The sequence below is a fragment of the Scyliorhinus canicula genome, chromosome 13 (genome assembly GCF_902713615.1).
Source record: "Scyliorhinus canicula chromosome 13, sScyCan1.1, whole genome shotgun sequence".
Lineage (NCBI taxonomy): Eukaryota > Metazoa > Chordata > Chondrichthyes > Carcharhiniformes > Scyliorhinidae > Scyliorhinus > Scyliorhinus canicula.
Genome location: NC_052158.1, coordinates 3476610 through 3548180, shown reverse-complemented (window position 1 = coordinate 3548180; position 71571 = coordinate 3476610). Strand labels below are relative to the sequence as shown.

The window sequence follows — 71571 nt, the reverse complement described above, 5'->3', positions numbered from 1 at the left end:
GAATACAGATGGATTTTGCCGGACCAATTGAAGGCTAGATGTTTCCTGTCCGAATGGACGCGCAAAGTGGCCCGATGTCAGGATGATGAAGTCGACAACAACGGACAAACCATAGAGGAGGTGGACGAATTGTTTGCAAGATTTGGATGCCCCAAACAACTAGTTAATGATAACAGGACCCAACTCACTTCTCAGAAATTTGTGGACTACTTGAAGAAAAACAGCGTACAGCACATAACTGTAATGATATGTAGAACATGATTTGTGTACATAACATAACCAAACTGTATACAGTATAACTGCACACATAGATTACAATTCTAGCATCCGACCACAGGTGGCGTGATGTCAGAAGGTTACTGGAAGACAACAACATGGGGGACGGGACATATTCTAGCATCCGACCACAGGTGGCGTGACAACAGGAGAAGGTCACTGGAAGACACCCACATGTCAGACACAGAACCTGGACAGTACAGAGACACAAGCTGGACAGCAGGCGCAGAGTCCAGTCACAGATCGAGCAGTTCCTGCGTCAACAGTAATTAATAATAGTTAATTATAATTGTTTGTATTTAGCCGTCGTATCGAATTGTAATCTCTGTAGACATCATAGAAACCCTTTAGTGTTTTAGTTAATTAATAAACCATTTTGTTCATTTACAAAGCTGTATGTTCTCTGATCACTTCAACGACAAAGACCTGGCCATCCGTGCATACAGAGAATATCACAATGAGGACTGCCCTATATCACCCATCCACAAACAGATTGGTGGAGAGACTAGTACAGTCACTGAAACATGCCATTAAAGCGTCAAAAGGAGGTCTGTTATCCAGGTGGGAAACAACTTTCTCATATCCTATTGGAAAGCTGCTCTTGTGACAACAACAGAATTTGCCTGCAACGTTGTCCTTAAGAAAGAAATTGAGAACCAAACGCGATCTACTTACACAATCTGATACTACGACAGTTGGAGAGTGACAACAACAAACACAAGTTACTCGCCGCGAACGAACTTCGAAACCGAGGAGTTTTGGACAAGGTGAACGAGTTTTAGTTTGAAACTACTCTGCAAGCGAGAAGTGGATACCTGCAACCTTTCTAGCTAAGACAGGGCTGATATTTGTACACATTGCACCTTGATGACGAGAGAATATGGCAGAGACACACTAATCACATCCGCATTTCAAAAAGTGAATCAGCGGAGACAGTACCAGGGGGGCCTACGTCAGACAGCCAAGGTTGTGAAATCCCAGACAAAATTATTACTCCAGAACAAAGGTCAGATTTTACTTCAGTGGAGCAACCAACGTCTCTGGAAGCTGACAATGAATCAACTGCACAAGACAAAGTACCTGATAATCATGAGGAACAGGTCATCGAGGATATCGAAGAACGTCATATCTTACCAAATGAAACCAATATCCACTAAATAGACTTGTATTAGTTGTTCATATGTAGATAATTATTCTTGTTCATGTTCAGCGGGGTTAACTGTTACTATTTAAAGTTTGTTATAGAACATAGAACATAGAACAGTACAGCACAGAACAGGCCCTTCGGCCCTCGATGTTGTGCCGAGCAATGATCACCCTACTTAAACCCACGTAACCCGTAACCCAACAATCCCCCCATTAACCTTACACTACGGGCAATTTAGCATGGCCAATCCACCTAACCCGCACATCTTTGGACTGTGGGAGGAAACCGGAGCACCCGGAGGAAACCCACGCGCACACGGGGAGGACGTGCAGACTCCACACAGACAGTGACCCAGCCGGGAATCGAACCTGGGACCCTGGAGCTGTATTGTACTACCGAAGCAAAGGAAGGCGGATGTTATGCATTGCAATTCAATGTATCTGTGTCGTGGGCTACATGATGTCGCAGAGGTACTCGAGAGTCTCTCCCTCTCTTCCATCTTAAACTGCCATAAAGCAACAGCTAGCTGAATAAACTCTGACTTGAATACACAACAAATCCATAATCACTGTTCTAAACCTCTTCCAATTAAGCTTGCGTATCTACGGCGCCTCATAATGACCTCTCAAACAAGGGAAACAGCTTGTTTCTATCAATCCAGAATGGGCAGCACAGGCCCCAGATGGAACCACTTTCCATTCTGGTCAGGAATTGTCCCTCAGCATTGTCAACTTTGCTGCTTCGAGTCCTGTCTAGTGCCAGAAAAAGCAACATTCTGGCATTTTCTCTACAATTGGAATGGAGAGATGATCTCTTATTACCGTGGGCAGCACGGTAGCTCACGTGGTTAGCACTGTGGCTTCACAGCGCCAGGGTCCCAGGTTCGATTCCCCGCTGGGTCACTGTCTGTACGGAGTCTGCACATTCTCCCCGTGTCTGCGTGGGTTTCCCCCGCGTGCTCCAGTTTCCTCCCACAGTCCAAAGACATGCAGGTCAGGTGGATTGGCCATGCTAAATTGCCCCTTAGTGTTCAAAATATTAAGGAGGGGTTATTGGGTTATGGGGATAGGGTGGAATTGAGGGCTTAAGTGGGTCGGTGCAGACTTGATGGGCCGAATGGCCTCCATCTGAACTGTATGTTCTACGTATCTATATGTATTAACTCCAAATTCGAATCAATGTTTTGGCTCCTGATGACAACATGTAACATCATTAAGTTATTTAAATTTCTAGTAATCTAATTCGCCATTCACCTGGCCACATATTTTGCTATTTGCAGATTTATTAGAATTAGTTCAACAAGAGATTGCAAATGATACAGTGGATGATAAGTGAACTGGAAAATGAATTAATCTGTGCTGTATGGCCCAGGGCCACAGGACTCCTTAGGGTTCTCCCAATCCATTCGATGGAATCCAATGGATAATGTATAAATCCACATAAATGCAGGCGTTCCTCAAGGTGGTGGCCAAGGCGTAACCATTTCAGCTACTTCATGGATTAGCTTTTGCCATCATAAGGTTAGAAATGGAGATTATTCACGGATGATTGGGCAAGGTTCAGTGCCATTCATGATTCCTCAGATACTAAAGAGATCCGTATCCATATGAAGCAAGACTCAGAATCATAGAATCCTTACAGTGCAGAAGAAGGCCATTCGGCCCATCAAGTCTGCACCAGCCCTTGGAAAGGGCTACTTTAAAAATCCTACTTAAGCCCATGCCGTCACCTTATCCCCGTAACCCTATCTAACCTTACGGACAGTAAGGGGCAATTTAGCATGGCCAAGCAAATCGGCTCAAACTCCACACAGACTCACTCGAGGGCTGGAATTGAACCCGGGTCCCTGGAGCGGTGAGGCAGCAGTGCTAACCCCTGTGCCACCCAACCTCAGCAAGATTCAGGTTCGGGCTAAGTGTCAAGTAACATGCACACCTCATATATGCCAGACAATGGCCATCTCCAACAAGGGAACCAAAGATGTGCAGGTTAGGTGGATTGGGTACGATCAATGCGCAGGGTTACAGCAATGGGGCAGGGAGTGGGCCTTGGTAGAGTGCTCTTTTTGGAGGAGGGGAGGCAGATTCAATAATAACTATCAAAAAAAAACTGGATAAATACTTGATTTTCCAGCATTTTCTCACAATGAGGATTTGGATCATCTAGTTCAGTAATTGAGTTTTTGCCGCGTTAATCCAGGACCTCATGGCCGCACTCCTGCTGCTCACTCCTACTTCACCAAGTTCACTCAGTTCTCCTGTGTAATGACAGAAAGTTTAGTTTTCGCTGGGGGCGGGGAGAAGCAGCCTCCTCTTCGTTCTTCTCGCGCCCAGCAGAAACAGGACAGAAGTGGGGATGTTTGCTGACACTGGACTTCTCTCGGATCCTGAAGCAGACCATGTCCATATGCAGCAAGTTCTGAAGAATGTTCGGGCTTGGGTTGATAAGGGATAAATGAGGAATTTCTTCAGCCAGAGGGTGGTGAATCTGTGGAATTCTTTGCCGCAGAAGGCTGTGGAGGCAAATTCACTGAGTGTCTTTAAGACAGAGAGATAGGTTCTTGATTAATAAGAGGATCATGGGTTATGGGGAGAAGGCAGGAGAATGGGGATGAGAAAAATATCGGCCATGATTGAATGGCGGAGCAGACTCAATGGGTTGAGAAGCCTAATTCTGCTCCTATATCTTATGGTCTTATACTTGCACTTGGAAATGCCAGGCAATGACCATCTCCAAGAATCCAACCATCTCCCTTGACACTCAATGGTGTGACTATCGCTCAACTTCCTGTAAGTTATCAGTGACCAGAATCTGGACTGAGCCATCCATGTAAATACTGTGACAATCACTGTGTACCTCTTTCTATCTGCATACCTCTCTCTCTGACCCTCTCTCTGTGTATCCCTCACTCTCTCTCTGTCCCTCACTCTCTGTCCCTCACTCTCTCTGTCCCTCTGTGTATCCCTCACTCTCTCTGTCCCTCTCTCTCTCTGTCCCCCTCTCTCTGTCCCTCACTCTCTGTGTCCCTCACTCTCTGTCCCTCACTCTCTGTCCTTCACTCTCTGTCCTTCACTCTCTCTATCCCTCACTCTCTGTTCCTCACTCTCTCTGTCCCTCACTCTCTCTGTCCCTCACTCTCTCTGTCCATCACTCTCTCTGTGTCCCTCTCTCTCGCTGTGTCCCTCTCTCTCTCACTGTGTCCCTCTCTCTCTCTCGCTGTGTCCCTCTGGTTTAGCACACTGGGCTAAAAAGCTGGCTTGTAATGCAGACCAAGGCCAGCAGCCTGGGTTCAATTCCCGTACCGGCCACCCCGAACAGGCGCCGGAATGTGGCGACTGGGGGCTTTTCGCAGTAACGATAAGCAACAACTTGTGACAATAAGCAATTATTATTATTAGATCAGTTGCTTGGTGTAGTGCGCCGATTAACTCACCTCCTGACTCTCCAAAGCTTGTCCGCGGTCTACAATTCAGGAGTCTGATGGAATACTCTCCACTTGACTGGATGAGTGCGGTTCCAAAAACACTCAAGAAGCTCAACAACATCTGAAAGAAAGGAGACCACTTGTTCAGCATCCAAAACATAGAAAATAGGAAAAGAAGTAGGCCATTCTGCCCTTCAAGCCTGCCCCACCATTCAATTTGATCATGGCTGATCTTCTACCTCCTGCAGTCTCCCCATATTGCTGACACATTTAGAGTCCAGAAATCTATTTTCTTCTTATATTCAGGTGACTTGGTCTCCCACAGCCATCTGTGGTAGAGAATTCCACAGGTTCACCACCCTGTGTGAAGACGTTTCACCTCATCTCAGGCCTAAATGGCCAATTACATATCCTGAGACTGTGACCCCGTGTACTAGACACACCAGTTCGGGGAAAACAACATCCCTGCACCTAGTCTGTCCAGTCCTATCAAAACTTTATTTCTTTCAATTATATCTCCTCTTTCTTCTAAACCCAGTGAGTAAAGGCCTAGCCAACCCAATCTCTCCTCGTACGTCAGTCCTGCCGCCCCAGGAATCAGTCTGGTGAATCGTCACTGCACTTGTGTCATGTGACAGTACCTTTAAGAAATGGGTGTTTATGAATGGGTGTGTATATAAATATCTGTAGTGAAGCGTACCTTTAAGAAATAGGTGTTTATTACTGCAGTGATGTCAGAGAGTGGGTGGAGCTGGGCTGTCTGTCAGCTTTTTACTTTTGTTTTAGGCTGTTTGCTGCCAGGTGTGTTTTAGTTTCGTTTTCAGAGCTGGATAGCTGCAGTCACAGCCAGAAGGTGTATGAATCTCTCTCTGTAATCTAAAGACTTTAAATCGATCCTGGTGATTTAAAACTAATGACAGTAGTGACTTTAACCTGATGTGCTTCTGGTAAAAGGTGGTTTAAGTTTTATGGATGTTAACAGGAAAGCTTAAAGGATTACTTAAGTGTTGTATTCTTTGGGGGTTGTATTTGAATTAATGGTTGCTAAGTTGTTCACTGTATGTTTTAAAAAAGGTGAACTTGAGTTCAGAGAATAAACATTGTTTTGCTTTTAAAATACTTCTCCATTTCTGCTGTACCCCACCTGTAGAGTGGGCCGTGTGCTCCCCATACCACAATCTATTAAAAGTTGTGGGTCAGGTGAACTCCATGATACACTTTGGGGTTCTCTAAACCCTGGCTCATAACACTTGCTTATGGCAAATATATATTTTCTTAGATAAGGAGATTAAAACTGCACACAATACTCCAGAAGCTATCCCACCAAGGCCTTGTACAACTGCAATGTCTTCTTTGTTCTTATATTCAAGTCCCCTTGCAATGAAGGCCAACATACCATTTGCCTTCTTAGCTGCTTGCTGTACTTGCGTGCTTGCTTTCAGTGGATGAGTGCAGCTCTAACAACACTCAAGAAGCTCAATATAATCCAGGGCAAAACAACCTACTTGATTGCTTTTAAAAATAAATTTAGAGAACCCAATTATTTGTTCCCAATTAAGGGGCAATTTAGTGTGGCCAATCCGCCTGCCCTGCACATCTTTGGGTTGTGGGAGTGAGACCCACACAGACACGGGGAAAATGCGCAAACTCCACACGGACAGGAGATTCAGATCTCACTGCTCTTTCTCGGTGCATCGGAAAGGCTGGACGTAGGAGGAACCAAACAGAAGATCGAAGCTACCAGGAGAAAACCAACAGGTAAAGAAGAGAGATTGTCACGGAGGCACGGAAATCTGATCAAATCTGGAAATCTGAAAAATTCAGCAGTCTTCAGACTTGCGGAACGAGGAAACACAGATGCAATTACGAACCATTCAGTCTTTGTCCTCTGGATTCTTTGACGTTGTGTTGCACAGACACTGGGGGGCTCCTCACTGACAGCGAAGACATCAGTTGTTCAATCATTCCACTCTGTATTAAATCCTTCTCCTAAATATGAATTTTGGGTCATTGTTCATATGGTGCAATGTCAAAAACATGTTAACAAGGGCTGAGGCAGTCACCAAAATCAGTTTTATGGTCTGTAGTGTTTTAAATAACTAGAAGGTATCTGGCTGTCAAATTAACAATATTGCACGATGTTGGGCGGCAAGGTAGCACAGTGGTTAGCACTGTTGTTTCACAGCTCCGGGGACCAGGTTCGATTCCCGGCTTGCGTCACTGTCTGTGCGGAGTTTGCACGTTCTCCCTGTGTCTGCGCGGGTTTCCTCCGGGTGCTCCGGTTTCCTCCCATAAGTCCCGAAAGACGTGCTTGTTAGGTGAATTGGACATTCTGAATTCTCCCTCCGTGCACCCAAACAGGCGCCGGAATGTGGCGACTAGGGGCTTTTCACAGTAACTTCATTACAGTGTTAATGTCAGCCTACTTGTGATAATAACGATTATTATTATTTATTGTTAAAGTAGAATTTGGCCTCTCTGTTTAATAGTCTGGTGGGATCACCTATAAGATACACTCAAGCCAACACTGCATCACATTGTTACTGGTTTTAATGGCACATGCTGCATATATATATATTGGACAAAATTTGTCACCAAATGCCAACAATGAGCATTATAGTTTTACTGAAAGTTTTCTAGGATTGGGTGAATATTCTAATGGGAAAAAGTATCATGCATGATTGAGAGCAAGAGTTAGAGTATAGATGGGGGGGTGGGGGGAATAAGGGACCTGGAAGCAGGAGGACACTGTGATCCCCGATCTTTCTCCCTGGCCCTGCCTTTGTAACCTCTAAACGTGACAATTGTACGGGATTCCTGGCTAGTCTTTCATTTTCCACATTCCGTAAACTTGGATGCCATCCAAAACTCTATTGCCTATGCCGATACTCCTAACAAGTCCCATCCACCCATCCCTCTCTGCTCACAGATTTACATCGGTTGACAATAAGCAATGCCTCGGTTTTTACATTTTCACCCTTGTGCTCCGTTCTTGGCTCTGCATTACGATGAAAGCTGTTAAGTTAAGGCCCCATCTGCTCTCTTGGGATTGTACAAAAGATCTGACCAAACCATTTTGAAGAGGAACAGGTCAGTTCACCTGGTGTTTGAGCTTCTGTGATCCGCAGACACTCAAAGGTGCTTCGTTTGGAACAAATAACAGGGCTACGTCCGGTCCTGCATAAAAAAATACAATGACCACCTGTCAGTGAAGAAATTTGTCATATTATAATAATCTTTACTGTCACAAGTAGGCTTACATGAAATGAAAATCGCTTATTGTCACGAATAGGCTTCAAATGAAGTTACTGAGAAAAGCCCCTAGTCGCTACATTCCGGCGCCTATTCTGGGAGGCTGTTACCGGAATCGAACCATGCTGCTGGCTTGCTTGGTCTGCTTTCAAAGCCAGCGATTTAGCCCTGTGCTAAACATTAACGCTGAAATGGTTACTGTAAAAAGCCCCCCCCCCCCCCCCCCCCGTCGCCACATTCCGGCGCCTGTTCGGTTACACGGAGGGAGAATTCAGAATGTCCAATTCACCTAACATCACGTCTTTCGGGACTTGTGGGAGGAAACAGGAGTACCCAGAGGAAATCCACGCACACACAGGGAGGATGTGCAAACTCCGCATGGACAGTGACCCAAGCCAGGAATCGAACCTGGGACCCTGGCATTGTGGAACAACAGTGCTACACACTGTACTTTAAACAATGACTTGGAAGCAAATTCAGCAATCACACAACTCTCTTTCTACCGAGGGGAATAGTTCTTCTATCTACTCTGACCAGAACCCTCATGATTCTGAGTATCTCAATCAAATCTCTCGACCTTTTCATCTCAAAGGAAAATAGTTCTATCTTCTCCAATTGATCCACGGGATGGAAGTTTCTCATCCCTGGATCCTTCCGGTGAATCTTTTCTGCACTCACATCTTTCCTGAAGTGTGACACCCAGAACTGGACGCAATGCTCCAATTGAGATCGAACGAGTGTTATATTCAATTTTATCATAAATTCTATGCTCCTATGAATAAAGTCTAGGACGCTGTATGCTTTATTAACCCCGCTCTCAGTCTGACCTGCCACCTTCAATGATTTATCCACATATACACCCCCGGGTCCCTCAGCTCTGCTCTAACCCCAATTAGAGTTGGACCCTTTATTCAAATTGTCTCACCACAATCATCTACCAAAATGAATCACTTCACACTTCTCCCCATAGTGCAGGAGGCAATTCGGCCCATCGGGTCTGCACCGACTCTCCGAAACACCACCCTACCTCGGCCCACTCCCCCACCCTTTCCCCATGAACACACACAGTGACCATGGCCAATCCACCTAACCTGCACATCTTTGGACTGTGGGACGAAAGCGGAACACGCGGAAGAAACCCACGCAGACATGGCGAGAAAGTGCAAACTGCACAGTCACCCAAGGTTGGAATTGAACCCAGGTCCCTGGCGCTGTTAGTCAGCAGTGCTAACCACTGTGCCGCACTTCAATTTCATCTGTCACATATCTACCCATTTCACCAACCTAATTATGTCATTTCGAAGTTCCATCCCCCTCGCCGTTCGCGATGCTGCCTAGTTTCGTTCATTCTCAAATTTTGTGTGCATTGTGCGAAAACCTATTTTTTACAGAAAATCAAAATGTTAAATCAAATATTCAGAGATGCCATGCACTTGATCTCTCGCTGACCCACAGCTGAATGTCAAAGGGCCCGATTCTCCCAAAAGGGAAAAAAGTCCACTACCGAGGGCATTTAGCCAGTGCAGAGAAACACATCGCTATGAAATGCGACTCGTGTACGCATAACCCCATTTTATAGATTGTAGCGAAAGATCAGGGGCTGGATTCTCCGCACCCCAACGCCGAAATCCCATTCGGCACCTGGGTGGAGAATCCAGCTTCCTACATGAAATCGGGACTGGCGCCGGTTCAGCATTTCTCCGCCTCCACAAAAAGCGGCGTACTCAGGGAGTACGCCACGCACAGTATCCTCCACCGGAGGCCATTGCCAGAGGCCCGCCTGTTAATCTCCGCCCCCGACCGGCCGAATTCCCGACGGCATGGAACACTCAGGGTCCTGCCGTTTGGGATATTCTTGAGGCGGCTGCGGACTCAGTCCGTGGCCACCGCAGTCGGGGGAGGGCCGATCAGAGGGCAGGGGTGTGTCAATTCGGGACTCCGGTAGTTTTGAGCGGGCGGTCGGGATCGGGCGCGCAGTTTCCATGGTCCAGGTCCACCATGGTGTTCCACCTCTTCATTCACCTGAGGAAGGAGCAGTGCTCCAAAAGCTAGTGTTTGAAACAAACCTGTTGGACTTTAACCTGGTGTTGTAAGACGTCTTACTGTGCAGGTCCACCATGGAGCAAGGCTTTTGCCGGCAGTTTTTAGGGCGTAAAAGGCCACAGTTTTCACAATGGCCGTTTTTCAAACAGGGAATCCAGCCACAGGGCACATGGATTCTTCCCGCCCGCCGCAGGATCACCATGGGCGGTAAACTGACCTCGGGCAGGAATTTCCAGTCACCAGGGTGGAAGCGGCCAGAGAATCCGGCCTGGCGTCCAGATCCCTAACCCCCCCCCGACGCAATGTGGGCCGGGTAACCATGGCCGGATGATACCGCTGCAGAAAATGCCAGCTTGGCACCACCAACCTGGCCATGTCCATGCCAGCTGGCAGTGTTACCGGGGCACCTTGGCAGTGCCAGGCCGGTCAGCAGGGCCAGGGCACCACAGACTGACACACCCAGCAGCCACGTGCTGACCTCCCTGAGAGCCTCCATGGCAGCAGCATCATCAGAGAGGGGGCGGGGTCAGGACGTGGGCGCTGATTGGTGGGTCGGCGAAGGAGCGGAGCCCTGGCTTTGGCGTTCAAACGAAAAATGGAAGAAAACGCGCGAACGACTGAAGGAAAAGGGGGAGGGGGCAGAAAGACAGTGATTGGCGGGGAGGGGGATGTGAGCGTCACGGCGGGGGCGGGGTAGGGGGAAGGTCAAATTTGTGATTGGAGGGGAAGGGGGAGGGCGTCACCCAGGGGGCGGAGCAGCGGGAATGTCAAACTGTGATTGGAGAGAAAGGGAGTTAGCGTAAACGAGGGGGCGGAGCAGGGGAAAGGCAGGCTGTAATTGGAGGGAATGGGGGAAGCAACATCTAGGGGGCGGGGCAAGGGAAAGGAAGACTGTGACTTGAGGGGAACGTCACGGAGGGGGCGGGGCAGGAAGAAAGTCAGACTGTGATTGGAGGGGAAGGGGTGAGCGTCACGGAGATTGCGTGACAGGAGGAAATTCAGACTGTGATTGGAGGAGAAGGAGGTAAGCATCACGGAGGGGGCGGGGCGGAATGAAAATCGGACTGTGATTGGAGGGGAAGGGGCAGCATCACGGAGGGGGCGGGGAAAGGGAAGTCAGACTGTGATTGGAGGGGAGGAGAAGGTGAATGACACGAAGTCGGCAGGTCAGGGGGAACTCAGACTGTGATTGGACGGGAAGGGGAGGTTGGCGTCAGGGAGAGTGCGGGTCATTGGGAAAGCCGTACTGTGATTGGAGGAGGGGGAAGAGTGCGTCACGGAGGGGGCGGGGCAATGGTGAAAATCAGACTGTCATTGGAGGGAAAGGGGAGAAGAAAGAAGGGGGCGGGGCTGAAAGTTTGACTGTGATTGGTAGAGGAGGGGGGCGGGAAGGGAGAACGTCAGACTGTGATTGGAGGAGGTGGGACAAGGGAGCGTCACGGAGGAAGCGGGGCACGGTTGCATCACGCGAGGCACGGCGATGGTTTGACTGATTGGGGAGGATGGGGACGGGGACGACATGGTGCTGGGAGAAGTGAGGCTGTGATTGGAGGAGGGGAATGATTGCATCATGGAGAGGGCGGGGCAGAGGGAAAGTCAGGCTGTGATTGGAGGAGAAGGTGCCGGCAGGGGGAAAAGTCAGACTGTGATTGGAGGAGGGGGAGGTGAGCATCACGGAGGAGGCGGGGCAGGGGGAAAGTCAGACTGTGATTGGAGTAAAAGGTGGGTGGGCGGGGTCCGGCGTAGGGGGAAGGGAGGGAGAGCACGAGGATGTTGCAATCCCCAGTGAAAAAACGGGAATGACTGAGGGAGAGGCGGGAAAATGGCAGAAGGAGGCCATTCGGCCCGTCCTGTCTGTACTAGCCCTCCAAACAAGCACCATGTCTTAGTGCTGTTCCCCTGCCTTTTTCCAAACCCCTGCACATTGTTTCCATTCAAATAATCACCTAACGCCCTCCTTAATGTCTGGGTTGAACCTGCCCCCAACACATTTCCAGGCCGCACATTATGGGGAGAATATGTTTGAGGCAACGATCAGCCATGACCTAAATGGATGGTGAAGTACGTCGAGCGGCTCAGTGTCCAACTCCTGTCGCTGGAACAACTTAACACCAATGGCAGGTTGTGAACAATCTCATCACTGCCCATCGCCCACGCTCCCTGTCATAGAATTTACAGTACAGAAGGAGGCCATTCAGCCCCATCAAGTCTGAACCGGCCCTTGGAAAGAGCACCGTACCCGAGCCCACACCTCCACCCTATTCCCGTAATCCAGTAACCCCACCCCATCTTTCTAGACACTAAGGGAAGCACGGTAGCATTGTGGATAGCACAATCGCTTCACAGCTCCAGGGTCCCAGGTTCAATTCCGGCTTGGGTCACTGTCTGTGCGGAGTCTGCACATCCTCCCCGTGTGTGCGTGTATTTCCTCCGGGTGCTCCGGTTTCCTCCCACAGTCCAAAGATGTACAGGTTAGGTGGATTGGCCATGCTAAATTGCCCTTAGTGTCCAAAATTGCCCTTAGTGTTGGGTGGGGTTACTGGGTTATGGGGATAGGGTGGAGGTGTTAACCTTGGGTAGGGTGCTCTTTCAAGGAGCCGGTGCAGACTCGATGGGCCGAATGGCCTCCTTCTGCACTGTAAATTCTATGATCTAAGTGCAATTTAGCATTGTCAAACCACCTAACCTGCACATCTTTGGACTGAGGGAGGAAACCGAAGCACCTGGAGGAAACCCACCCAGACACGGGGAGAACGTGCAGACTCCACACAGACAGTGACCCAAGCCGGGAATCGAACCTGGGACCCTGGAACTGTAAAGCAACTGTGTGAACCACTGTGCTACCGTGCTGCCCGAGGTGTGGTGGGCAAATCAGAAGCCATTCGCCAGCAAGTAGAGACTTGCCTAAAAATAATGTGGTGCTGAAGATTGTGAGTGCTTCCTGCAGCTAGGTAGCAAACTAACCCCGAAATGCCGTTCACCAGATACATATCATTCATATTCAGTTGTAAAACACGTCAGCACTTTGAAATGCAAACGCATTAGAATTATGTTCCCAACATTGGACGTACCAAACGCAGACTACTATGGATTTTGGCCTTCCTGCCATATTGTCTACTTATGTTGCCAAGCACATCCCCTGCCAACAGGAGAGGATGATTCCACCCATTGTTTCGAAGGACATTGAAGCATTGCAATCATCCTTCACCGGGAGAAGAAGAGACAGTTAAGGAAACAACCCCATGTCCGTGTCCATATTTTGGGGAAATATTCTGTTCCTTTGTAAAGAAAGCTGTTTTATACATTGGCTTTGAGACTTTCCTGCTCAAGTAGTTTATAAGTTAACAGACTAGCTTTAGAAATTTGCCAATGTGTGGAGATGCCGGCGTTGAATTCACCTGAGCAAGGAGCAGTGCTTCAAAAGTTAGTGATTCGAAACAAACCTGTTGGACTTTAACCTGGTGATGCTAGAAATTTGCATAAGGAGATATCGAGGGACCTGGATTTTCAGCTGGTTAATTTATGCAGCTGGTCAGTGTCAGGGTAAGTTTGGGGAAACTTGATTATTGATCTATTTCCATATCTATTGGGGTTCCCAGTCTCATAGCAGATGGCCGACTTTCTATTATTGTTTATTTCTCTCGAGATAGAGAGAGAGATGATGATTGGGGTCTCTCTCTGTCCTGAATTATTACTATATTCTGATTTAGATTTCAGAGTTCTTCATGTGGCCCTGATTGCCCAGTGGGTAAATGCACTGACTGGTGTGTCATGTGAGAGTACCTTTAAGAAATGGGTGTGTATATAAATATCTGGAGTGAGAGTACCTTTAAGAAATGGGTGTTTATTACTGCAATGATGTCAGAGAGTGGGTGGAGCTGGGCTGTCTGTCAGCTTTTTACTTTTGTTTTAGACTGTTTGCTGCAGGGTGTGTTTTAGTTTCGTTTTCGAAGCTGGATAGTTGCAGTCACAGCCAGAAGGGGTATTAGTCTCTCTCTCTGTAACCTAAAGACTGTAAATCGATCCTTTGGTGATTTAAAACTAATAACTGCTCTCAGTAGTGTCTTTAACCTGATGTGCTTTTGTTTAAACGTTTTTTTAAAGTCTTATGGATGTTGAAAGGACAGCTTAAGGATTACTTAGTGTTGTATTCTTTGGGGTTGTATTTGAATTAATGGTTGCTAAGATGTTCACTGTATGTTTTAAAAAGGTTAATTTGAGTTCATAGAATAAACATTGTTTTGCTTTAAAAAATACTTTTCCATTTCTGCTGTACCCACCCCTGTAGAGTGGGCCGTGTGCTCCCCATACCACAATCTATTCAAAGTTGTGGGTCAGGTGAACTCCATGATACACTTTGGGGTTCTCTATACCCTGGCCCATAACAGGTGTGATACTGAGACTGAGAGAGCAGGGAGGTCTCCAGCCTGCGTTGAGTGAATTGGTCTCAGACAGAATAGTGGTGTGGCTACAACAGTTGTCACAGATAGTTGTCGGTGATAGATTTCTATTATAAATGGTTAAATATTACAGCACATAAATAGTCCATTCAGTCCCGTGTACATCTCTGCTGAAGTGTGTGAATCCTTGGGATGAGCATGGACTTTCCCAGTCAGTCTGAGTCTGGAGTCGTGGGAGCACATTTTTTGCACTCTGTACTTAGTTTATTTGTTACGATAAACAGTTTGTTTAGTTACTAAATTTGTGGTCATCAATCTCTGATCTCACACCGTCAAATCAGTAGCTTATGCCCGGTTCAATGTAGAGCAGTGTTTTTCAAAGTTCTTTCCGGGGACTCATTTTTACTAACCGGCCGACCTTCGCGACCCACGCCGGCTGACCTTCGCGACCCACGCCGGCCGACCTTCGCGACCTACGCCGGCCGACCTTCGTGACCTACGCCGGCCTATCTTCACGACCCACGCCGGCCGACCTTCGCGACCTACGCCGGCCTATCTTCGCGATCCACGCCGGCCGACCTTCATGACCCACCATTTTCTCTTACCTTGTTTGCTGCTGGCAAAATATCGCAATCGCACCCAAAGCCCGTGATGTCGACGTTCAGGGGGCGTGACCTGCTCTCTGCCTCCCTTCAGGCAGGAACATTAAATTACAACTTAAAGAAAAATCTTCTCCTGCGCGTAACAGGCGGCTTTTAACAATGCCGGCTGCGAGCCACCTTCAAAATGACGGCAGTGCACCCACAATTTTTTATATGGTCGTGTGGTGAATGTAATATATATATATATATATATGATAATTCACACTGTCTTTGTAAGCGCAGTAGTGCTATCCTACCAGTAGGGGGAGTAGCTCTGGGAGTACTCAGGAACTTGTACTGGGCTCCACCCTTGGCTCCGCCCATGACTCCTCCCCCTAGTGCAGCTGTATAAATACCCTTGTTCAGAGTCAGCCTGAATTCACTAAGAGTTCATCAACGGGTAACAGGCTGGCTCTGAAGTAAGTCGATTAAAGCCTAGATTCATATTGGAAACACGTGTCTGGTGAATTGATGGTTCCATCCGGTCGCAGCCGTCATTTTGAAGGCCGCTCGCAGCCGGCATTGTTAAAAGCCGACTATTGTGCGCAAATTTGCGCAATCGAGAACGCCGCGACGGACGGCTACGCAACCCTCCCGTCACCGCCCCGTGGGTCACGACCCCGACTTTGAAAACGCCTGATGTGGAATACAGGAGGGCATCCAGACGCAGCACTGGGCAGAGCTAAAAATGAGGTGTCAGCCTGGTGCACGATAACACAGGACTACTTGCGTGGTGAAGATAATCCACCTCGGCCACTTCCGGAGGGCCCCAGCATCACAGAAGCCAGTCTTCAGCCAATTCGATCCACTCATCGTGATATCAAGAAACCCTTTGTTGACAAACGAAGGCTCGGGGGACGATTCTGGCCCTGAAATAAATCCCCATCAGTCAGCTTTCCACCAAGCGTGAGGACATGCGGGTGGTATAGAATGTGGAATTTCTGCTTCATCCCTCAGATTGTTCACGTTGCTTTCATGGCCCACACCTGGTAAACCCTTCACCATATCGCTATCAGCCTGCTGGAACTCTCTCACTCAATGCACTTGTTTCACAAACATTCACAGCAATGGGCATTCTAGCATCGCTGAACTGAAAAGTAAGATTGTTTTACATTGGCCAATATAACACGGCAAATGGGAGTAGGGTTAAAGGGAGTTGGTTCAGCTCAGTTGGCTGGATGGCTGGTTTGTAATGTAGAGCGATGCCAGCAGTGTGGGTTCAACTCCCATATCAGCTATGGTTATTCAGGAAGGTTCAACCTTGCTCCTCGCCTGAAATGTGATGACCCTCAGGTTAAACCCACCACCAGTCAGCTCTCTCTCAAAAAGGGGAAAGCAGCCTCTGGGACTGCAGCAACTTGTGTTTCTATTCAGTGTCTGAGAACCCTGAGGGGTGGGGAAGCTGACAACTTAACTTCAGTTTCAAATAAAAAAGTTAACCTTCTTCAAAGCTGCCTTTTACTCTGCTTAAAACAGAGATTTAGTGCCTTTTAACAGTGATATAAAATAAACTAAATTCACACCACACACAGCATTTAAAGGAAAATCCTCCATTTGTTTCATGACTTCAAAGGTCAATTAGCATCTAAAACATTTCACAGCCACATTGATTGAGAGATAAATATTGACCAGGACACGGGGAGGAACTCCCCCCAACTCAAAATGAGTCAGTGGGATCCTATATATCCACCTGAGTAAGCAGGCAGAGTCTTAATCGCCCAACATTCAACATCGTAGCTAATGGGGCGGTTTAGCTTAGTGGGCTATACAGCTGGTTTGTTAATGCAGAACAAGGCCAGCAGCACGGGTTCAATTCCTGTACCAGCCTCCCCGAACAGGTGCCGGAATGTGGCAACTAGGGGCTTTTCACTGTAACTTCATACTTGTGACAATAAAAGATTATTATTCAGATATTGAAGCAGTTCATGTCCAAATGCAGCAATCTCCAGGCTTTGTAACAGTTTTTATTCTTCCATTATGGGTTCTGGACATCGCTGGCTAGGTCAGAATTTATTGTCCATCCCTAGTTTCCCTTTGACAAGGTGGTGGCTGAGCTGCCGTCTTGAAGCCGCTGCAGTCCCTGGGGTGCAGGTACACCCACCGTGCTGTTAGGGAGTGAATTCCAGGATTTTGACCCACGTTAGTGAAGGAAATTCCGATATGTTTCCACGTCAGGATGGTGAATGACTTGGAGGGGAACCTTGGGGGTGATCCCAGGTATCTGCTGCTCTTGTCCTTCTAGATGGTGGTGGCCGTGGGTTTGGAAGGTGCTGCCTGAGGAACCGCGGTGAGTTCCTGCAGTAAATCTTGTCGATGGTGCACACGGCTGACATTGTCCATCGGAGGTGGATGGAGTGAATGTTTGTGTCCAAAAAGGTTACTGGGTTACGGGGATAAAGGGGATAGGGTGGTGGTGTGGGGCTCTTTCCCAGAGCCGGTGCAGACTCAATGGGCTGAATGGCCTCCTTCTGCACTGTAAATTCTATGATTCTATGGGTTTTGCTTGATTGGAGATAAAAAGATACCAGTTAGGAGTTAAAGTGTTTCACTTTCTTGTTAAGCATTGTAAGCTATTTTTTATATGACGTTAAAGTTAGTTTAAGACTGTGTTAGTAATAATGTTTGTTTCAATATAACATATCCATAATTGTGTGGAGTCACACTTCGAGCAAAGTATCCTTTCCTCGCATCTTACAAATTAAATTAAACATTGGGGTTTCTGTCCGGATCCCAGCAACTATTGGGGTCTGGTCTGAGATTGTCATACCTGTATCGCTGTTCCAATTTCAAAACCCATTTCCTATTCTGACAAAACTTTTCTGAGGATTTGTTAAACATTTCTACAGGTCTCCCAGTTAATTTCCAACAATTAGCTTTAGTTTGTCCAGATTTATTTCAATGTAAGTATATGACCATTTTCCCACATGTAACTAGCTGTGTAAATATCAGCCAAAAGCGCTACTTCTTGGGTCTTTAATACTTAATGCTCATCGAAATTGATTATAATGATTACTGGAATGTTGTTTCAGAATTCTTCTGTAACATACGGAAATTAATGTTAAATGATTAGTTTAGTTAAGTTATAATCAAACAATTAATTGATTAAAATGTGAGTATCGTGTGACTTATCTTAAAAGCTGTCAGTGTTATTTACAGGGTGCTGTTATATCAATGCAAGGTTTGCAATTGTTCAAGTTTGAACGAGCAATATCCTGTCACTTTGCTGATTATCGCTACTCATGACTATCGTCCATTTTACTGCAAAACTCCACACAGGCAGTGATCCCAAACCCACGGCCACCACCATCTAGAAGGACAAGAGCAGCAGATACCTGGGATCACCCCCAACTGGAGGTTCCCCTCCAAGTCACTCCCCATCCTGACTGGGAAATATATCGGCCGTTCCTTCAGTGTCGCCGGGTCCAAATCCTGGAGCTCCCTCCCTAACAGCACGGTGGGTGTACCTACATCTCAGGGACTGCAGCGGCTTCAAGACGGGATTTTCACAGTAAGTTCATTTACTTGTGACAATAAAGATTTTTTTTTTAAAGTCCAGGCTAATGTTTATTTTCTCTCCTTTGTTTCTGATCCAATTCTCTTTCAGTTGTGAAGAAAGGTCCGGCCTGAGGTGCCTGATCAGCGAGTGTTTGAGCATTTTTTGTTTTTGGTATTCCTGCCAGTACCAGGTATCCAGCAGCAGGTGGCGATACTGCGCTGTAAAACTTTACTGATCTTTGTACAGCTCGACATCGCCATCGTGTGGCTAAAAGTGGCACTACAATGAACGGCAAGCAAAAGTTCAGGATATTTAATTTCGTTTTTATTTTAATCCTCTGACATTTCTATTTGTGTTGTTTTTATTTAGAGTCTGATTGAGATTTTACAATTTGGAAATTAAATGACTCATTTAGTACAACCTGTTGTCAAGAGTGATTTCTGACGCCTGAACCTGTGATGTCATTGATGATGTCACCACTCCAAGGCTCCGCCCCTTTCCCGATCAGGATCAGAACCGGAGCAGATTCTCAGAAACTGGTTTACATCCCGAGTCCAGAAGAAAGGATAAAGTTTCTCAGTGAATTTATTCCCAGTGAAGGTGTGGAGATGGGACTTGGTGTCCACGTTGTAAAATGAAACTGTCCCAGACTCATAACTGAGATAAACTCCCACCTTCCCGGGTTTCTGACCAACACGGAGACGGGGTTGAGGAGAGGAATTTATATAAAACTGATCATTAACCCGCCCAATGGTCCAGAATCCAGTCCCTGGGCTCAGTCTGATCCAGTCCTTCCTCTCCACAGACTCTGCGGCTACTCCCAGACTCCATTCCCGATTCCCCGTCACCTCCACCTCCCAGTAATGTCTCCCCGATGTGAATCCCCCTGATCCCAGCACACATTCAGAGTGTGTAAACCTCTTCCTGATGCCACGGAGACTCCTCTGGGTCCCGGTCCATCTCAAACTCTTCAGATCTTCAGACACCTCGAGCTCGGGATTCGCTGTTTCCACATCCAGGGTCACAGAGACTGGGAGAAAAAACAGAAAATTAGAGACTGACTGGGGATCGGGGGGGAGATTCACTGGGGATCGGGGGGGGAGAGACTCACTGGGGATCGGGGGAGAGACTCACTGGGGATCGGGGGAGAGACTCACTGGGGATCGGGGGAGAGACTCACTGGGGATCGGGGGGGAGGCTCACTGGGGATCCGGGGGGGAATTCACTGGGGATCGGGGGGGAGAGACTCACTGGGGATCGGGGGAGAGACTCACTGGGGATCGGGGGAGAGACTCACTGGGGATCGGGGGAGAGACTCACTGGGGATCTGGGGGGAGAGACTCACTGTGGATCGGGGAGAGACTCTCTGGGGATCGGGGAGAGACTCACTGGGGATCGAGGGAGAGACTCACTGGGGATCGGGAGAGAGACTCACTGGGGATCGGGGGGAGAGACTCACTGGGGATCGGGGGGAGAGACTCACTGGGGATCGGGGGAGAGACTCACTGGGGATCGGGGAGAGACTCACTGGGGATCGGGGGGAGACTCACTGGGGATCGGGGGGAGACTCACTGGGGATCGGGCGCAGACTCACTGGCGATCCGGGGGAGACACTCACTGGGGATCGGGGGGAGACTCACTGGGGATCGGGGGGAGACTCACTGGGGATCGGGGGGAGACTCACTGGGGATCGGGGCGAGACTCACTGGGGATCGGGGAGAGACTCACTGGGGATCGGGGAGAGACTCACTGGGGATCGGGGGAGAGACTCATTGGGGATCGGGGGGAGACTCACTGGGGATTGGAGAGAGACTCACTGGGGATCGGGGGAGAGACTCACTGGGGATCGGGGGAGAGACTCACTGGGGATCGGGGGGGAGACTCATGGGGGATCGGGGAGAGACTCACTGGGGATCGGGGAGAGACTCACTGGGGATCGGGGAGACTCACTGGGGATCCGGGGGAGAGACTCACTGGGGGTCGGGGGGAGGAGAATCACTGGGGATCGGGGAGAGACTCACTGGGGATCGGGGGAGACTCACTGGGGATCGGGGGAGAGACTCACTGGGGATCGGGGAGAGACTCACTGGGGATCGGGGGGGACTCACTGGGGATCGGGGGGGACTCACTGGGGATCGGGGGAGACACTCACTGGGGATCGGCAGGGACTCACTGGGGATCGGGGGAGAGACTCACTGGGGATCGGGGGGGAGCGACTCACTGGGGATCGGGGGAGAGACTCACTGGGGATCGGGAGAGAGACTCACTGGGGATCGGGGGAGAGAATCACTGGGGATCGGGGGAGAGACTCACTGGGGATCGGAAGAGAAACTCGCTGGGGATCAGGGGGAGACTCACTGGGGATCGGTGGAGAGACTGACTGGGGATCGGCGGGGACTCACTGGGGATCGATGGAGAGACTGACTGGGGATCTGGGGAGAGACTCACTGGGGATCGGGGGGAGTGACTCACTGGGGACCTGGGGAAGATTTCACCATTTTTGATTTGATTTCCTGTTCCTCAACATCAAAATAAGGCGACATGATGTGTGTGTGTCTGTGCGTTTGTGTGTGTGTAACTGTGTGTGTGTGTGTGTGTGTGTGTCTCTGTGTGTGTGTGTGTGTGTCTGTGTGAGAGAGATCATCAAAATAAACTAATCTCTTCTCAAATTTAGAAGAAGATCTCAACACCGAGATATTTCCGTTCTGCTCCATGGAAACAAATATGGCGGATTCTCCGCTTCACGACACCGGAAGTGCGATCGGGCGGAGAATCGGGCGTAATGCACAAATCGAGGTTTGTGCCCGGCACTGATTCCAACGCCAGGCTCCAGTCCCTCCCTGGCGGTGAAATCAAAGTTTGTGCCCTGCAGCGGGCCCATGTAAAACCCTCATTGACATAGATTTAAATCTAATCAGCGGATTGGACACAGTATGCTCCGCCCTTCCACGATGCTCCGCCCTCTCAGGCAGAAGTCACGCGGGTGTGAATTAGTGCAAATATTTCCAAACGGGGACTGGGCTCCATGGCTGCTGAGGGGCAGGGAGAAGGTAATAAACTCTCAAAAAGCCTCAATAATTGTCTGACTTGCTGGGGGGGGGGGGGGGGGGGGGGGCTGCCTGGGCCGGGGGGAGTAACGGGGAGCGACTTGGTGACAGGTCTGTGCACTCGGGGTGTCCCCCTCGGGATCGAGGTGGCCTGGCTCAGACCCCCATTGCTGCAGTCTGGGTTTTAAACACACCCCTTTGCTGCTTCTCACAGGCCCCTGGCTGCTCACTCTGCTGACTGCTCACTGTGTCCTGGAAATGTTCACAGAGCCTCTGGTCATTTGGGAGCCCACCCAGGCCGCCCCTCTGGAAAGCCTCAGACCCCGGCTGAGCCATCACCGGGATGGCGTGGCCAAGCTCAATCAGTCACACACCAGGTGCTGCCACTCCTCAGTTCCCTCATCAGAAGCTCAGCCCCACTGCAGGGGAAGCAGGGGAATAGCAGAGCTCACCCCAAACAAAGGACACATGCACCGTGGCCTTTGGCACCCTCCCTGGCACACTGCCCCTCTCAGGGCAGAGGCCTCACCAGTCACACTATCAGCCAGCCCACCCCTCAGGACCACCAGCTGTCTCCAAGCCCTGCCTGCCCACCGCGCCCCTGCTCCCATCCACCCTGCCCCCGGACAGGTTGTAACAACCTGTGTGTCACACCCAGGACCCACATCACACTGCAGCTAAGCTCCCAGCAGACACACACTTCCCTGCCTCACCCCCATCTGTAGGACCTGCCCACACACAAGCCTCTAAGCATGGAGGCGATTGGTGGCACACGGTGACCCTCTCCACCCCACAACCAGGTGCCACCCTGCTGGTGGGATAACACACGGCCCACCCAGTGAGGAGACCCACAGTAAACCCCACTGGAGGAAACACGACACGGGCCAGAGAGCCTGTCACTGACACGGGTTTCGTCACCCACCGGTACCCCTGTCGACAGGGATGATCGGTGAGGATAGAGCCTCCCCACATCACAGGCCCGGTCCCACTCACTGATGGGGACAGGGGTGCAGTGCAGACGGCAACATATCGCGGAGCATCGGCATCCTCAAGAAGCCATTCCAATGCCTGGACCGCTCTAGAACATAGAACATTACAGCACAGTTCAGGCCCTTCAGCCCTCGATGTTGCGCCGACCTGTGAAACCCCTCTAAAGCCCATCTACACTCTTCCCTTATCGTCCATATGCCTATCCAATGACCATCTGTATGCGTTTAGTGTTGGCGAGTCCACTACTGTTGCAGGCAGGGCATTCGCACCCGTACTACTCTCTGAGTAAAACTACGCTCTGGTGGGACTCTCCAATATAGCCCCAGGAGGGTCTCTAACATCCTGCTGGCCTGCTGTGTCCTTCATAACATCAGCCAGCAGAGGGCGACATGCTGGAGGAGGAAGGACGCCCGGCCTCATCTGATGAGGAGGATGAGGAGGGTGTCCAGAAAGAACCGGGCGTGGAGCCTGGGCTGACAGGACAGGCCGCCCAACGTGTGCTCCAGGGCCGCTGGTCACGGGGCAACCTCATCACCTCCTGATTGGCCTGGTCACCGGCAGCTCCCCCGCCCTGTCCCACCTCCCATACCAACCCCCCCACTTCCATATGGGGCCCCTTCCCCAGAGCCGCAGATACCTTCCCCGTCCCTCCTCCCTTCACTCCACCTTCCCCGTCCCTCCTCCCTTCACTCCACCTTCCCCGTCCCTCCTCCCTTCACTCCACCTTCCCCGTCCCTCCTCCCTTCACTCCACCTTCCCCGTCCCTCCTTCCTTCACTCCACCTTCCCCGTCCCTCCTCCCTTCACTCCACCTTCCCCGTCCCTCCTTCCTTCACTCCACCTTCCCCGTCCCTCCTCCCTTCACTCCATCCCACGACACCAGTTCCCCCTCCCTCCCTCCGAGGGCCCTACCAGTATCCCCACAGGGTGTTGGCGCTGGGTTGGCAGTATCAGCGGGTCTTGTCCACGGGACAGAGGATGATGACGACTCGCTGGGAGATGAGCTCTGGATCTCCTCATCGTTTGACACAGTCTGATTCCTGCCTTTAGGATCACATTCCACTGTCCGCCCGGGTCATCCCTGCATGTGTGCCGGCCAATCCATCTCACAGGCCCATATAGCTTGTGGGGAGGGGGTTTCGGGAGTTAGTGAGTGGTAACGGCTCACTCACTGGGTAAGATGACATACACGGCGGCCTCACACTTCTGGCCCCATTTCCTGCCACCTCTCACTGAGGGTGACCCCAGGTTCAAGTGTCCTGGGGCCCTACCCCCGCCATACATTCCAGAAGCTCGATCCCTGTCCGGACGACAGCTGTTTCCTGGGATCGGTCAGCCCTCCGACCGCCCGCTCCCTCGGGAGTCCCTGCCTCCACCTGATGTGCTGCAGCCTGTGTGAAGTGAGCAGCAGAAGGTGACCCAGGAGCCTCTTCACTAAAATGCCCCCCGAGGTGATAGTCTCTGCGATGGTGGAGGGTGCAGGTGACAGCAGTGACGAGAAGTCGGTGTCTTCCCCGGACTGGTGCTCCGGGGTGTTCTGGGGATGTGGCTGGGGGTCAGCGACCCCGGACGGCCCGGCCTCGTCTGATGGCGATCCCGCAAGACAAAAGACAAGAGACACGGTGAGATCTTGGGAAGGAGAGGTCTGTGGGAGAGGAGGCCACTCAGTTGCTGTTGGGACATCAGCTTTGCATTGGGCTCTCACTTGGTTACCACATGCCGAACTCTGTTTCTGAGACGGCCCTTTCCTCTGCCTCGCCCGCGAGCTCCATCGCCTTCTGTTCCCCGGGGGTTTGCACTCTCAGGTCTGGGATGCCCCCGCCGGTTTTCTGCCGCTCCCGGTGATTGTGGGTCACCTTGTCCTCGGGAACACATAAAGGACATGGTGAGACGCATGGAGGTGAGTTCTACGGGAGGTCTGTAGCGGGTGGCATGTGTGTGCCAGGCACCAGGCCAAAGAGGACAATACAGGTGTTGGGGTTTGGTGCAGGGTGGGGTGTGAGGGAGATGCAGGCAGGTGGGTTGTGAGGAGTGAGGGACAGGAGTGATGCCAGGGGCACAGAGGTGGTGCCTCACCCGAGCTGCCCTCAGGAGATCGTTCATCGTTTTTCGGCACTGGGCCCCAGTGCTCCTGGTGAGGTTGGCAGCACTGACCATCTCTGCCACCTCCTCCCAGGCCCTGTTGATGATGGTGGGCTTGGGTCTCCGGCCCACACTGGGGAAGAGGGTGTCCTGCCTCTGCTCCACCACTTCCAGCATGCGATTGGCCACTGACTCAGAAAGTCTGGGGGCAGGTCTCCGTGGAGCCACCTTCTTGGCTGGAATGGGAGTGTTTGGGGAGCGGAGCATTTATAAACAGCTCCAGCTTGTCAGGCTCTCCAGCGCTAATTCAGGCCCCAGCGAATCAGACACCAGCGGGAATGGGAATTGCTCTGATTCCCATGGGAAGAGCACTGGCTCATTTGCATGTCCTGACTCGCTTCCTGAATAGCGCCCCCAAGGGAACGGGAAGAGCCGCAATTCAGTCCCCACGGCAACACTCAGGGCGCGATCCAATGGCCACGCTGCGCCCGAAAAGCAGCTCGCCGCGGCTCAGCGTGGACGATAAAAGCCAGGAGACCCCGCTCTCGGGATCTACCCGGCTCACAACGTCCCGTGACATCTAACATGATCTCTCGAGATGTTGTGATGTGAATCCTGCCCATTGTGGGCGGGGTCACTTTGCAGAAATTGACATATTAAAGCGAGACAGCTGGTCTCACTTTAATATGCAGATTCCTCAGTTTCCCGAGGTGTGGGATCAATCTCCCTTCCCCTCGGAGACCTCGGGCGGGCACCGTTCGGTACTGATTCCCACAAACAGGTACCAGGCACAACGGCATCGTGGGGGTCTCCCAGGGGATCAGAGGCCCCCAGGGGCACGCCCACTGGGCAGGGTACCTGTCACGATATGCAGACATGTAGATAATGATATACAGACTGAAGGATCTCAATAAGAATATAATGCGTGAACACTACCCCATCCCGAAGCGGGAGGAACTCACCAGTCAGATGGCACACGCACGTTCTTTCACCAAGTTAGATACGTCACATGGATTTTGGCAAATCCAGCTGGATGAGTCCAGCAGGAGGCTCTGCACCTTCAACACACCGTTTGGCAGACACTGCTATAACCGCATGCCGTTTGGCATTGTCTCGGCATCAGAGATCTTCCATCGCATCATGGAGCAGATGGTGGAGGGTATTGAAGGGGTTCGTGTGTACGTGGACGACATGACGCCTCGGTTGCAGTGCATCCTCCTTAAACTCAGAAGGTACGACTTTGACTTAGTGTACACGCCTGGCAAGGAGCTCATCATCGCTGATACATTGTCCCCCTCCCTCACATTGCCTAGTGAACCGCTGGAAATCATCCGGCAGATTGAATCACAGGTGCAGCTGTGTGCTAGCACCCTCCCGGCGTCTGATGAGAAGGTGGTTCGTATCCGCGAGGAGACAGCCAAAGACCCCCTCTTGGAGCGTGTCATGCACCACCTCGCCAATGGCTGGCAGAAAGGGCAGTGTCCTCAGTTTTACAATGTAAAGGATGACCTGACGGTGAGAGATGGTATCCTCCTCAAGCTGGACCGGATTGTCATTCCACTCAGTCTCCAGAGCTTGGTGCTCTGCCAAATCCATGAGGGACACCTGGGTGTCGAGAAGTGCAGATGCAGAGCCGGACAGGCTGTCTACTGGCCCGGTATTAGCCAGGACATCTCGAACATGGTCCTCAACTGTGCGACCTGTCAACACTTCCAGCCAGCACAGAGCAAGGAGACGCTCCAGCAGCATGAAATCTAGACCTCCCTGTGGTCCAAGGTTGGCATCGACCTCTTTTGTGCGAATGGTCGTGACTACGTTTTGATTATTGACTATTTCTCAAACTACCCTGAAGTCGTGAAGCTCTCAGACCTCACATCCCAGACCGTCATCAAGGCCTGTAAGGAGACGTTTTCCCGGCATGGTATCCCACACTGTCATGAGTGACAATGGCCCGTGCTCCAGCAGCCACGAGTGGTCTATGTTGCCAAGTCATACCATTTCAAACATGTAACTTCCAGCCCACACTATCCGCAGTCCAATGGGAAGGTTGAAAATGGGGTGCACATTGTGAAACAGCTCATCTGCAAGGCCGCGGATTCTGCTTCTGACATCTACCTTGCGCTGCTTGCGTACAGGGCATGTCGCCGGCTCAACTCCCAATGAACAGGGACCTGCGGACGACACTTCCAGCCATACACTTGCCCAACCTGGCTCACCTCCCGGTGCTGCAGAAGGTGCAGCAGCTCCGAAACCAGCAAAAGCAGGGCTATGATGCTCATGCCACTGATTTACCCGTGTTATCCCCGGCAGACACTGTCAGGATCAAGATACCGGATGGTGGCTGGTCAGCTCCAGCTGTCGTTATTCGACAGGCAGCGCCCCGCTCGTATGTTGTACGTATGGCTGATGGTTCTGTTGTGAGATGAAACAGACGGGCACTGTGCAAAGTTGCCTGCCCGCAACCGCTTTCTTCTCCATTTCCGTCTGTTGTTTTGCCACCTCCTGATACCTCGAACTACGAGGCCAGCAGTCAGGCTTCTATCCCGCCTGTCAAGGCTCCGTCGTCCCCACCACCACCTCTCCGGTGGTCGACAAGGATCAGACGCAAGCCCCAGAGACGGGACTTATGAACATTTGTTTTGTTTGCTATTCTGTTTTCTCACATTAGACAGCTGTCTTCACATGTCGTTCACATATGCCACCGCTTGTAAAGATGTTAATATATGCCACCACATGTAAGTACGTTCCCAAATGCCAACAAAACATAAAAAAGGGGAGATGTTGCGATATGCAGTATGCAGATAATGATATACAGACAGGCAGCTAATGAACACAGTGAACAGGACATGACCAATGAGCAGGCAGGACACTGAGGGGTGGTATCTCACTGTAAAAGGCACGAGGCACTCACATTCCACCTTTTTCAACTGATGAACATCTACAGAGTGAGTCAGGGTGTATGTACAGTATCACACCTCCAGCACGTGGCTCAGAGCTAGTCTGGTTCAGTCAGACAGAGTAACCACATTTAGGTTCGCAGAGAGTCGAACTCATAGAGAACTGTGCCAACTGTGCTACTGGTTCAATAAATCAGATTGAACTTAATTCAGGGTCTGGAGTATCTTTTGGTTAAAGCTGCAGAGTTTTAAAAAGCTGCAAAGCTCCCAGAGTACATAACACATCAGTACCCTGACACTGCTGGTGCCACCCAGGCACCCTACCACTACCAGCCTGGCATTGCCAAGGTGCCCAGGTGGCACGGCCAACCTGATTCTCCACAGACAAACCTCTACCTTAATCCTCTCCCTGGATGTATAAAAGTTATTAATCTTGAGTGAGTGCAATGTTTCCTCAAGACAATTGAGAAAATGGGCTTTGCTGACACTTTCAGGAAATGGATTGCAATCCAGGGCTTGTTCCCCAGGTCCACAGTGAAGACCAGCTGACTCCATCCCCTCACCACTCCTCCTCCCTCAACAGGCAGACAAAGCCTCATTCCCAGGCTTCCTGTCCTAACCTTGGCCATGGACATGAGTCTGGTCCACAAGGTGGAGATGTATCAGGAGGATGAGGATTGTAGAGGAGGTAAGGTTCAGCTGGGAATGGCGGAGTTTCCACTTGCTGAAGTTTGTAAAGTATCGATGGGTTCTGGAGACAGAGCTTTATCTGAGAGTTCCTGTATTGGTGATGTTTAGGGAGCTGACAATTTCAGCTGACCAAGCTGAGAATGATTTTTAAAAAGTGGACTAGTTGCATGAATCAGACTTTAATTCCAATCAGGACCATTTTTATCCTCATTTCTTTAGAACAAAGCCCTTAAACATAGAGCGCGATTCCCCGCTGCCCACGACGGGTCGGAGAATAGCGGGGGGGCGTCCCCGACATTTTTCACGCCCTCCCGCTATTCTCCCCCCCACAGCCGCCCCATGACACAAATCGCTGATCGCCGTTTTTTACTGCGAACAGCGATTCTCCCCAGGCCGATGGGCCGGGTTCCCAGGCCTTTATGGCCATTTTTACGGCATCAAACACACCTGCTTGCTGCCGTCGTAAAAACGGCTGCAACATGCCCGTTCTGGGCATCCAGGGCCCCGATTCACATGGCCGTGCCAAGGGGGGCATGGGCCCGCGATCGGTGCCCACCGATCGTGGGCACTGCGTCCGTAACGGACGCAATCTTTCTCCCTCCACCGCCCCGCAGGATCAGTCCACGGGGCGGCCGAGGGAGATGACGGCCCCGCGCATGTGCGGGTTGGAGCCGTCCAATCTGCGCATGCGCGGATAATGTCATCGTGCGCGTCAGCCGGGGTGACGCTTGGCGCGCGGTCTTAGCGATGGTCGCTAAGCCCGCGATGCCGTGCTTCACGGGGCCCCGCTGCTAGCCCCGCCCGGGGGGGAGAATCGGGTCCTAGGAGGGGGCGCGGAGGCTGCCGTGAAACACGGCCAGTTTCACAGCAGCCTTTACGACTCGCCGCATTTGCTGAGAATCGCGCCCATACTCTCCGCCGACGGATTCTCCGTTGTGCCAGCAGCGCTCCCACGCCCGCGGGTTTCCCGGCGGTGTGGGGTGGCCACAATGGGCAATCCCATTGGCAGGTGGCAGAGACGGAGAATCCCGCTGCCGGTGAGGGCCGCCGCCCAGGAAAAGGGGGCTGGCGGGCCGGAGAATCCCGCCCGATGTCTGTGATATTTATATGGATAATGATTCAAATATAAGATAGAAATCAGGACAGAGGGACTTCCAGTGGCGACCATGGAGGAGTAGGTCACACATTTGACAGCTCCCGCCTGTGACGGACGTTTGGACCTTTTCTCCCGTTTTCTTCTGGATTTTATTGGATAAATCAGTGAAGAGTGAGACAGTAAGGAGAAATCCCCCTCCGGTGTACGGTGAATTGGACCAGAAGTGGCCGTGTGAGAAGACAAAGTCCTATAAGGAAGACGCGAGCAGAGCCGGCAACGCGGGAAAACATGGCGGAGAAGCAGGGCCGCGGGGAGACGGCAGAGTGGTCAACGGGGCAGATGGTGGAGTTTTTTGAAGATTGCTTCACCAAGCTGAAGAAGGACACGCTGGACCCGATTAAAGCTCCGATTGATCAAGTCGTGCAGAATCAGGACCCACGGGAGAGCGATCCAGGAGGTGGAGAAAAAGGTGTCCGAGCACGAGGAATACATAACCGTGCTGGAGACCAAGGTGGGGATGATGAACGACCGCCAGAGAAGAATGCAGGAGAAGCTGGAGGACCTGGAGAACAGGTCCAGGAGGCAGAATCTTAGAATTGTCGGCCTCCCTGAAGGCAGTGAGGGATCAGATGTGAGGGATTATGTGACGGACATGTTGGAGAAGTTGATTGGGGCTGAGGCGTTCCCTCGGATCCTGGAAGTGGACAGAGCGCACAGAGCCCTCGCGAAGAAGCCCCGAGCGAACGAGCCGCCGAGGGCGATGGTGGTACGCTTTCACCGATTCCTGGACAAGGAACACGTTCTGCGGTGGGCCAAGAAGGAACACAGCAGCAAGTGGGAGAATTGTGAGCTGCGTGTTTATCAGGACCTGGGCGCGGATTTGGCCAAGAGGCGAGCTGGATTTAATCGGGCAAAAACGGCCGTCTTTAAGAAGGGGGTGAAGTTTGGGATTCTGTACCCAGCCCGTCTGTGGGTCACACATGAGGATCGGGACTTCTACTTTGAAACACCAGACAAAGTATGGACTTTTATTAAAGAAAAGAGGCTGGAGGTGAATTAAAAAACACTGAAGCCTTGGAGATTACTGTGGTGGTGATTTGTTGTGCTGGGCTGTATCAGTATCTGTAGTGCTGTGTGTAATAAGGGGCTGTTTGGATGGCTAAAGGTAACTTTGTCTTGCAGGGAGCTGGTTAGAGGTGGGGGGGGGGGTGTTCGTTGGGGTTGGTTCTGTTTTTTGGGTGTTTTTTTTTCTAAAGTGGCTGTTTCTTCACTGTTTTTTCTGATGTTTGTTTCCTGGGGAATGTGATGCTTTTAATATGTTTGTCCAAGTGGGGGGAGAGGGGAGAGAACAATGGGGAGACAGACTGCTTGGTGCCGGGGCGGGCGCTATCAAGTCAGCATGGGTCAGCTCACTCTCGGAAGCACAGTGGGGGGTGAGCAGGTGTTAAGCTGGAGCTGGACTTGGGGGGTTGGGTTGCTAGTGTTGTTGCGATGGGGGGAGGGAGGTGGGTGGAGCTGCTTTGCTGACTGGGAGAAACTGTTACTGAGGGACAAATGGGAGGTTGGGAAAGGCGAATGCCCGAGGCGGGGGGGGGGGGGGGGGGGGGGGGGGCTCGAGGAAGCGGAGGGCGCGAGCTAGAGGCTAGCCTAAAAGAGTGATGGCTAGTCGGCAGGGGGAGGGGGAGGGGCTTAAGCCCCCCGACCAGGCTGACTACATGGAATGTCAGAGGGCTGAATGGGCCGGTCAAGAGGGCTCACGTGTTTGAGGGGGCTGAAGGCGGACATGGTAATGCTACAAGAGACACACCTAAAGGTTACAGACCAGATGATTTAGGTCGTGTGGAGACTTAGGCGGAGCGATGGCAGATGGAGTTTAATCCGGGCAAATGTGAGGTAATGCATTTTGGAAGGTCGAATGCAGGTCGGCAATATCCAGTGAATGGTAGAACCCTCAAGGCTATTGAAAGTCAGAGAGATCTAGGTGTACAGGTCCACAGGTCACTGAAAGAGGCAACACAGCTGGAGAAGGTAGTCAAGAAGGCATACGGCATGTTTGCCTTCATTGGCCGTGGGCATTGAGTATAAAAATTGGCAAGTCATGTTGCAGCTGTTAGAACCTTACTTAGGCCACACTTGGAGTATAATGTCAATTCTGGTCGCCACAGTACCGGAAGTATGTGGAGGCTTTAGAGAGGGTGAAGAAGAGATTTACCAGGATGTTGCCTGGTATGGAGGGCATTAGCTATGAGGAGAGGTTGAATAAACTCGGTTTGTTCTCACTGGAACGACAGAGTTTGAGGGGCAACCTGATCTGAGGTCTACAAAATTATGAGGGGCATAGACAGAGTGGATAGTCAGAGGCTTTTTCCCAGGGTAGAGGAGTCAATTACTTGGGGGCATAGGTTTAATGTGCGAGGGGCAAAGTTTAGAGGAGATGTACGAGGCAAGTGTTTTACACAGAGGGTAGTGGGTGCCTGGAACTTGCTGCCGGAGGAGGTGGTGGAAACAGGGACGATAATGACATTTTAGGGGCATCTTGACAAATACACGAATCGGATGGGAATAGAGAGATACGGAAGTGTGGAAGATTTTAGTTTAAACGGGCAGCATGGTCGGCACAGGCTTGGAGGGCCGAAGACCTGTTCCTGTGCTGTACTTTTCTTTGTTCTTTGTTCAGACAAGATTGAGAAAGGGGTGGGTTAGCCAAGTATAGGGGCTGCTTTAGCACAGGGCTAAAGAGTTGGCTTTTAAAGCAGACGAAAGCAGGCCAACAGCACGGTTCAATTCCCGTACCAGCCTCCCCGAACAGGAGCCGGAATGTGGCAACCAGGGGCTATTCACAGTAACTTCATTTGAAGCTTACTTGTGACAATAAGCGATTTTCATTCATTTCATTTCCACTCAGGGCTGGACTCAAAGACCAGGGGGGTAGCGATTTTGATCAACAAACGAGTGGCATTCGAGGCTGGGAGAATCGTGTCAGACAAGGGGGGGTAGGTACATAATGGTGAGTGGGAAGTTGGAGGGAGTGCGGGTGGTACTTGTGAACAGAAATGCTCTGAATTGGGACGATGTGGAATTTATGAGGTGGGTGTTTTGTAAGATCCCAGACTGAGAGTCACATAACCTGATCATGGGAGGAGACTTTAACACAGTCATTGATCCGGAATTGGAGCGGTCAAAATCCAGGACAGGGAGGAGGCCGGCAAAGGAATTGAAGGGGTTTATGGAGCAGATGGTGGGAGTAGACCCACGGAGGTTTGCACGGCCAAGGGTGAAGGAGTTTTCCTTCCTCTCACATGTCCACAAGGTATGCTCTCACATCGATGGTTTGTTCTGGGCAGGGCGCTAATACCGGAGGTGGTGGATACTGAGTACTCGGCAATCGCAGTGTCGGATCAAGCCCCACATTGGGTGGATCTTTTTTTAAACAAATTTAGAGTACCTAATTCATTTTTTCCAATTAAAGGGCAATTTTGCGTGTTCCATCCACCTACCCTGCACATCTTTGGGTTGTGGGAGCGAAACCCACGCAAACACGGGGAGAATGTGCAAACTCCACACGGACAGTGAGCCAGAGCCGGGATCGAACCTGGGACCTCGGCGCCGTGAGACTGCAGTGCTACCACTGCACCACCGTGCTGCCCTCATGGGGTGGATCTACAGATTAGTGTGGAGAGAGGGTAACGCCCACTGTGGAGACTGGATGGGGGGTTGCTAGCGGATGAAGCGATCTGTGGGCGGGTTAACAAGTCCACCCAGAACTACCTGGACACAAATGATACAGGGGAGGTCTCTGCAGCCACGGTTTGGGAAGCTTTGAAGGCAGTGGTCAGAGGGGAATTAATCTCGATACGGGCCCATAGAGAAAAGGGGACCAGGCTGAGAAGGACAGGTTAGTGGAGGAGATACTCCAGGTGGACAGGAGATACTCGGAGGACCCGGACACGGAGCTACTGAGGGAGCGGCGGAGGTTACAGGCGGAGTTTGGGCTGTTGACCACAGGGAAAGCGGTGGAACAGTTGAGGAAGGCAAGGGGGCAATTTATGAGTACGAGGAAAAGGCAAGCAGAATGTTAGCGCACCAGCTCAGGAAAAGGGAGGTGGCCAGGGAGATAGGTAAAGTAAAGAGTAGAGGCAGGAATACTGTCCTGGACCTAGCAGGGGTAAGCGAGGTGTTAAAGGACTTCTAGAATAAATTATATGAGTCGGACCCCCTGGCTGGGGTGGAGGGGATGAGGCAGTTTTTGATCAGTTGAGGTTTCTGAGGAGAGATGAGGATCTGGTGGAGGGGCTGGGAGCCCCAATTGAGATTGAGGAATAATCAAGGGGCTGGAGGGCATGCAGTCGGGCAAGGCCCCGGGGCCTGATGGCTATTCGGTGAAATTCTATAAGAAGTTTTCAGACACTGGCGAAGATACTGGCCACAAGGATAGAGGACTGTGTCCCGGGGGTGATAAAGGAAGACCAGACGGGATTTGTAAAGGGCAGGCAACTCAAGGCCAATGCTCGAAGGCTTTTAAATGTTATTGTGATGCCCTCGGAAGGAGAGGAGGTGGAGGTGGTGGTAGCTATGGATGCGGAGAAGGGTTTTGGTCGGCTGGAGTGGAATTACCTGTGGGAGGCGGTGGGAAGGTTTGGGTTTGGTGAGAGCTTTATTGACTGGGTGCAGTTGCTCTATCAGGCACCAGGAGCGAGTGTGCGTATAAACTGGCTGAGATTGGGGTATTTAAACTACACGGAGGGACGAGGCAAGGGTGCCCCCTTCTCCCATTACTGTTTGCTTTGGCCATAGAGCCATTGGCCATGGCGTTAAGAGCCTCTCGGAACTGGAAAGGGCTGGTTCGGCTTGGGGGGGGGGGGGGGGGGGGGGGGGGGGGGCACCGGGTCTCGCTTTACACAGATGACCTGCTGATGTATATTTCAGACCTGTTGGAGGGGATGGGGGAAGTAATGTGAATCCTGGGGGAATTTGGCAATTGTTTGGGGTATAAATTGAACATGGTGAAAAGCGAGAATTTCGTGATCCAGGCAAGAGGACAGAAGAGACTGGGAGAGCTGCTGCTTAGAATGGTAGGGAGGAGCTTTCGATATCTGGGAATCCTGGTGGCCCGGGAATGGGAGGCACTGCACAAGTTAAACCTATCCCGGTTGGTAGAACAAATGGAAGGGGACTTTAAGAGATGGGACATGCTCCCGCTATCACTGGCGGGGAGGGTACAGACCGTGAAAATGATGGTCCTCCCCAGATTTCTGTTTGTCTTTCAGTGCCTCCCCATCTTCATCCCAAAGGCCTTTTTCAAGCGGGTGAATAAGGTTATTTTGGGCTTTGTGTGGGCGGGTAAAACTCCGTGAGTGAAGAAAGTGTTGCTGGAGCGCGGTTGGAGGGAGGGTGGGTTGGCGCTGCCGAACTTCTGCAATTACTACTGGGCGGCTAATATAGCCATGATTAGGAAGTGGGTAGAGAGGGAGGGGTCGGCATGGGAGCGGATGGAGGCGGCGTCATGTAAAGATACCAGTTTGGGAGCACTGATAACGGCACCTCTTCCGTTCTGGCCGGCCCGATACTCCACAAGTCCGGTGATGGTGGCGGCTCTGAGAATCTGGGGGCAATGGAGGAGATATAAGAGAGTGGAGGGAGCATCGGTTTGGACCCCGATTTATAATAATCATCGGTTTGTTCCGGGTAGGCTGGATGGTGGGTTCCGGAGATGGCAAAGGGCAGGAATTAGAAGGATGGGGAATCTATTTATAGATGGGAGCTTTCCCAGCTTGAAAGCCTTGGAGGATAAATTTGAATTGCCAGCAGGGAATGGGTTTAGGTATTTGCAGGTGTGAGACTTCCTGAGAAAACAGGTGCCGGCCTTTCCGCTGCTGCCGCCATGGGGGATACAGGATAGAGTAGTTTCCAGTACCTGGGTGGGAGAGGGGAAGGTATCGGATATTTACCAGGAACTTTCGGAGGCGGAGGAAACTCCGGTGGAGGAGCTTAAGGGCAAGTGGGAGGACGAGCGAGGAGGAGAGATAGAAGCGAGTCTATGGGTGGATGCCCTAAGCAGGGTTAATACCTCCTCATCATGTGCCAAGCTCAGCCTGACACAGTTCAAGGTAGCCCACCGGGCACACATGACAGTGGCTAGGATGAGTACGTTTTTCGGGGTAGAGGATAGGTGTGCGAGGTGCGCGGGAAGCCCAGCAAATCATGTCCACATGTTTTGGGCATGCCCGAAGCTTAGAGGGTTTTGGCAGGGTTTCGCTAAGGCAATGTCCACGGTACTAAAAACATGGGTGGTGCCGAGTCCGGAGGTAGCGATCTTTGGAGTGTCGGAAGAGACAGTAGTTCAGGGGGCGAAGGGGCCGACGTCTTGGCCTTTGCCTCCCTGGTAGCCCGGAGATGGATTTTGTTAATGTGGAGGGACTCGAAGCTCCCGAGTGTAGAGACCTGGGTTAGTGACATGGCTGGGTTTCTCAGTCTCGAGAAAATAAAGCTCGCCTTTAGAGGGTCAATGGTCAGGTTCACCCGGAGGTGGCAGCCGTTCGTCGACTTTCTCGGGGAAAATTAAAATGTCAGCAGATGCAGAATTCCAAGCGGGAGGCGGGGGAGAGATCCGGATTGTTGTTTTATGGTTGGGGTGTGTGAAGATTGGGATGGGGAAGTAAATGTTTATTATACCCTGTTGATGTTATTGTTGATGTTATTAGTATAAAAATTTTCAAATACCTGAAATGTTTTTTTAAAAATCAGGACAGAGGAACTTATCTGAGTTTTACCAGGGTTAATGACATCCAGTATTCCTCTCCAACATGGGAATGGGAAAGGGTTGTTGAATTTTCCGATGGACAGGACACCATCTGCTAGTGACAGTATTTTAATCTCATCGCTAATCCTGTAAATATTAAAGAGTTGATTATAAATTGACCATAAACACTTTGCTGAGTAATTTTACCAACTTGCCCTGAGTTTCAGTAAAGTTCATGTCCTACCTCCTCTTCCCAGATGCTTCTTCCTGAAATAAACAAAACACAAATCTGAGTTGACAGAGACGGACTGTCTATATCCAGAAAGCAGAAATGACCCTCACATTGTTACAAGCTGCTGAGAATTGTCAATTCCCATTGCTGCAGACATGGAATAGAAAGAGGATGTTACACAAAGGATATTGAAGCACAGGAGAAAGTATCAAAAAGATTGACAGCAACTGAGAGGCTTCAACTAACAGCAAAGATTGATCAACTTTACTGTGGAAAAGAGAAGAGCTGATAGAGATCTTTCAAATGATGAAAGGGGTCGGATTTGATAGATTCAGTGAAGATGTTTACACTGTAGAGAATCCAGAAATAGGGATATAAACATAATATAGTTCCAAATAAATCCAATGGGGAGTTCAGGAGAAATTTCTTTCCCAAGAGAGTGATGAGAATGTGGAACTCACTATCACACGGGGTGGAATTTACTCCAGTCTGTCACAGCATTGAGCATGGTGTCCGGACAAAGGGGGCAGGATTCTCCGATCCTGCGGCTATCTCTGCAGGATCCACCCGGTCTTACGACCAGAAAGTCAGCGCCACCCCCGCACTGATCCTCTGCCCGGTGGGGGGGCTCACAGCCGCGCAGGGTGAAGCCCCCAGCTTTACCTGCGGATCGGGCCAGGGAATGGCTGAGTCCGTGGCCGCGCATGTGCACGTAGTTCTCCCTGCCAGCAGAATGTCTTGCCCCCGACTGTGAAGGGGCAAGCTCCAAGGGTCTGGCACTGCAGACAAGAAGGAGGGTCAAGAACGGTCAACCTGGCTCCCGGGCCTACAATTCACACCAGAAGGAGCAGCCGGGTGGGGAATTGGAATTTATCAGCCAAATCCCAGAGGGATTGGGGCTGAGGTTTTTAAAATAACTTCAGGGTAACAACCGAATCCTGGGGGGGGGGGGATTTGGGTTCGAACTGAGGAAGGTTTGGGCTGAAATGTGGGGTTTTGTCTGTGGATTTTCAGGAGAGGCTTTATAATAAATTGTGGTGATTTGTGTGTTTATATGGAAGCCGAGGTTAATTTGTGGAGGGATTTAAATCGGAAAAACCAATTAAATGTTGTGTAATGTTATTTACACTAGTTTAGAGCTCTTTGTATTCGGTGTTGGGAGTGTTTTTCTGAAAAACAAGTTTGTGGTTGAGTCTGTGTATTTAATATTTCTATAAAATAATCTTTATTGTCACAAGTAGGCCTACATTAACACTGCAATGAAGTTGCTGTGAAAAGCCGCTCGGCGCCACATTCCATCGCCCCTTCAGGTAAACAGAGGGAGAATTCAGAATGTCCAATTCACCTAACAGCACGTCTTTCGGGACTTGTGGAAGGAAACCGGAGCACCCGGAGGAAACTGACGCAGACACGGTGAGAACGTGCTGACTCCGAACAGTGACCCAAGTCAGGAATCCAACCTGGGACCCTGGCACTGTGAAGCAATAGTGCTAACCACCGTGCAAACCACTGTGCCACCCTATGTTTTTTATAAAATCCTCGAGTCAAGAACCATCAGTCAGAGGAAACGGGAGTGTGAACCTCTTACAGTCCCTCAATCAGGGACACAGTGCAACTGAACAAGGGCATTCCCGCTACATCCTCAATCCCACCACCTCTCCCTCACCCCCTCCCAGAATCCATCCAGTAATCCCAACAGGGTTTGATTTTCAGGCTTCCTGTATTGTGAGACCCCTGCTCATTGCTGGGGGAATACCAGTGACAGCAGGATGAGAACATTAATTGCCCTGTTAAGGGGCTGAATTGGTTACAGGAAGGCTGTCCCACAAGACTTACCACCACGGACTTAATCTGTGTAGAGATGGAAAGACAACAGAAACTCTACACAGTGTCATTCCCCATGTCCCCTTCCACTCACCCCACACCCTGACTAAATGTACCCTGGGGGGGGGGGGGAGGGGCAGCATTTAATTCCTCCCACCCAGGGACAGCCAGGGATACATTTAAGGAAAAGCTGTATAAACACATGAGGGAGAAAGGAACAGAAGGATATATTGACAGGGAAATGAAGTAGGATGGGAGGAGGCTCGTGTGGATCATGTTGTGACTGTGAACTTTCACTGAACTAAACTGAAATATAATCCCTCACCTTCAGAAATCTCACTCCGTCTTTTTGTTCCAACTGGTTTTCCAACTTTAAGAGTTTCTCCTGAATAGAATTTAAATTCTCCTGAATTTCACAAAGATTTTCCTCCATCGGTTTTAGAATTGTTTCCTCTTCTTCCCTGAGATCTCGGATGAAACGCTGCTCTTTCTCAGTGAGAATCTGGTGCATTTTAGTGAACTCGGATGTGATGTGGCTCTGCAGACTGACCGACTGTTTCTATCAGAAGAAACATTAAAAATAATATGTTTCTGTCATAAAAACAACAAAATAATTAATTAAATTTGGAAGCTCAGCACAGGGAGACTTTACCCTAATTTGGGAAATCTTCTGTTTCTGCTGCTGCTCCATTTCTAGAACCGTCGATTTCTTCTGTGTGAGAGAATCTAAGGAAGATTTCGCCTCATCCTGGGATTGGGAGAGAAAATCAGAAAATAAAAGTGTTAGACCATGAAAATCTGATCAGATAATCAGGGGATCAAATCTGTTCCCTTTTACCTTGTAGATTTCAACAGCTTCTTTAATTGGGATGAAGCGGTGTTCTCTGTGTTCCTGTGAAACTACACAATTCACACAGATCAATTTCTTGTCAGTTTCACAAAACAGCTTCAGTTCTTCCTGATGTTCCTCACAGTGAAGTTTACTTTCCTTCTCTTTCTGATTCAGCTTTAATTTTCGAGCTTTCTCAGCCAGATTCACTAAGGCCCAACTTCCTGTGAGGTTTCTTTCTGGAAACTCCTGTCGACATTCCGGGCAGGAGTTTCTCTCCTTTTCCCAAAACTGGGTGATACAGGAGCGGCAGAAGTTGTGTCCACACTCCAGTGAAACCGGATCAGTGAAGAAATCAAGACAAATGGGACAAATTGCCTCCTCGGTCCAACTTTCCTCCTGTTGTCTGAAAGCCATGTTCACACTCAGCACTTCCTGATTCAAACCACTTTCAGTTCCAATGTTCCTGCTCTGCTGCTGAACACATTCAGTTCAGTAACTCCCTCATGACCTTCACTGCAATCCTCAAGGAATTATTGTTGTTTGCTGCTCTCGGTCCCATTGCTTTGGGAGTTGGAGATAAAACCCGGAGCGGAATTCAGAATAAACCGGGTTAGAGGGAGTGACAGGGAATAATTGAACCCAGACGATGAGAGTGAAGGTCTGTTGGTGGTGGGGGTGGGTGGAGAGAGGATGGGAGGAGGTGGGGATTTTGTCCTGTGAGTGAATGGCAGCCTGCTGCTCTCCTTCATATACTTCTGTCTCAAAGCTGCCCCAGGCATGGATGGTCAAACTGTGTTTTACTTTGTGGGAAACTCAAACTGAAACATAGTGGGCGGGATTCTCTACTTCGCCAGTAGCGCACTCACGGCCACAGATTTCCCGAGGGCCTGGGGTGGCCACAATGGGAAACCCCATTGGTCGGCTGCCGAAACGGGTCTGGCGGGACGGAGAATCCCGCCCGTTGTCCAGCTCCTCCTGACCTGTCCCTTCAAATCCACCATGGTCCTCTCAAACGTCACTTTGGGAGCCACTCCACATAACTGAAGACCCTTATCCCTGATTCCATTCTAGGAAACCTCCCCTTGCACCATCCCTTCAGCCTTGACATCCTTCCCAAAGTGAGGTGTCCAGAATTGGCTGGAACTGCGGTGGACGAGCAGTGGAAATCCTGTCGGGGCCGTTTACACCATTTCTCCAGGGTCGCTGCAGGTTCCCACTAAATGCAGTGGACAGTCCAGAGAATCTCCCCATGGAAATTCAACCCCAAGGTTTTTTTTAAATGATTCTATTTTTTTAAATTCAATTTTACAGAGTGAAACTTTTGTGTCCAATATTTACAATTTATATTTTGTGCAGTTTCTTATTTACATACATCTTTCTTGGTAGATCTTCTCCCCCCCCCCCTTCACTCCTCCCTGCCCCCCTCCATGTCCCCTCCTTGGAACCCCCTCTTCTCCCCTGGGTGTTCTATCGCTGAACTCTTCTTTCTCTCCCCCCCCCCCCTTTCTGTTTTTTTTTGTCGCAAGACTTGAAGGTTGGGAGGGGGGCTTCCCCGAGGCTCCCATGGGTTTCCTCCTCACTTCCTCCCCCCTTCGTACTTCTTTGTAGGGTGTGTTCTTGACTGTTCTCTCCCGTCTCTTCCTCTTTCCCTAGTCACTGTTGGCCTCGAACAGGTCCAGGAACAGGTCGACAAATTGCCCTCACGCTTTGTGGATGCCTTCTTCCGACCCTCGAATGGTGAATTTGATCTTCTCCAGATGATGATATTCTGCCAGGTCTGCCAGCCAGTCTGCAGCTGTGGATGGTGCTGCCAATCGCCAGCCGAGCAGGATTCTCCGGCGTGCGATTAGGGAAGCGAAACCAAGGGTAACGGCCCCCTTCCCCGTGTGTCGCTCTGGCTGCTCCGATACCCCGAAGACTGCCACACTCGAGCACGGCTCCACCCTCACCCCCACAACCTTCGACATTGCTTCAAAGAAGGCTGTCCAGAATCCGACCAGTCTGGGGCAAGACCAGAACATGTGGGTGTGGTTGGCCAGGCCCCTCTGGCACCGTTCACATTTATCTTCCACCTCCGGGATGGACCTGCTCATTCGGGTTCTGGTCAGGTGCGCTCTGTGCACCACTTTGAACTGCATGAAGCTAAGCCTTGCACAGGAGGAGGTGGATTTGACCCCGGTCAGTGCTATGGTAAACACCACTAGTGATATATTGTATGTATTACAGCACTGCCCGTATATTACAGGTATGACGGTAAATCCCTGCCTGCTGGCTCCGCCCAGCAGGCGGTGTATAAAAGTATATGCTCTCCTGCGCTGCTCCCATTCTGGTTCCAGCTACAGGAGGCACAACATGTTGTTCAATAAAGCCTCGATTGTTTCACCATTCTTGTCTCGTGGTAATTGATGGTACATCAAGTGCTTTGCTCCAGAGTCTCCAACCCACTTCCATCCCCAGTTCGTCCTCCCATTTTTGTCTGGCTTCATCCAGTGGTAATCTTGCCCTGTAACTGTTCATAGATGTTCCCGCAATCCTCCCATTCCTTACTGTCCGTGTTTATCAGTTCCTCCAACGTGTGTCTTTCAGGGCCCTGGGGTATCCAAGGGAACGACCCTCTGGGCCTTTGCCATGGCAGAGCTCCCATTCCCCCCTTTCCCCCCCTCCCCACCCCCTTCCCCGCCCCTGGTGAAACACACATCCTGCCCAGTGGTGGTAGCCACACTAAAGACATGGAACCAGATGAGGCAACATTTCAGTCGAACTGAGACGTCTCCCAAGGCCCCCATCTGCGGTAACCACAAATTCCCACCAGCCTTGGTCGACACCACTTTTACAAAATGGAGACAGGATGGGGGGACGCTAACAGTTCGGGACTTCTGCACAGGGCACAGGCTAGCGACCTTGGGCGAACTGACAGAAGACCTGGAACTACCGACAGGACAGGAACGTAGGCACCAAGTCAACCTCATTTAATCAAACTGTACACACTGCAGCAATTCTCCCTCAGATTGTATCTTCCTCTCCCAGAGACAGGGTAGGGGGGGAAGGTGACATGAGTTATCCATGAGACCCAGTGACCTTTGCTTCAATATGAAACACATTTTCTCTTCACTGTTCAATTGAATTCACAAAGAGGATCCAGTGTCAGTATCAAGGATTCCAGATCAGTGATCATACAGGATCTCCACAATGTACCACAGACCCAGCATCAGAGCACAACACCATGACTGCTGTGTTCGTGCAGCCCCCTTAAGAGGGCCGACTTTGCGTTCCACGTGACCAGCTTGGCACCAATCACGTGGGAGCGCATGAAAGAGAAAGCGTGGGGTCCTGGGAGCAGGGGCCCGGGTAGTGTGGACCTCGGAGCTGGAGAGAGCAGACCTCACCATTATCGCTCCGTGTCTGTATATGGTTGCCTTTCCGACTGTTAAGAAACCCCTTTTAGTTGTTACTGGAAGTCTCAATTACATTGTCTCAAGCCACTACATTGGCGACGAGTCAACAGTTTGATCGTTAGTCTTTAGTCATTCCGGATTTGAAAGGTGAAGGAAGAAACCTCCAAAGACAGACAAGAATTGGAAAACCTTGGCCAATAGCACCCAAAAAGTGAGTAAGATGCTAATGATTGGAAAGGTAGAACCGTTGACCAGGGGGCTGAAGACTGGAGTTAGTACATCGGACGGCTCTGCTACTTCACACAGCCAGTGAGATAACAGTGGAAGAGAAGCAGAAGGTGATATTTTGATGGTTTGTCAGCCGCAAACCTCCAACCTGAAAAGAAATCTCATGGGCTGGATTCTCCGTTTCAGGAACTGTGGGCGCGATTCTCCGGACTCACGACGGTTCGGAGAATAGCGGGCGTCGGAAATTTTTACGGCGACGCTGTTCCGACGCCCTCCCGCTATTCTCCGAACCCCGCAAATTGTCGGAGTCGCGTTTCCCGACAGACGCCTCCTTCCCGCCCCTGACACGACCAGAATCGCCACTGAGAGCCCCCCCGCTATTCACCGGCCCGGATGGGCCGAAGTCCCGACGTCATGGCGCCCTGTTTGGACGTCGTGAAACACACCTGCTTTTAAATTCGTCAACCAGTCGGCCTGGCTGACGACTGCTTGGAGGAGGTCAGGGCACCACTCTGCGCACCGCTCAGCGCACCGTTCAGCGCACCGCTCGAGTCTGGCCACAACGGGGAAGGCATCCCTGGGAACGGGAGGGGGTGAGTAATGCCGGACATTATCTGCAGGAGGAGACTCCGGCTGAGTAGGCAGACGGTGATACATATCTGCGAACTCCTGTCGCACCTCGCCCCACGTGGAACGGGGGGAGGACACGCGATCCCGGTAGCCATCAAGGTGACGGTCGCTCTGAACTTCTATGCTACCGGCTCCTTCCAGTCTCCGAGAGGGGACGTCTCTGGGATCTCCCAGTCATCGGTGCACAGGTGCATCCGGGATGTGACCGACGCCCTCTATGCCATCGCCGATCGCTACATCACCTTCCCGAGGACCGAGCAAGTCAAGACTCACGAGCCCGTGGATTTGCCAGTGTGGCCGGGATACCGAGGGTTCAGGGGTCAATCGACTGTGTTCACGTCCCCATGCGCCCGCCTGCTGTGGACAAGGAAGTGTTCACAAACAGGAGGGGGACATACTCCATTAATGTCCAGGTGGTATGCGACCCCCACATGAGGTTCATGAACGTCTGTGCAAGGTTCCCAGGGAGTGTGCATGACTCCTACATACTAGCGCAGTCGTTCATCCCTGCGATGTTTGAGGGACGTCCCCGCCCGGCTGAGGGGCTGGTTGCTAGGTGACAGGGGTTATCCGCTGAGGTCTTGGCTGATGACGCCTATACGGAGGCCTCAGACCAATGCGGAAACACGATACAACGAGGCCCATGCAGCAACCAGGGGTGTGGTGGAGCGCTGCCTTGGCCTCCTGAAGATGAGATTCAGGTGCCTGGACCGCTCCGGAGGGGCCCTGCAGTACCAGGCCGACATGGTCGCTCGCATTGTAGTGGTCTGCTGTGCGCTGCACAACATCGCGATGCAGAGGGGAGATGACCTGTTGCAGGAGGCGGAGGGAGAAGCTAGTGGCAGTGGTGCCAGCACAGAGGAGGAGGAGGAGGAGGAGGAGGAGGAGGAGGAGGAGGACGCTGGCGGAGTGGCGGGCGCAGCACGCAGACACGACCCAGGTGCTGGTGATGTCCAGGAGGCGGCACGACGGACCCGGCAAGGACGGCGGACACGCGACGCCATGGTGGCAGCACGGTTCACGCATCGCATGTGACGTCCCCGATGAACACCAAACCACCACCTGCATCGCTAGTCATGCAGAGGGTCACCACACAACTGCCACCACCACAACCCCCCCCCCCCCCCCCCCCCCCTCAGTGTACACTGCTCCACTTCAACATGACGCTTATCACTGGGTACAGACGGAATGGCACAACATTGATGGCTGTGTCAGCGGGTGTGATCAGTGCCATGTGGAATGATGACAGCCCGCTCTGCGCAGAGCTGTGAGCTCAGAATCGTTAGAGAGAGTCTGACCCATGGCAATAGCTGAACCATCCACCTTGGTGGCCGCTGAGTTCGTCACTGACACTCCATCACGTGCCCGCGTGGGCTAGCTGTGGGAGGGGGGTAGGGGCAGGGACTGCACACCCGGCACCGAGGTTTCACCACCCGTCACCCCCAGCGACACTCGGTCACCATCACGATTCCTGTGGCTGTGGAACAATCACACGGTATTACAAGTAAGGTGGAACAGTGCGTTTAATATTAACAATTATTTACAGGTGCCCTAGCCCCTACAACTAAACTGTGCCCTTCACCCGTGTCAACTTACTCAGTGTCTATCTTAGTTGCCTTACGGGCCCTACCACTACGTCTAAGTGAATCCCCAGATGATACAGCAGGAGTGGAGGAGGATTGCTGCGAATCGCCCCCCTCGACTCGTTTCTCCTTGGCCAAGCGTTTCCTGGGGCGACCCGGCCTTGATGGGCCAGGCTGCTCTGCGGGCGTCTCGGGTGACATTGTGCCACCCTGCTCTGCCTGCTGCCCACCCGATGCACCAGGGATGGGACGGGGGGAGGCCGAGAATTCCGGGACGTCCCGTGATGGAGTTAATGGGACGGGCCCCGAAACCTCCTCCTCCCTCGGGGAGCCCGGTGGCCCCCGGGCCTCACTTTGGGACAGAGGTGCGAGCGGGGAGGTTCCCCGTCGCACCACCGAAACCTGGCGCTGCCAGCCCTGGAGGCCTGCAACGGTATCCACCAGGATCCAAAGGTTTGCAGAGACGGAGTCCAGGGAGTTAGACATTCCCGCCAGGGACTGTGCGATCTCAACCTGTGTGTGCACGACGCCATCCAGCACATGTGTCAGGCGGTTGATGGTCTCCGCGACTGACAGCTGGGACTGTGCCAGCGACTGCTGGGACTGTGCCAGCGACTGCTGGGACTGTGCTATCGACTGCTGGGACTGTGCCATGGCGTGCTGCGACTGGCCAATGACCTGCTGAGACTCGGCCATGGCCCGCAGGGCGCCGGCAATGTCGTTTTGGCTCTGGCACATTGCTGCCTGTGAGAGGGCAACCCTGTCCAGGGCCGAGGATGACGCGTGCACATTAACCCCAACGTCTTGCATAACCTGACCCATTGCCTCCACCGCGGATGCCACCCATGCGGTGTCGGACTGGGTCTCTGCCATGAGCGGCACCACTCCCTGCTCTTGGACGCGGTTCGACTCCTCTAACAGCGTCTGCAGAGCCAGGAAGGCAGCCCTCATCCCGTCATTGTTTCCCTGGGTTTCCTGAGGCATCGGCTGTGCGGGTGGGTTGATAAACTCCAGGAACTCCGAAAACGTCTGGGAGCCAGCTGCATCCTGGGCCTGGTCTGGCCTCCGCGAGTCCGGGCCCTCTGTTGCTCCGACCTCCACCTGCTGTACCTGCTCATCTGTGATGTGCCAACCAGACTGTGCCCCAGGAGACTCATCACTAAATAGGCCCGCCGGGGTGTGTATCTCTGGGATGATGGATGTGGTGGGAGAAAGCAGTGCCGCAAGCCCGACGCTCTCAATGCTTAGGTCCTCGTCCATGGTGTGGGGCTGCTCAGCGACAGGAGGGTTGTCCCTGACCATTTCTGGTGGTGGTGGTGGACGTCGAACCCTCTGTGCGTCCTGGTCCGCAGATTGGGTTGGGGCGGATAGGGCTGCCCGCTGATCGGGCACCCTCTGTTGTGAGGCCCCGGGTGAGGTGGCGGCAGATTCCTGTCTCAGTCTGCAGCCAGACGGCCCTGGTCGTTCGGCATCACGTCCTAGGGAAGAGAATGAGACGGGTTATTTCGATTTGCTCGGCAGGCCGCTGGACGGTCCCAGTGGGCAGGGTGTGTGAAGGGACAGAGGATGGGGGAGGTGTCCCAGTGGGCAGGGTGTGTGAAGGGACAGAGGATGGGGGAGGTGTCCCAGTGGGCAGGGTGTGTGAAGGGACAGAGGATGGGGGAGGTGTCCCAGTGGGCAGGGTGTGTGAAGGGACAGAGGATGGGGGAGGGGGGGGGGGGTGTTTGTTAGGGAGGGTTGTCTCACTTGCTGCAGTTCCGCCAACCTCGCATTGCGCGATATCGCGGGTGGCAGACCCCCCAACAAGGTCCAGTGCCCTCTGTTCAAAGATGCTGAGGGGGTGCATGTTGGGCGAACCCCCTCCAGTCTTGTGCCGCTCACGGTGGTTATGACCGGCCTTGGCCTGTTGGGGGAGGGAACATAGGTAGATCATTACAAAACGGTAGGTATCAGCAGTCCGTTCAGATACTGGCACAGTTTGGGGGGGCAAGTTGTCATCAGACGATTGCATCTCTCCTCGGGGCCAGAGCGCTGGGTCTGTGACAACTTTGTGAACCACCCTCAAATAACACTGCCCCAATCCCTCTCCCCCCCCCCTCCCCGGGCAGTTAAGGGGGAGGGATGGTTGTGACTAGGGGGCACCCTCATGGCACTTACCCTGGCAGACCTGGTGAGGTCGTGTAGCTTCTTCCGACATTGCTCTGCTGAGCGAGGGGTCTGCCCCACAGCACTGACGGCAGCAGCCACGTCACGCCAGGCCTGGCGTACCGTGCTGGCAGGTTGGCGATGCCCTCTCCGCGGGCGGATGATGCCCCTCCTCTGCTCCACGGCATCGAGCAGCGCCTCGACGTCTGCATCTACAAAGCGAGGAGCAGCTCTCCTCGGCTCCGACATCCTGCCCGACAGATTCTGTGGTCGCCCGCGCCTTTTTACGGCGTCGGGCGGCGTCACATGGGCGGATTCGTGTCGTCGTCGCGTTCCGTCGTCATCACGCACGTAATTGACGCGGCCGCGCTTCTAGCCCATTTCCAGGAAGTGAATCCGTCGGGAAATGAAGCCTTCGCGACCGTTGTAAAACGGTCCCGATTTTTACGACGGTTTGGCGACTTTCCGCGGGTGCGGAGAATTTCGCCCATAGTTTTTTGAAGAATAAAGGGATTAAGGGTTATGGTGTTCGGGCCGGGAAGTGGAGCTGAGTCCACAAAAGATCAGCCATGATCTCATTGAATGGTGGAGCAGGCTCGAGGGGCCAGATGGCCTACTCCTGCTCCTAGTTCTTATGCACTCGAAAAGGGGGCCCTGGACCTGGATCAGACGGTAAAGTTCGCCTCCTCTCTGGAAGTAGCGTTCCAGAGCCTTAACGCATTCCCGGCTGACCACGTGACCCCCCTCGTGGACCCCCGACCAAAGATACCCCAGTGCCGCACGGCCGCCCACCCATCATGGGGGGCTACCCTGCTATTTCTGCGGCCAGTCCCAACAAATCCCGGCAGCACTGCCCGGCCCGTAACGCAAACTGGAGCAGCTGTGGGAGAAAAGGACATTTCGCCAAAGTTTGCCTGGCCAGGTCCAAGAACTCTAACTCACAGGCCTGATCCTCAGACTCACAGGCCCGCAGACCCCGCAGTATGGCAGCGTGTCTGCCGACTCCGCCCCCCCTGTAGACACGTCATCAGCCTCGTGCTGTCCGTGGGGGCAGTCATCTTCCAGCCCTCACAGCATGTGCGACTCACGGGGGCCGCCATCTTGGCCATCTTCCCCCACATAGCCGGCCACGTGCGATCCATGGGGGCCGCCATCTTGGATGCCATCTTCCTCACCGCCCGCCACGCTCGATCAACGGGGGCCGCCATCTTGGCCGCCATCTACGACGCCGCTCGATGCATACGATCAACAAGAGCAGCCATCGCGGAGCCGCCCCAGCACCTCCGACCACTGCCGACTACCCGCAACTCAGAGCGGTCACCCTGGGCCAGTCGCGACCCAAGCACCTCCGGAGCTCTATGATGACCGTCCGGGTAAACGGGCACGAGACGCCTTGCCTTTTTGACTCCGGGAGCACAGACAGCTTCATTCATCCGGACATGGTAAGACGCTGCTCGCTCACAATTTTCCCGGCGCACCAAACTATCTCCCTCGCCTCTGGGTCGCACTCGATGCAAATCCAAGGGTGCACTACCGCAACCCTAGCAATACAGGGCGCCGAGTACGCCAATTTTAAATGATATGTGCTCCCAGACCTCTGCGCCCCTCTCCTATTGGGACTAGATTTCCAATGCAACCTCAGGAGCCTAACCCTGAAGTTCAGGGGGGGCCCTACCCCCACTCACCATATGCAGCCTCGCGACACTAAAAGTCGACTCTCCCCCACTCTTCGCAAACCTCACCGCTGACTGCAAACCAGTCGCTACCAGAAGCAGGTGGTATAGCATACAGGACAGGACGTTCATTTGGTCCCAGATCCAGCGTCTCTTGCGAGAAGGAGTCATCGAGGCCAGCAATGGCCCCTGGAGAGTTCAGGTGGTGGTCGTCAAGACCGGGGAAAAGAACCGGATGGTTTTAGATTACAGCCAAACCATAAACCGGTACACGCAACTCGATGCGTACCCCCTTCCCTGGATCGCAGACATGGTAAACCAGATCGCGCATTACCGGGTGTTCTCCTCGGTGGATCTGAAGTCTGCATACCGCCAGCTCCCAATCCGCTCGGAGAACCGCCACTACACGGCTTTTGAGGCAGACGGCCGACCTTTCCACTTCCTCCGGGTCCCCTTTGGTGTCACGAACGGGGTTTCGGTGTTCCAAAGAATAATGGACCGAATGGTGGACCAGTACGGGCTGCGGGCCACATTTCCATACTTGGCCAATGTCACCATCTGCGGCCATGATCAGCAGGACCACGATGCCAACCTCCACAGATCTCTCCAAACCGCCCAAACCCTAAACCTCACATACAATAAGGAGAAATGTGTTTTCTGCACAACCAGACTAGCCATCCTCGGCTTAGTCGTGGAAAACAGGGTTCTAGGATCCGACCCTGACCGTATGCACTTCCTCGTGCAACTTCCCCTCCCCCACTGCCACAAGGCCCTGAAGAGGTGCCTCGGGTTCTTTTCATATTATGCCCAGTGGGTCCCCAACTATGCGGACAAAGCCTGCCCACTAATCAAGGACACCATCTTCCCACTGGCAACTGAGGTCCGCCAGGCCTTCAGCTGCATCAAGGCGGACATCGCCAAAGCGATGCATGCAGTGGACGAGACATCCCCTTCAAGGTGGAGAGCGACGCATTAGAGGTCGCTCTCACCGCTACCCTCAATCAAACAGGCAGGCCGGTAGCGGTTTTTTCGCGCACCCTCACCACCTCCGAAATTCGGCACTCCTCAGTCGAGAAGGAGGCCCAAGTCATCGTGGAAGCCGTACGGCACTGGAGGCACTACCTCGCTGGTAGGAGGTTTACCCTCGTCACCGACCAATGATCGGTAGCCTTCATGTTCGACAATACGCAGCAGGGCAAAATAAAGAACAATAAGATCTTGAGGTGGAGTATTGAACTCTCCACCTATAATTACAATATAATTTATTGTCCTGGGAAGCTCAACGAGCCCCTAGATGCCCTGTCCCGCGACACATGCGCCAGCGCGCAAGAGGACCGACTACGGGCTATCCACGATGACCTCTGCCACCCGGGAGTCACCCGGCGTATCCACTATATCAAGGCTCGCAACCTGCCCTACTCCACAGAGGAGGTCAGAGCCATGACTAGGGACTGCCAGATCTGTGCGGGATGTAAACCGCGCTTCTATCGACCAGATAAAACCCACCTGGTAAAGGCATCCCGGCCCTTTGAGCGCCTTAGTATCGATTTCAAAGGCCCCCCCCTCCAATAACCGCAATACATATTTCCTCAATATTATTGATGAGTTCTCCCGCTTCCCCTTTGCAATCCCTTGCTTCGACATGACCACGTCCACCGTCATTAAAGCCCTACATAGTGTCTTCACTCTGTTTGGTTTCCCCAATTATGTCCACAGTGACTGGGGCTCGTCCTTCATGAGCGACGAACTGCGTCAGTACCAGCTCGGTAAGGGCATCGCCTCGAGCAGGACGACCAGTTGTAACCCCAGGGGAAACGGGCAGGTGGGAAGGGAGAACGCGACGGTCTGGAAGACCGTCCTACTGACCCTGCGGTCCAGGAATCTCCCAGTTTCCCACTGGCAGGAGGTCCTCTCCGATGCGCTCCACTCCATTAGGTTCCTATTTTGCACGCCCACAAACGAGACCCCTCCTGACCGCTTATTTGTTTTCCCTAGAAGATCCACCTCAGGGGCCTCGCTTCCGTCTTGGCTGAAGACAGCGTGGCCGATCCTACTCAGAAAGCACGTCAGGAGCCATAAGTCCGATCCTCTGGTAGAGAGGGTCCAGCTCCTGCACTCCAACCCCCAGTACGCTTATATCCAACACCCCGATGGCCGACAGGATACGGTTTCCCTCCGGGACTTGGCACCCGCCGGTTCCACCACCATCACCACCGCCCCGCTACCATATCCTGCCCAACCTACCACGACCAGCGCCCCCTCCCCTATATGGCTCCCGCGCTCCCACTGCCTGCCACCCTCCCTTCCCCGATCCACAGGAATGAAGCTCCAGAAGAGACGCTCCCGGAGTCCACGTCTGTACCCGCACCGGCGCCCTCACTACCGATGCCAGCACAGACGATTTTGACAACCGGGCCAGCAACGACGCCAGAGCTTCGGCGATCACAGCGCACAATCCGTGCACCGGACAGGCTGAACGTATGAACCCTTCACCCCCGCCGGACTTCATTTTTTTAACAGGATGTCATAATATACACCAGTATATCATGGTGCAGGCACTCACTGATGGACACACACAGGGACCAATCAACATGTACAAACACCGCAGCCAATCACCAGTTAGAAGCACTCACACTATAAAGGCAGAGGGCACCACGGTTCCCGCTCATTCTGGGTGCTGCCTCTCAGTGTAGCAAGAACTCATCCAGCCCAGCACAGACTCACAACATGTGCCGAGAGAATCAACTGGTTCAGACAAGGCTTAGGTCTCTAGTTTAAGTTAGCATCATTTAGACCCACAGTCATCGTGTGTTAGTTAGTTAGAAATAGTTAATAAAATTGAGTTGAGCCTTCATCAGTATTGGAAGTGTGTGTTCATTTCTCAAGTCTCCACAAGCCAACACTTCACAGGGGGTGAATGTGGTGAATGTATTATATTAATAATCCACCAGTGTATTTGTGTTTGTATCTGTGCGATGCTGTTGCCCTTGTGGGCTTCTCCTATGGGCCATTGTATGGCATCATACATAGGGGAACATGTTGAGACATGTATGGGCTCCGCCCATGCCTCCTCCCCTTGAAGGGAGGTATAAAGAGAAATCGACCTGCAGGCAATTCTCAGCATTGGTTCAGTCGCAGGCAGGCACTGTTCTAAGTTGATTAAAGCCACGGTTTACTTCTACTCTCGAGTGAATTGATGGTCGCATCAGTCTGTCTCTCTCTCTGTCTCTCTCACTCTGTCTCTCTCACTCTCTCTCTCCTTCTCTCTCTCTCTCTCTCCTTCTCTCTCTCTGTGCCTCTCTCTCTGCCTCTCTCTCTGTCTGACTCTCTCTCTCCGTCTCTCTCTCTTTACCTCAGCTGACTCTCTGGGTAGAGTGTCTGTGTGTCTTGCGTGGAGGTTTCTTGCTCGATGGAATGGATGAGAGAGAGAGATTCAGGGTCATCCTCCAGTACATAGACCTTTCTGGTATTTTCCAGAAAGGTCTGTCGTGTCCTCCAATCAGGGTGCAGCCCTGAATTGGTTTGGATGTGTGGGGAAGGTTGTCCTTTTCCTCCGCCCAGGTGCCGTTCTGTCCGGAGAGAGGGTTCAGATACAAATGCCTCCTTTGTCTCTGCTGAGATTATGTTTGTCTTGTGCCCATTAGCGCTCCTTCCTTCTGATGCTTCCAGTCAGCACCTGACTGCTGAAGTCCGGTGGGGCTGCGCTCTGTCTGCTTTTGCCAGACTGCGGATTTCTGCAGACTTTGGACAAGTCTGCTTTTAAATCCCAGCATCCTCCCCGTTGGCCAACTTTTAGGTTCAATGTCCCGGCAGCCATTTGGCTACAAGAGGTCAGTTGGCAAAATTAAAGCACATGGAATTGTGGGTAATGTAGTGACGTGGTTCGGGAATTGGTGACAGACAGGAAACAGAGAGTGGGAATAAATGGATCTTTTCCCGAGTGGCAGGCAGTGACTAGTGAGGTACCACAGGGGTCAGTGTTTGGGACCCAGCTCGTCACGATATATATATAAACGACCTGGATGAGGGAACCAAATGTAACATTTCCAAGTTTGTTGCTGACACAAAACTGGGTGGAATTGTGAATTGTGGGGAGGATGCAAGGAGGCTTCAAGGCCATTTAGACAAGTTGAGTGAGTGGACAAACACATGGCAGATGTAGGACAACGTGGCTAAATGTGAAGTTATTCACTGCGGTGTGACATACAGAAAGGAAGAGGATTATTTAAATGGTGATGTATTGGGAAGTGTGGATGTACAAAGGGATCTGGGTCCTTGTACAGCAGCCAATCAAAGTGGAGAGGCAGCTGCAGCAAGCAATTCGGAAGGTGAATGGTTTGTTGGCCTTCATTGTGAGAGGATTGGAGTTCAGAAGTAGGGATGTGTCGCTGCAGTTATACAGGGCCTTGGTGAGACCACACCTGGAGTATTGTCAGCAGTTTTGGTCTCCCTGCCTGAGAAAGGATTTACTTGTCACAGAGGGAGTGCAGCGGAGGTTCACTCGGCTGATACTGGGGTTGGGGGGACAGTGCAATGAGGAGAGATTGGTTCGACTGGGTATGTGTTCACTCGGGTTTAGAAGGATGAGAGGAGATCTGATTGAAAGGTATAAAATTCTAGCAGGGCTGGAGAGACTGGATTCAGGGAGGATGTTTTCCCTGGTTGGGGAATCTCAAACCAGGGACACAGTCTCAGGATACGGGGAAGACCATTCAGGACTGAGATTAGGAAATATTTCTTCATTCAAAGGCCTGTGGAATTCCCAACCGCAGGAGGTTACCACAAGTCACTGGATATATTCAAGAAAGAGACAGATAATTGTTTACATTTCAATGGCATCAAGGGGTTTGGGGAGAAAGCGGGAATGTGGCATTGAGATAGAGGATCAGACACAATCATATTGAATTGTGGAGCACGCTCGAAGGGCCGAATGGCCTCCTGCTCCTTTTTTATATGTTTCTATGTTTATGTGTGGGGTTTGGGGGAGCGGGGTTGTCCCTGTGCCTGTAGGGGAGGGGGTTCCCCATGTCCACGGGGGATGGGGGAGTATTATTTTAACACAGATCAGGCCGCCCCGGTCTCTGTGAAGCCAGCGTTGCCGGATCTATCAGGCCCCGTCCTGCCAGCGTGAAGGTGAAACCCACAGCCATAGATTTTCTGGACTCAGAGTCCCAGAGAATCTGGAGAGAAAACTCAGCTGTGCAGCTGGAGAGCTACACACCGGTTTTCTCTCTCTAACCAGCTCTCTGTGCACAGAGAGCAAAATCCCATCCAATGTGTCAAAGAGCAGCACGGAGTTAATTCCTGATGGATTGGGAAAAAGGGTCAGGAATGACCAGGATGGTGAAGAGAGTTGAGATTCTCGTCATTCACAAAAAGTCCCATCTGGTCAGTGTGTGGAATAGTCCGTCCGAATCAAACTGCCTGTGCCCAGCTTCACACGCTGATCCCTGTTTGGGCAGAGATGTGAAAGTGAGTGTCTGCCTCCTCAAAACCAGATCGTTCCCCATTGGCAGCTTTGATTGGCAGCCTGCCCTGCAGAAGGAAAACTCTGATTTGAAACCCCAGCCATGGGTCAAATAGTAAAGTCTTCATTGGCTGACAGTGCGGAAGGAGACAGGCCAATGGTCTGGGTGTAGAAAGAGCTGCTGAGGCTCTCCAGCTTGTTCAGTATCGAGGAAAAGGACAAGTCTAAAGTTAAAAGCTGCAGCCTTTCAGCTGCTACACTGTGACACACATTACAGCAGCTCAGAGCAGAGAGCGGCTCTGTACAAACCGCACCCACTTCAATATACTCACTCTGCAGCTTGTTCAAACAAATCAACACCCCCATCATCAACATGAAAAGCCCTTAGGGCTGGGGGAGGAGTCAGCCAGCAGCAGAGACATTTCAGACTCGTTTTTAATTCAAATATTATTCTTGGAAAAAATTCAGACAACCGTGTAATTCTCCAAAGCTGATTTTTATGAAAAAATCTTCATTTTCACAGTGATATAAGTTTCAGTCAAAATTCATAACATGAGTTGGAGTCAGGCTGGGTTTACGTAAAGGGACAGGTCAGGAGGAGCTGGACAATATGTTTCAGTTTGTGTTTCCCACAAAGTAAAACACAGTTTGACCATCCATGCCTGGGGCTGCTTTGAGACAGAAGTTAATGAAGGAGAGCAGCAGGCTGCCATTCACTCACAGGGCAAAATCCCCACCTCCTCCCATCCTCTCTCCACCCACCCCCACCACCAACAGACCTTCACTCTCATCGCCTGGGTTCAATTATTCCCTGTCACTCCCTCTAACCCGGTTTATTCTGAATTCTGCTCCGGCTTTTATCTCCAACTCCCAAAGCAATGGGACCGAGAGCAGCAAATAACAATAATTCCTTGAGGATTGCAGTGAACGTCATGAGGGAGTTACTGAACTGAATGTGTTCAGCAGCAGGGCAGGAACATTGAAACTGAAAGTGGTTTGAATCAGGAAGTGCTGAGTGTGAACATGGCTTCCAGACAACAGGAGGAAAGTTGGACCGAGGAGGCAATTTGTCCCGTTTGTCTTGATTACTTCACTGATCCGGTTTCACTGGAGTGTGGACACAACTTCTGCCGCTCCTGTATCACCCAGTGTTGGGAAAAGGAGAGAATCTCCTGCCCGGAATGTCGACAGGAGTTTCCAGAAAGAAACCTCAGAACCAATCGGGTCTTAGTGAATCTGGCTGAGAAAGCTCGAAAATTAAAGCTGAATGGGAAAGAGAAGGAAAGTAAACTTCACTGTGAGGAACATCAGGAAGAACTGAAGCTGTTTTGTGAAACTGACAAGAAATTGATCTGTGTGAATTGTGTAGTTTCACAGGAACACAGAGAACACCGCTTCATCCTGATTAAGAAGCTGTTGAAATCTACAAGGTAAAAGGGAACAGATTTGATCCACTGATTATTTGATCACATTTTCAGGATCTAACACTTTTATTTCCTGATTTTCTCTCCCAACCCCAGGATGGGGTGAAATCTTCCTTAGATTCTCTCACACAGAAGAAATTGACGGTTCTAGAAATGGAGCAGCAGCAGAAACAGAAGATTTCCCAAATTAGGGTAAAGTCTCCCTGTGCTGAGCTTCCAAATTTAATTCATTATTTTGTTGTTTTTATGACAGAAACATATCATTTTTAATGTTTCTTCTTATAGAAACAGTCGGTCAGTCTGCAGAGTCACATCACATCCGAGTTCACTAAAATGCACCAGATTCTCACTGAGAAAGAGCAGCGTTTCATCCGAGATCTCAGGGAAGAAGAGGAACAAATTCTGAAACCAATGGAGGAAAATCTTTGTGAAATTCAGGCGAATTTAAATTCTATTCAGGAGAAACTCTCAAAGTTGAAAAACCAGTTGGAACAAAAAGACGGAGTGAGATTTCTGAAGGTGAGGGATTATATTTCAGTTTAGTTCAGTGAAAGTTCACAGTCACAACATGATCCACACGAGCCTCCTCCCATCCTACTTCATTTCCCTGTCAATATATCCTTCTGTTCCTTTCTCCCTCATGTGTTTATCCAGCTTCTCCTTAAATGTATCCCTGGCTGTCCCTGGGTGGGTTGAATTTAATGCCCCCCCCCCCCCCCCCCCACCCAGGGTACATTTAGTCAGGGTGTGGGGTGAGTGGAAGGGGACATGGGGAATGACACTGTGTGGAGTTTCTGTTGTCTTTCCATCTCTACACAGATTAAGTCCGTGGTGGTAAGTCTTGTGGGACAGCCTTCCTGTAACCAATTCAGCCCCTTAACAGGGCAATTAATGTTCTCATCCTGCTGTCTCTGGTATTCCCCCAGCAATGAGCAGGGGTCTCACAATACGGGAAGCCTGAAAATCAAATCCTGTTGGGATTACTGGTGGGATTCTGGGAGGGGGTGGGGGGAGAGGTTGTGAGATTGAGTATGTAGCGGGAATGCCCTTGTTCAGTTGCACTGTGTACCTGATTGAGGGACTGTAAGAGGTTCACACTCCCGTTTCCTCTGACTGATGGTTCTTGACTCGAGATTTTATAAAAAACATAGGGTGGCACAGTGGTTAGCACGGTGGTTAGCACTGTTGCTTCACAGCGCCAATGTCCCAGGTTGGATTCCTGATTTGGGTCACTGTCAATTTGGGTCAGCACGTTCTCCCAGTGTCTGCATCGGGTTTCCTCCGGGTGCTCCGGTTTCCTCCCACAAGTCCCGAAAGACGTGCTGTTTCGGTGAATTGGACATTCTGAATTCTCCCTCTGTTTACCCGAAGGGGCGATGGAATGTGGCGACGAGGGGCTTTTCATAGTAACTTCATTGCAGTGTTAATGTAAGCCTACTTGTGACAATAAAGATTATTTTATAGAAATATTAAATACACAGACTCAACCACAAACTTGTTTTTCAGAAAAACACTCCCAACACCAGGCAGCAGGGTAGCATGGTGGTTAGCATAAATGCTTCACGGCTCCAGGGTCCCAGGTTCGATTCCCGGCTGGGTCACTGTCTGTGCGGAGTCTGCACGTCCTCCCCCTGTGTGCGTGGGTTTCCTCCGGGTGCTCCGGTTTCCTCCCACAGTCCAAAGATGTGTGGGTTAGGTGGATTGGCCATGCTAAATTGCCCGTAGTGTCATAATAAGGGTAGGGTTAAGGGGGGGGGGGGGGGGGGGGTTGTTGGGTTGCGGGTATGGGGTGGATACGTGGGTTTGAGTAGGGTGATCATGGCTCGGCACAACATTGAGGGCCAAAGGGCCTGTTCTGTGCTGTACTGTTCTATGTTCTATGTTATCTATGTTAACACCGAATACAAAGAGCTCTAAACTAGTGTAAATAACATTACACAGCATTTAATTGATTTTTCCGATTTAAATCCCTCCACAAATTAACCTCGGCTTCCACATAAACACACAAATCACCACAACTTATTAAAAAGCCTCTCCTGAAAAACCACAGACAAAACCCCACATTTCAGCCCAAACCTTCCTCAGTTCGAACCCAAATCCCCCCCCCCCCCCCCCCCCCCCCCCCCCCAGGATTTGGTTGTTGCCCTGAAGTTATTTTAAAAACCTCAGCCCCAATCCCCTGGGATTTGGCTGCTAAATTACAATTCCCCACCCGGCTGCTCCTTCTGGTGTGAATTGTAGGCCCGGGAGCCAGGTTGACCGTTCTTGACCCTCCTTCTTGTCTGCAGTGCCAGACCCTTGGATCTTGCCCCTTCACCGTCGGGGGCAAGACATTCTGCTGGCAGGGAGAGCTACGTGCACATGCGCGGCCACGGACTCAGCCATTCCCTAGCCCGATCCGCAGGTAAAGCTGGGGGCTTCACCCTGCGCGGCTGTGAGCCCCCACCGGGCAGAGGATCGGTGCGGGTGTGGCGTCGACTTTCTGGTCGTAAGACCAGGTGGATCCTGCAGAGATAGCCGCAGGATCGGAGAATCCTGCCCCCCTATGTCCGGACACCATGCTCACTGCTGTGACAGACTGGAGTAAATTCCACCCCGTGTGATAGTCAGTTCCACATTCTCATCACTCTCTCGGGAAAGAAGTTTCTCCTGAACTCCCCATTGGATTTATTTGTAACTATATTATGTTTCTATCCCTATTTCTGGATTCTCTACAGTGTAAACATCTTCACTGAATCTATCAAATCCGACCCCTTTCATCATTTGAAAGATCTCTATCATGTCTTCCCTTTTCTACAGTAAAGTTGATCAATCTTTGCTGTTAGTTGAAGTCTCTCAGTTGCTGTCGATCTTTTTGATACTTTCTCCTGTGCTTCAATATCCTTTGTGGAACATCCTCTTTCTATTCCATGTCTGCAGCAATGGGAATTGACAATTCTCAGCAGCTTGTAACAATGTGAGGGTCATTTCTGCTTTCTGGATATAGACAGTCTGTCTCTGTCAACTCAGATTTGTGTTTTGTTTATTTCAGGAGGAAGCATCTGGGAAGAGGAGGTAGGACATGAACTTTACTGAAACTCAGAGCAAGTTGGTAAAATTACTCAGCAAAGTGGTTGTGGCCAATTTATAATCAACTCTTTAATATTTACAGGATTAGCGATGAGATTAAAAGTCTGTCTCTAGCAGATGGTGTCCTGTCCATCGGAAAATTCAACAGCCCTTTACCGTTCTCAATGTGGAGAGGAATGCTGGATGTCATTAACCCTGGTAAAACTCAGATAAGTTCCTCTGTCCTGATTAATTTATTTTTAAAAAAATATTTAATGTATTTGAAAATTTTTATAATAATATTAACAATGACATCAACAGGGTATAATAAACATTTACCCCCCCATCCCAATCTTCACACACCCCAACCATAAAACAACAATCCGGCCCTCTCCCCCGCCTCCCGCTTGGAATTCTGCATCTGCTGACATTTTAATTTTCCCCGAGAAAGTCGACGAACGGCTGCCACCTCCGGGTGGACCTGACCATTGATCCTCTAAAGGCGAGCTTTATTTTCTCGAGACTGAGAAACCCAGCCATGTCACTAACCCAGGTCTCTACACTCGGGGCTTCGAGTCCCTCCACATTAACAAAATCCATCTCCGGGCTACCAGGGAGGCAAAGGCCAAGACGTCGGCCTCTTTCGCCTCCTGAACTACTGTCTCTTCCGACACTCCAAAGATCGCTACCTCCGGACTCGGCACCACCCATGTTTTTAGTACCGTGGACATTGCCTTAGCGAAACCCTGCCAAAACCCTCTAAGCTTCGGGCATGCCCAAAACATGTGGACATGATTTGCTGGGCTTCCCGCGCACCTCGCACACCTATCCTCTACCCCGAAAAACGTACTCATCCTAGCCACTGTCATGTGTGCCCGGTGGGCTACCTTGAACTGTATCAGGCTGAGCCTGGCACATGATGAGGAGGTATTAACCCTGCTTAGGGCATCTGCCCATAGACTCGCCTCTATCTCTCCTCCTAGCTCGTCCTCCCACTTGCCGTTAAGCTCCTCCACCGGAGTTTCCTCCGCCTCCGAAAGCTCCTGGTAAATATCCGATACCTTCCCCTCTCCCACCCAGGTACTGGAAACTACTCTATCCTGTATCCCCCATGGCGGCAGCAGCGGAAAGGCCGGCACCTGTTTTCTCAGGAAGTCTCACACCTGCAAATACCTAAACCCATTCCCTGCTGGCAATTCAAATTTATCCTCCAAGGCTTTCAAGCTGGGAAAGCTCCCATCTATAAATAGATTCCCCATCCTTCTAATTCCTGCCCTTTGCCATCTCCGGAACCCACCATCCAGCCTACCCGGAACAAACCGATGATTATTATAAATCGGGGTCCAAACCGATGCTCCCTCCACTCTCTTATATCTCCTCCATTGCCCCCAGATTCTCAGAGCCGCCACCATCACCGGACTTGTGGAGTATCAGGCCGGCCAGAACGGAAGAGGTGCCGTTATCAGTGCTCCCAAACTGGTGCCTTTACATGACGCCGCCTCCATCCGCTCCCATGCCGACCCCTCCCTCACTACCCACTTCCTAATCATGGCTATATTAGCCTGCCCAGTAGTAATTGCAGAAGCTCGGCAGCGCCAACCCACTCTCTCCCCGACTGCGCTCCAGCAACACTTTCTTCATTTGAGGGGTTTTACCCGCCCACACAAAGCCTAAAATAACTTTATTCACCCGCTTGGAAAAGGCCTTTGGGATGAAGATGGGGAGGCACTGAAATACAAACAGAAATCTGGGGAGGACCGTCATTTTCACGGTCTGTACCCTCCCCGCCAGTGATAGCGGGAGCATGTTCCATCTCTTACAGTCCCCTTCCATTTGTCCTACCAACCGGGATAGGTTTAACTTGTGCAGTGCCTCCCATTCCCGGGCCACCAGGATTCCCAGATATCGAAAGCTCCTCCCTACCATTCTAAGCAGCAGCTCTCCCAGTCTCTTCTCCTGTCCTCTTGCCTGGATCACGAACATCTCGCTTTTCACCATGTTCAATTTATACCCTGAAAAATTGCCAAATTCCCCCAGGATTCGCATAACTTCCCCCATCCCCTCCAACGGGCCTGAAATATACAAGAGCAGGTCAGCTGTGTAAAGCGATACCCGGTTCCCCCCCCCCCGCCACCCGAACCAGCCCTTTCCAGTTCCGAGAGGCTCTCAACGCCATGGCCAATGGCTCTATGGCCAGAGCAAACAGTAATGGGGAGAGGGGGCACCCTTGCCTCGTCCCTCCGTGTAGTTTAAATACCCCAATCTCAGCCAGTTCATACGCACACTCCCTACTGGTGCCTGATAGAGCAACTGCACTCAGTCAATTTTGCCCTCACCAAACCCAAACCTTCCCAGCGCCTCCCACAGGTAATTCCACTCCAGCCGATCCAAAGCCTTCTCTGCATCCATCACTACCACCACCTCCACCTCCTCTCCTTCCGAGGGCATCACAATAACATTTAGAAGCCTTCGAACATTGGCCTTGAGTTGCCTGCCCTTTACAAATCCCGTCTGGTCTTCCTTTATCACCCCCGGGACACAGTCCTCTATCCTTGTGGCGAGTATCTTCACCAGCAGTTTGGCATCCACATTCAGCAGAGAAATTGGCCTGTATGACCCGCATTGCTCCGGATCCTCCTCCCGTTTCAGGATCAATGAAATCGAGCTCTGCGACATTGTTTGGAGGGGGGGGGGGGGGGAGGACTCCCTTCTCTCTTGCTTCATTAAATGTCCTCTCCAGCAGTGGGCTCAATATCTCTGAAAACCTCTTATAAAATTCCACCGAGTAGCCATCAGGCCCTGGGGCCTTGCCCTGACTGCATGCCCTCCAGCCCCTTGATTATTCCTCAATCTCAATTGGGGCTCCCAGCCCCTCCACCAGATCCTCATCTCTCCTCGGAAACCTCAACTGATCAAAAAACTGCAGGGTAGCATGGTGGTTAGCATCAATGCTTCACAGCTCCAGGGTCCCAGGTTCGATTCCCCGCTGGGTGACTGTCTGTGCGGAGTCTGCACGTTCTCCCCCTGTGTGCGTGGGTTTCCTCCGGGTGCTCCGGTTTCCTCCCACAGTCCAAAGATGTGCGGGTTAGGTGGATTGGCCATGCTAAATTGCCTGTAGTGTCCTAAAAAGTAAGGTTAAGGGGGGGTTGTTGGGTTACGGGTATAGGGTGGATACGTGGGTTTGAGTAGGGTGATCATGCCTCGGCACAACATTGAGGGCCGAAGGGCCTGTTCTGTGCTGTACTGTTCTATGTTCTATCCCCTCCACCCCAGCCAGGGGTTAACATAAGAACATAAGAACTAGGAGCAGGAGTAGGCCATCTGGCCCCTCGAGCCTGCTCCGCCATTCAATGAGATCATGGCTGATCTTTTGTGGACTCAGCTCCACTTTCCGGCCCGAACACCATAACCCTTAATCCCTTTATTCTTCAAAAAACTATCTATCTTTACCTTAAAAACATGTATGCCTCAACTGCTTCACTGGGCAAGGAATTCCATAGATTCACAACCCTTTGGGTGAAGAAGTTCCTCCTAAACTCAGTCCTAAATCTACTTCCCCTTATTTTGAGGCTATGTCCCCTAGTTCTGCTTTCACCCGCCAGTGGAAACAACCTGCCCGCATCTATCCTATCTATTCCCTTCATAATTTTAAATGTTTCTATAAGATCCCCCTCATCCTTCTAAATTCCAACGAGTACAGTCCCAGTCTACTCAACCTCTCTTCATAATCCAACCCCTTCAGCTCTGGGATTAACCTAGTGCATCTCCTCTGCACACCCTCCAGTGCCAGTACATCCTTTCTCAAGTAAGGAGACCAAAACTGAACACAATACTCCAGGTGTGGCCTCACTAACACCTTATACAATTGCAACATAACCTCCCTAGTCTTAAACTCCATCCCTCTAGCAATGAAGGACAAAATTCCATTTGCCTTCTTAATCACCTGTTGCACCTGTAAACCAACCTTCTGTGACTCATGCACTAGCACACCCAAGTCTCTCTGCACAGCAGCATGCTTTAATATTTTATCGTTTAAATAATAATCCCGTTTGCTGTTATTCCTACCAAAATGGATTACCTCACATTTGTCAACATTGTATTCCATCTGCCAGACCCTAGCCCATTCACTTAACCTATCCAAATCCCTCTGCAGACTTCCAGTATCCTCTGCACTTTTCGCTTTACCACTCATCTTAGTGTCATCTGCAAACTTGGACACATTGCCCTTGGTCCCCAACTCCAAATCATCTATGTAAATTGTGAACAATTGGGGCCCAACACGGATCCCTGAGGGACACCACTAGCTACTGATTGCCAACCAGAGAAACACCCATTAATCCCCACTCTTTGCTTTCTATTAATTAACCAATCCTCTATCCATGCTACTACTTTACCCTTAATGCCATGCATCTTTATCTTATGCAGCAACCTTTTGTGTGGCACCTTGTCAAAGGCTTTCTGGAAATCCAGATATACCACATCCATCGGCTCCCCATTATCTACTGCACTGGTAATGTCCTCAAAAAATTCCACTAAATTAGTTAGGCATGACCTGCCCTTTATGAACCCATGCTGCGTCTGCTCAATGGGACAATTTCTATCCAGATGCCTCGCTATTTCTTCCTTGATGATAGATTCCAGCATCTTCCCTACTACCGAAGTTAAGCTCACTGGCCTATAATTTCCTGCTTTCTGCCTACCTCCTTTTTTAAACAGTGGTGTCACGTTTGCTAATTTCCAATCCAGCCGGGACCACCCCAGAGTCTAGTGAATTTCGGTAAATTATCACTAGTGCATCTGCAATTTCCCTAGCCATCTCTTTTAGCACTCTGGGATGCATTCCATCAGGGCCAGGAGACTTGTCTACCTTTAGCCCCATTAGCTTGCCCATCACTACCTCCTTAGTGATAACAATCCTCTCAAGGTCCTCACCTGTCATAGCCTCATTTCTATCAGTCGTTGGCATGTTATTTGTGTCTTCCACTGTGAAGACCGACCCAAAAAACCTGTTCAGTTCCTCAGCCATTTCCTCATTTCCCATTATTAAAACTCCCTTCTCATCCTCTGAAGGACCAATATTTACCTTAGCCACTTTTTTTTGTTTTATATATTTGTAAAAACTTTTACTGTCTGTTTTTATATTCTGAGCAAGTTTACTCTCATACTCTATCTTACTCTTCTTTATAGCTTTTTTAGTAGCTTTCTGGTGCCCCCTAAAGATTTCCCAGTCCTCTAATCTCCCAGCAATCTTTGCCACTTTATATGCTTTTTCCTTCAATTTGATACTGTCCCTTATTTCCTTAGATATCCATGGTCGATTTTCCCTCTTTCTACCGTCCTTCCTTTTTGTTGGTATAAACCTTTGCTGAGCACTGTGAAAAATTGCTTGGAAGGTTCTCCACTGCTCCTCAACTGTTCCACCATAAAGTCTTAGCTCCCAGTCTACCTTAGCTAGTTCTTCTCTCATCCCCTTGTAATCTCCTTTGTTTAAACACAAAACACTAGTATTTGATTTTACTTTCTCTCCCTCCATCTGTATTTTAAATTCCACCATATTGTGATCGCACCTTCCGAGAGGATCCCTAACTATGAGATCATGAATCAATCCTGTCTCATTACACAGGACAAGATCTAGGACCACTTGTTCCCTCGTAGGTTCCATTACATACCCTTCTAGGAAACTATCGCGGATACATTCTATAAACTTCTCCTCAAGGTTGCCTTGACCGACCTGGTTAAACCAATCGACATGTAGATTAAAATCCCCCATGATAACTGCTGTACCATTTCTACATGCATCAGTTATTTCTTTGTTTATTGCCTGCCCCACCATAACGTTACTATTTGGTGGCCGATAGACTACTCCTATCAGTGACTTTTTTGCCTTACTATTCCTGATTTCCACCCAAATGGATTCAACCTTATCCTCCATAGCACCGATGTCATCCCTTACTATTGCCCGGATGTCATCCTTAAATAACAGAGCAACACCACCTCCCTTACCATCCACTCTGTCCTTCCGAATAGTTTGATACCCTCGGATATTTAACTCCCAGTCGTGACCATCCTTTAACCATGTTTCAGTAATGGCCACTAAATCATAGTCATTTACGATGATTTGTGCCATCAACTCATTTACTTTATTCCAAATACTACGAGCATTCAGGTAAAGTACACTTAAGTTGGTTTTTTTTACCTCTGTTTTGAATCTTAACATCTCCAGTTTTATTCCTTTTGTTATTACTGGGCCTATTCACTGAGCTCCCCTCAGTCACTGCCCCAGGAATTTGAATCCCTCCCTCTTGCACCATCTCTCGAGCCACGTATTCATCCTATCTATCCTGACATTCCTACTCTGACTAGCTCGTGGCACTGGTAGCAATCCTGAGATTACTACCTTTGAGGTCCTACTTTTTAGTTTAACTCCTAACTCCCTGAATTCCGCTTGTAGGACCTCATCCCGTTTTTTACCTATATCCTTGGTGCCTATGTGCACCACGACAGCTGGCTGTTCACCCCCCCCCTCCCCCCCCCCCCAGAATGTCCTGCAGCCGCTCCGAGACATCCTTGACCCTTGCACCAGTGAGGCAACATACCATCCTGGAGTCTCGATTGCATCCACAGAACCGCCTATCTATTCCCCTTACAATCGAGTCCCCTATCACTATAGCCCTGCCATTTTTCTTCCTGCCCTGCTGTGCAGCAGAGCCAGCCACGGTGCCATGAACCTGGCCTCTGCTGCCTTCCCCTGGTGAGCCATCTCCCTCAACAGTATCCAAAGCGGTATATCTGCTTTGCAGGGAGATGACCGCAGGGGACACCTGCACTGCCTTCCTACTCTTGCTCTGTCTTTTGGTCACCCATTTGCTATCTCCTTCAGTAACTTTCACCTGCGGTGTGACCAACTCGCTAAACGTGCTATCCACGACCTCCTCAGCATCGCGGATGCTCCAAAGTGAGTCCATCCGCAGCTCCAGAGCCGTCAAGCGGTCTAACAAGAGCTGCAACTGAACACACTTCTTGCACGTGAAAGAGCCAGGGACAGTGGACGTGTCCCTGAGCTCCCACATCGCACACAAGGAGCATGACACGGGTCTGGGATCTCCTGCCATGTCTTAAACCTTAGGTAAATTTATACAACAACAATTTCAAAATAAAAATAAATAAATTAGACAATGAAAAGAAAAACTACTTACCAATCACTTACCAGGGTTAAAAAGCACCTCACCACACTCTGCACCGAATGACCTCACTGCACCAAATTACCAAGTTGCAATCCCACTCTGGATGAGTCTCACTCAGGATGTGTGTCCTTGAAAAGTGCGAGCTTACTGAGTGCGCTCTCTATCTGTCCTTTATGCAGACCTCAGCTAATCGATGACTCAAAAAATACCTTAACTTCAAAGAGAAGAATACAATGTGCCCCTAAACAGGCCTCAGGTGATTGACAGTTAACTGCCTCTCAGCAATTAGGGTGGGGGCAGCTTCAACCAATCAGACACTAAGCTACGCACTGCACTTTTAACTGAAAAACAGCAGAATTAGATTTTCCACTTACCTTCCCTGATTTACCTCACTGCACCAAATTACCAAGTTGCAATCCCACTCTGGATGAGTCTCACTCAGGATGTGTGTCCTTGAAAAGTGCGAGCTTACTGAGTGCGCTCTCTATCTCAAGGACTCTAGAAGTCCTTTAACACCTCGCTTACCCCTTCTAGGTCCAGGACAGTATTCCCGTCTCTACTCTTTACTTTACCTATCTCTCTGGCCGCCTCCCTTTTCCTGAGCTGGTGCGCTAACATTCTGCTTGCCTTTTCCTCGTACTCATAAATCGCCCCCTTGCCTTCCTCAACTGTTCCACCGCTTTCCCTGTGGTCAACAGCCCAAACTCCGCCTGTGACCTCCGCCGCTCCCTCAGTAGCCCCGTGTCCGGGGCCTCCGAGTATCTCCTGTCCACCTGGAGTATCTCCTCCACTAACCTGTCCTTCTCAGCCTGTTCCCCCTTTTCTCTGTGGGCCCGTATCGAGATTAATTCCCCTCTGACCACTGCCTTCAAAGCTTCCCAAACCGTGGCTGCAGAGACCTCCCCTGTATCATTTGTGTCCAGGTAGTTCTGGATGGACTTGTTAACCCGCCCACAGATTGCTTCATTCGCTAGCAACCCCCCATCCAGTCTCCACAGTGGGCGTTGCCCTCTCTCCACACTAATCTGTAGATCCACCCAATGAGGGCAGCACGGTGGCGCAGTGGTAGCACTGCAGTCTCACGGACCCGAGGTCCCAGGTTCGATCCCGGCTCTGGGTCACTGTCCATGTGGAGTTTGCACATTCTCCCCGTGTTTGCGTGGGTTTCGCCCCCACAACCCAAAGATGTGCAGGGGAGGTGGATGGAACATGCAAAATTGCCCTTTAATTGGAAAAAATGAATTAGGTACTCTAAATTTGTTTAAAAAAAGATCCACCCAATGCGGGGCATGATCCGACACTGCGATTGCCGAGTACTCAGTATCCACCACCTCCGGTATTAGCGCCCTGCCCAGAACAAAAACGTCGATGCGAGAGCGTACCTTGTGGACATGTGAGAGGAAGGAAAACTCCTTCACCCTTGGCCGTGCAAACCTCCATGGGTCTACTCCCACCATCTGCTCCATAAACCCCTTCAATTCCTTTGCCGGCCTCCTCCCTGTCCTGGATTTTGACCGCTCCAATTCCGGATCAATGACTGTGTAAAAGTCTCCTCCCATGATCAGGTTATGTGACTCTAAGTCTGGGATCTTACAAAACACCCACCTCATCAATTCCACATCGTCCCAATTCGGAGCAGATATGTTCACAAGTACCACCCGCACCCCCTCCAACTTCCCACTCACCATTATGTACCTTCTCCCCCTTGTCTGACACGATTCTCCCAGCCTCGAATGCCACTCGTTTGTTAATCAAGATCGCTACCCCCTTGGTCTTTGAGTCCAGCCCTGAGTGGAAATGAAATGAATGAAAATCGCTTATTGCCCCAAGTCAGCTTCAAATGAAGTTACTGTGAATAGCCCCTGGTTGCCACATTCCGGCACCTGTTCGGGGAGGCTGGTAAGGGAATTGAACCGTGCTGCTGGCCTGCTTTCGTCTGCTTTAAAAGCCAACTCTTTAGCCCTGTGCTAAAGCAGCCCCTATACTTGGCTAACCCACCCCTTTCTCAATCTAGTCTGAACAAAGAACAAAGAAAAGTACAGCACAGGAACAGGCCCTTCGGCCCTCCAAGCCTGTGCCGACCATGCTGCCCGTCTAAACTAAAATCTTCTACACTTCCTGGGTCCGTATCCCTCCATTCCCATCCGATTCATGTATTTGTCAAGATGCCCCTTAAATGTCACTATCGTCCCTGCTTCCACCACCTCCTCCGGCAGCGAGTTCCAGGCACCCACTACCCTCTGTGTAAAACACTTGCCTCGTACATCTCCTCTAAACCTTGCCCCTCGCACATTAAACCTATGTCCCCCAGTAATTGACCCCTCTATCCTGGGAAAAAGCCTCTGACTATCCACTCTGTCTATGCCCCTCATAATTTTGTAGACCTCTATCAGGTCGCCCCTCAAAATCCGTTGTTCCAGTGAGAACAAACCGAGTTTATTCAACCGCTCCTCATAGCTAATGCCCTCCATACCAGGCAACATCCTGGTAAATCTCTTCTGCACCCTCCCTAAAGCTTCCACATCCTTCCGGTACTGTGGCAACCAGAATTGAAAACTCTACTCCAAGTGTGGCCTAACTAAGGTTCTATACAGCTGCAACATGACTTGCCAATTCTTATACTCAATGCCCCGGCCAATGAAGGCAAGCATGCCGTATGCCTTCTTGACTATGTTCTCCACTTGTGTTGCCCCTTTTAGTGACCTGTGGACCTATATACCTAGATATCTCTGACTTTCAACACTCTTGAGGGTTCTACCATTCACTCTATATTCCCTACCTGCATTAGACCTTCCAAAATGCATTACCTCACGTTTGTCCGGATTAAACTCCATCTGCCATCGCTCTGCCTAAGTCTCCACACAATCTAAATCGTCTGGTCTGTAACCTTTCGGTGTGTCTCTTGTAGCATTGCCATGTCCGCCTTCAGCCCCCTCAAATGCGCAAACACACGAGCCCTCTTGACCGGCCCATTCAGCCCTCTGACATTCCATGTAGTCAGCCTGGTCGGGGGGACTTACCGCCCCTCCCCCTGCCGACTAGCCATCACCCTTTTTAGGCCAGCCTCTAGCTCGCGCCCTCCGCTTCCTTGAGCCCCCCCCCCCTCCCCGCCCCCGGGCATTCGCCTTTCCCGACCTCCCATTTGTCCCTCAGTAACAGCTTCTCCCCAGTCAGCAAAGCAGCTCCACCCACCTCCCCCCCCCTCGCAACAACACTAGCAACCCAACCCCCCAAGTCCAGCTCCAGCTTAACACCTGCTCACCCTCCACTGTGCTTCAGTGTGTCAGTGTGTCTGTCTCCCCATTGTTCTCTCCCCTCTCCCCCCACTTTGACAAACATATTAAAAGCATCACATTCCCCAGGAAACAAACATCAGAAAAAACAGTGAAGAAACAGCCACTTCAGAAAAAAAACACCCAAAAAACTGAACCAATTAATCACAACTCGGTTATGTTTACTTTAGCAATGGGCAGGGATAGGTATATACCGCAAGGCAAGAATTATAGCTGGGGGAAAGGCAATTATGATGCTATTTGGCAAGATTTAGGATGTATAGGATGGGGAAGGAAACTGCAGGGGATGGGTACAATCGAAATGTGGAGATTTTTCAAGGAACAGCTACTGCATGTCCTTGATAAGTATGTACCTGTCAGGCAGGGAGGAAGTGGTCGAGCAAGGGAACCGTGGTTTACTAAGGAAGTTGAAGCACTTGTCAAGAGGAAGAAGAAGGCTTATGTTAGGATGAGACATGAAGGCTCAGTTAGGGCACTTGAGAGTTACAAGTTAGCCAGGAAGGACCTAAAGGGAGAGTTAAGAAGAGCGAGGAGAGGACACGAAAAGTCGTTGGCGGATAGGATCAAGGAAAACCCTAAGGCTTTCTATAGGTATATCAGGGACAAAAGAATGACTAGAGTAAGATTAGGGCCAATCAAGGATAGTAGTGGAAAGTTGTGTGTGGAATCAGAGGAGATAGGGGAAGCGTTAAATGGATATTTTTCGTCAGTGTTTACACTGGAGAAAGACAATGTTGTCGAGGAGAACACTCAGGTTCAGTCGACCAGGCTAGATGGAATTGAGGTTCAAAAGGAGGAGGTGTTAGCAATTTTGGAAAATGTCAAAATAGATAGGTCCCCTGGGCCAGATGAGATTTATCCTAGGATTCTCTGGGAAGCCAGGGAGGAGATTGCAGAGCCTTTGTCCTTGATCTTTATGTCGTCTTTGTCGACAGGAATAGTGCCGGAAGACTGGAGGATAGCAAATGTTGTCCCCTTGTTCAAGAAGGGGAGTAGAGACAACCCTGGTAATTATAGACCTGTGAGCCTTACTTCGGTTGTGGGTAAAATGTTGGAAAAGGTTATAAGAGATAGGGTTTATAATCATCTTGAAAAGAACAAGTTGATTAGCGATAGTCAACACGGTTTTGTGAAGGGTAGGTCATGCCTCACAAACCTTATTGAGTTTTTTGAGAAGGTGACCAAACAGGTGGATGAGGGTAAAGCGGTTGATGTGGTGTTTATGGATTTCAGTAAGGCGTTTGATAAGGTTCCCCATGGTAGGCTATTGCAGAAAATAAGGAAGTATGGAATTGAAGGTGATTTAGTGGTTTGGATCAGTAATTGGCCAGCTGAAAGAAGACAGAGGGTGGTGGTTGATGGCAAATGTTCATCCTGGAGTTCAGTTACTAGTGGTGTACCGCAAGGATCTGTTTTGGGGCCACTGCTGTTTGTCATTTTTATAAATGACCTGGAAGAGGGTGTAGAAGGATGGGTTAGTAAATTTGCAGATGACACGAAGGTCGGTGGAGTTGTGGATAGTGCTGAAGGATGTTATCGGATACAGAGGGACATAGATAAGCTGCAGAGCTGGGCTGAGAGGTGGCAGATGGAGTTTAATGCGGAAAAGTGTGAGGTGGTTCACTTTGGAAGGAGTAACAGGAATGCAGAGTACTGGGCTAATGGCAAGATTCTTGGTAGATCTCGGCATCCAGGTACATAAATCCCTGAAAGTTGCCACCCAGGTTAATAGGGCGGTTAAGAAGGCATATGGTGTGCTAGCCTTTATAAGCAGGGGGATTGAGTTTCAGAACCACAAGGTCATGCTGCAGCTGTACATAACTCTGGTGCGGCCGCACCTGGAGTACTGCGTGCAGTTCTGGTCACCACATTATAGGAAGGATGTGGAAGCTTTGGAAAGGGTTCAGAGGAGATTTACTAGGATGTTACCTGGTATGGAGGGAAGGTCTTGCGAGGAAAGGCTCAGGGAATTGAGGTTGTTTTCGTTAGAGAGGAGAAGGCTGAGAGGTGACTTAATAGAGACATATAAGATAGTCAGAGGGTTAGATAGGGTGGACAGTGAGAGTCTTTTTCCTCGGATGATGATGACCAACACGAGGGGACATAGCTTTAAATTGAAGGGTGATAGATATAGGACAGATGTCAGAGGCAGTTTCTTTACTCAGAGAGTAGTAGGGGTGTGGAACGCCCTGCCTGCAACAGTAGTAGACTCGCCAACTTTAAGGGCATTTAAGTGGTCACGGGATAGACATATGGATGAAAATGGAATAGTGTAGGTCAGATAGGCTTCAGATGGTTTCACAGGTCGGCGCAACATCGAGGGCCGAAGGGCCCGTACTGCGCTGTAGTGTTCTATGTTCTATGTTCTATGTTCTAACCCCAACGAACACCCCC

At 50.8% G+C, this 71571-nt stretch overlaps 2 protein-coding genes across 2 annotated transcripts in view; one reads left to right on the top strand and one right to left on the bottom strand.

Annotated features, from left to right (window-relative positions):
• Window positions 1-19009: 19009 nt before the first annotated feature.
• LOC119975836 (zinc-binding protein A33-like) lies at window positions 19010-39609 on the bottom strand. The gene is made up of 6 exons (XM_038815716.1): window positions 39114-39609; window positions 38928-39023; window positions 38601-38834; window positions 36464-36486; window positions 36251-36366; window positions 19010-19709 (listed from the first exon to the last, which is right to left on the bottom strand). The coding sequence occupies exons 1-6, from the start codon at window positions 39519-39521 to the stop codon at window positions 19153-19155; spliced, it is 1434 nt and encodes a 477-aa protein (XP_038671644.1). The 5' UTR covers window positions 39522-39609; the 3' UTR covers window positions 19010-19152.
• A 15187-nt stretch (window positions 39610-54796) lies between these two features.
• LOC119976429 overlaps window positions 54797-71571 on the top strand; it is a 63140-nt gene continuing 46365 nt past the window's right edge. Inside the window, 5 exon segments of the mRNA XM_038816960.1 lie at window positions 54797-55633; window positions 55636-55844; window positions 55938-56171; window positions 58684-58706; window positions 58804-58919. Of these exon segments, the coding sequence (XP_038672888.1) occupies window positions 55252-55633; window positions 55636-55844; window positions 55938-56171; window positions 58684-58706; window positions 58804-58919 (964 nt within the window). The 5' untranslated portion in view covers window positions 54797-55251.

Excerpts from the sequence above, each read along its gene's own strand:
- LOC119975836 (XM_038815716.1), bottom strand. The coding sequence starts at position 39,521 with ATGGCTTTCAGACAACAGGAGGAAAGTTGGACCGAGGAGGCAATTTGT. Across the intron at positions 38,835-38,927 it reads AGAAGATTTCCCAAATTAGG|AAACAGTCGGTCAGTCTGCA; the intron begins GTAAAGTCTCCC and ends TTCTTCTGATAG. Across the intron at positions 36,487-38,600 it reads ACGGAGTGAGATTTCTGAAG|GAAGAAGCATCTGGGAAGAG; the intron begins GTGAGGGATTAT and ends TGTTTATTTCAG.